At 35.3% G+C, this 72,089-nt stretch overlaps 3 protein-coding genes across 3 annotated transcripts; all 3 read right to left on the bottom strand.

Annotated features, from left to right (window-relative positions):
• Positions 1 to 16,698: 16,698 nt before the first annotated feature.
• On the bottom strand, positions 16,699 to 21,307 carry LOC129889216 (transcription factor ABORTED MICROSPORES). Its single transcript, XM_055964422.1, has 9 exons — positions 21,244 to 21,307; positions 20,663 to 20,762; positions 20,241 to 20,423; positions 19,965 to 20,043; positions 19,818 to 19,886; positions 18,911 to 19,564; positions 17,972 to 18,265; positions 17,541 to 17,717; positions 16,699 to 17,082 (listed from the first exon to the last, which is right to left on the bottom strand). The coding sequence occupies exons 2-9, from the start codon at positions 20,755 to 20,757 to the stop codon at positions 16,855 to 16,857; spliced, it is 1,779 nt and encodes a 592-aa protein (XP_055820397.1). The 5' UTR covers positions 20,758 to 20,762; positions 21,244 to 21,307; the 3' UTR covers positions 16,699 to 16,854.
• Positions 21,308 to 22,303: 996 nt separating this feature from the next.
• LOC129889215 (uncharacterized) lies at positions 22,304 to 35,676 on the bottom strand. The gene is made up of 12 exons (XM_055964421.1): positions 35,415 to 35,676; positions 35,242 to 35,303; positions 34,990 to 35,040; positions 34,855 to 34,881; positions 34,304 to 34,408; positions 28,529 to 28,636; positions 28,263 to 28,334; positions 28,130 to 28,180; positions 27,327 to 27,389; positions 27,112 to 27,236; positions 23,904 to 24,105; positions 22,304 to 23,348 (listed from the first exon to the last, which is right to left on the bottom strand). Exons 1-12 carry the CDS (start codon positions 35,494 to 35,496, stop codon positions 22,632 to 22,634), a joined length of 1,665 nt encoding a protein of 554 aa, XP_055820396.1. The 5' UTR covers positions 35,497 to 35,676; the 3' UTR covers positions 22,304 to 22,631.
• A 16,215-nt stretch (positions 35,677 to 51,891) lies between these two features.
• On the bottom strand, positions 51,892 to 52,706 carry LOC129888321 (proline-rich receptor-like protein kinase PERK9). Its single transcript, XM_055963321.1, has one exon. The coding sequence runs from the start codon at positions 52,696 to 52,698 to the stop codon at positions 52,120 to 52,122; it is 579 nt and encodes a 192-aa protein (XP_055819296.1). The 5' UTR covers positions 52,699 to 52,706; the 3' UTR covers positions 51,892 to 52,119.
• Between the last annotated feature and the right edge of the window lie 19,383 nt (positions 52,707 to 72,089).

The following is a 72,089-nucleotide window of genomic DNA, read 5'->3' as shown; positions in this document are numbered from 1 at the left end:
AATGAAACACATTATTGATGAATTCACCACCACCATTACACTGGAAAAACTTTATTAGCTTAGAAAAAAATTCAATAATTTTTTGAAACATGAGAAAAACTTCAAAGAATTTTGACTTCATTCTAATTAGATACAACCAGGTGTACCTTGTATTATCGTTGATAACATGACAATATTTTGAACAGGTTTTGATGATGACAAAGTACACCAGGTTCACCAGTATGGAGGATGAAGTATGAAAAATGCGGTAACTGCAAAATCCTTATTAAAAAGCAAAGATTCCTAAATAAGGAAATATTATGCAGTACGACTCCTATAAGAAAAAATAATTAGTCAGGTAATTACTCTCCTTATAAGACTTGACTAGGTTTTCTCACAGGGCTATAAGAAGAAAAATTCGATTACAAAAGAAGCAATTTTTGTAATCAAAAAAATGAGAGTATCTTAAAGCAAGAACATACGACGGCTCATCAAGATCAAAACGGCAGAAGAAAGAAGAATTATAGTTAGGTTTTCTTTCTAAAGTTAAGATGTGTTAAGTTCTAATTAGAATCATTGTTGAGTGATAATTGTTCTAGGTTAGAAAGTGAGTTTGTGAACCTTTGTAACAAGAAGTGGGTTTGGCTTCTTAGAGAGTAGAGAAAATAATTATGGTTAATTTCTTGGAGAGTAGAGAAAACGATTATAGTTAATTATTAGAGTTGAGGTATAAGAGTTAGTCCTTTTGATTATTGATTTGTAATCTAAAACTGCTCTTTAAAGATTAGTGAAAAGTTGTTGAAATCTTACGTGTTTTTTCTTCTCTAGATCAAGGAGATTTTCCACAATAAATCTCTATATTGTTTCTATTGTGTTGTTACTTTCATTCGTAGTATAGGAACCTGGTTTTTATATTCGTTAGGTGATCTAGGTTTCTTCAATCATTAACAAACAATACATAGTATTTCATATGTTTGGATGAAGCAACAAAGGTTGGACCCATAAATCATAGTGAATCTTAATCAAAGGTTCTTTCTCAATTTTATTTCTCAATGCAAAAGAAAGTTTACATCTCTTTCCTAACTAACAACTAGTACAACTAGTAGGCACTTTATTCCAACTTTCAACATCTATGAATTTATTCCTATTCAAAAATTATGAAGACTCTAAACTAGGGTGGCCTAATCTAGCATATTAAATCCAATATGTCTTCTTCCAGTCTGAAGATGTCATGACAAAAATGTCATTGCCTTCCAGTGCATAGAGTCCTCTCTTCTTATATCCCTAGGCCAGTTGTTTCCTAACTTCTTATCCTCAACAACAAAATCAAATTCATCAAACTCAAGTGTATAAGAGTAGATCCTTATTTAACTTGGGTACTACTAAGATTTCCTTAACTTTCAATCCTGATTTTGTAGTGTTTCCAACATGTGGATGTTTAGATATGATCCATTACCAATAATTATTTTATCAGTTCATTGTGAGTTCTAAGATTAAATAAATTACCTATGTTGTTGGTCATATGATTTATGGCTCCATACATTGCAGGATCGGATTTTCCTGCAAGTTGGATGTTGCCAAAGCTTGTAGGATATCCTCTTCAGTCGGATAGGAGTAGTCCCATCTGTAGAAACACTTAAGTGTAGTGTGATTATTCATAGCAAAAATTTGGCAATCACTAGATGAATCATTGTCCTTCACCTGATTTGATCCTTACACAATTTGGTTATTCTAATTAAAGTCTCCCTATCCAGCAGGTCTGAATCCATTTCCTATTGAGTTATAGTTAGAATCTCCTCTATATATTATGGTTGGAGTTTCCTCTAAATCCTATACCTATGCCTCTTGATGTAAATAAGGCCATACTATGGTTTTCATGTGACACTTCATCCTCCTCTTATCTCAGGTAGAAACATCTAAGAGGATTGACCAATTGATTGAGGGATGGATAAGGTGTCTTCCCAAGCATCATAGTTCTGAAAGTCTTATATTAAGGAATCAAACCTCTTGCAAAGTTGATAACCTCGCTATCCTCATCAAAAAGTTTGTGTATGGCTACAATATCATCACATATACCCTTAAACTCTTTCAAATACTCATCAAGAATCTGAGATCCTAACTTGATGTTCTTAACTTATGGCTTGAGTTGAAACTTTTTATCTTTGTTGCTTGAAGATATTCCTCTTCCGAGAATTCCCAGATCGCCTTGGTTGTAGTACAAACTATAGTAAGGAACATTCTCTCTTCAGTCATAGTTCTTGAGATTCATGTCCTTAACAAAACATCTCTTTCTTCCTAGTCACATTTCTTAGTTGCTTTCTCTTCAACAACTTTATCCTTTCTAAGAAGATGAGTTACATTTGTATGGTTTCTCCTTTTTTATCAAGTCTGTAATTTTCATAACTTTCATAAACAGCATGATATTGAGTTTGTAATACCCTAAAAATCTCTAAGATAATACTCTAACCATTCTTCAAATGTATATAGGATCGTATCAGGTGATTCTTAATTATGAATAGGTGTTAAGGTCAATTCTTTAGTATGGAAAGATATTTGGCGATGAATTAAGGTCAAAAAAATCTTCTAACACAAAGTCAATTTGAAATTTTATTTATCGATTGAGTTTTGATATAAGACTGTTTATATGTCAACTTCAAATAACCATATCACTTAGAGTATGAAGAGTTAGATGGCCCATAATCTATCAAATTAAAGTTTTGTGAGTCTTTTTTCTAACGTCGCCAAGTTTGCATCATTTGAAGTTTGAAATAAAGAGTTATGATCATTTTACTAACATGATGCAGTGTAATTATGTTTTGCCGTCTGAGAAACACTAACAAAGTCGTGTTTGCCCTTATATCCCTAGGAATACCCTAAAATGGATCTCTTACCTCCTATAAAGCCCTAAAAAAATTAAGTTTCATCTTTCAATTTCTCCTTCTCCTCTCTCAAACATGAAGATAAAATTCGAAGAAAACTCAAGCATAAGACTTCCGAGCAAGGTTCTTCAAAATCTTTTTCAAGATTCCTCTACAAGGTAAGTCCTTCTCCAAGGATTTCAATCTCTCCAACTCAAATTTATTCATATAATCATGAATCATTAATAGAAATATTAACTCTTGACCATAGAATTTTCAAGAAACTAATTCAAGAATCTCAAGAATGGCAAAAGTGGTACTTGTTGAAGGGTGGCAAAGAAGTATTCAACTCAAATAAAGTCGGATCCCTATCTTTTTTTGCCTTCACATCTGACACAAGAGACAATTTTGAACCATTTTGCACAATAGCACCACTATTCTTAGAATCAACCAAATGAATTCACAAATGACCTAGCCTATGTACATCACGAACCAACTCTTTTTTGTCATCTTCAGTATGAGCAATACTCTTTATGGACAATCTACTAAGAGCACGGCAACTACATTTGCCTTTCCTGGGTGGTAAAGAACACTCATGTCACAATCCTTTAACTATTTAAGCTACCTTCTTTAGAAAAGATTCAATACCTTTTGCTTAAGCACATATTGTAAATTCTAATGATCGATGAATAACATAGAGTAGTGTCTCCATATCTTTAAAGCAAACATCACCACCACTAATTATAGATCATGAGTTGGGTAATTCCATTCATGAACTTTTAGTTTCCTAGAATCATAGGCTATCACTTTACCATTTTGTATTAACGCACAACCAAGACTAATCCTTGAGGCATCATAATATACAATAAAACTATTGAATCCTTCCGGTAAAGTCAAAATTGGGCCTGAAGGAAGTCTATATTTCAACTCTTGAAAACTCTTCTCACATATTTTAGAACATTGAAATTTCACTTTATATTAAGTCAAAGTAGTCAAAGGCGAAGCAATAGAGGAAAAGCCTTCCAAGAATTGTCTATAGTAACCGGTTAAACCCAAGAAACTCTAAATATCTGAATGATAAAGGGGTCTAGGACAATTCTTAACCACCTTGGTCTTCTTACTATCAATTCTTATACTATCACTGAAAACAATATGACTAAGGAATGTAATTGACCTCAACCAAAATTCACACTTGCTAAACTTAGCAAACAACTAATTATCATTGAGAACTTGTAAGTAAATCCTCAAATGATTGGCATGCTCACCCTTACTTTGAGAGTAGATCAAAATGTCATCAATAAACACAATGAAGAACATTCACCCTCAAAAAATAGTAATGAGAAGGAAATACTTCCATTTAATTATTCATCCCTTTCTCAATGATATTTCAATACTCAAGCATGCTCAAAACCCCCAACTCAACACCTCAGGAGAGTATCACAAGTCAAATAATATACTCAAGCATCTCTCTTAGGCAAATCACGAATCACATGCTCTCAAAGCAAATAAGATAACAAATAAGGCCTCCACACGGGCTATGTAATACAAATAAACCCCCACATAGGCATCACAATATATATATATAACATTCTCAACTCATACTACGACCTCATTCCAAAGTCTATAACATATGAATGACTAATTACCCCATCTCAATCTCAAAGAAGGATAGCCAAACCTACCTCAATTGCCGAAACTGCACTCGAACACCTCCACCGAACAAGCAACTCTCGAATTCAATGCCCGAACTGACAACCCACTATCAAATTTAAAACATACACATCACAAAGAGTCCAATGACATCCATATTGATAGGTTTCGGAACCGGGGGTAAAATGGTCCAAAAATTAATTATTTCCAAAAAAGATCAATCTGGAAATTTATTAGATAATCACATTCTACTTGTAATAAGAAACTCATGGTTGAAAAACCCATAAAAATAGAGCTCAAAATGAGTTAGAAATCACCATTTTCCTTAAATTCGAATTAGGGAAGAAACAAAGATTTTTGGGGTTTGAACCTAAACTTTAGGGGTTAAAATCATCAAAAACTTAATGAAAAGGAAAGGTTTTAGGTCAAAAATCACTTATCCAACACTTTGTCTTAAAAATCTCTTCTCAAATCACCTCAAGGAGTTCAAGAACACAAACAAATGATGAAAATATTGAAATGGGAAGAAAGGGGCATTTTCTGCCCATAAAGTTACTGTTCACGCGTGTTACTGTTCACGCATATTTTGTATAAATTTTTGAAAATCGACCTCAAGGTCATTACAATATCCACCACTAAAAAGGATATTCGTCCTCGAATATAAGATAAAATAAAGTACCTGGGGTCTCAAAAAGCTGAGGGTACCGAGCCTGCATATCAGACTCTAACTCCCAAGTCGCCTCCTTAGCAGGCCGATGCTGCCACTGCACCTTAACCAAAGCGACCTCCTTGGTCCTGAGTCTACGTGTGTATTTTGATGCATTTATCCTCATTCATCATATCATAAAACATGGGAAGTTGAGAAATATGGAAATTCTTTTTGAGAAAGAAAATGAAACACATTTAAAACTTTGTATTTAAGTCCCTGACCGAGATAGTTTTCCGGCAGGATAGTGGATGCATTGTGATCCCAACCTTTGTATCTTGAGTCCCTGACCGAAGCAGTTTTCTGGCAGGGTAGTGGATGTATTGTGATCCCTTGAACACGAGGAGGTGGCAAGGATAATGAGATATTGTGATTGAGGTATATGGTCTGCGAGACCCCCATGGGTCCTGCTGGTAGCACAACTCGGCAGGTGTATACGACAGGCTGTGCGACAGTCTTGATTCCACTATACCACCACATCATTGCATCATCATATTGCATTGTATTGCATTGATATCTGTGCTGCTTGAATTATTTGATTAATTGCGATTATGAGCTGTTATTATGGGTTTACTTTACTCGCGTCACTATATATATATAAACTGGCAGCACCGATGCCGAAGTGGGACTTTTCTGTATGCAGGTGGAAGCGTTCCTTAGTTTATTTCATAGGTTTGATTAATTCCTTATACTCAGTTAGCTAAAACCTACTGAGTACATATGAATTATACTCACCCCTACTTTTGTATCCCTTTTTGATGTAGATACTAGTTGGGGTACCTCATGTGGCAGTTGATACTCTAGCGGATTGTGTATTCTCAGATTAGTATTGAGGTCCCAAAATTCGGATCATCACTAGTCTATCCTTATTTTTCAGTCTTTTGTATCATTTAGAGACTTTTGTTGTATCTTCAAATTCAAACCTTGTATTAGATGCTCTTTATACTTATAACACCAGGTTTTGGAAAAAATTTCTCTTTATTGTTTTTCTTTTTATTTAAATTGTGGCATCACTTTCCCCTTTGGGAGTCTTGTATGAGTTTTATTTTTAGGGTTACACATCAGATTCGGTTTTGAGATGTGTGTCATCATGAACTCGATTTTAGGTCATGACAAATTGGTATCAGAGCACTAGGTTCACCGATCTCATAAGTTAAAGAGCAGGGTGTCTAGTAGAGTCTTGTGGATCGGTACATAGACGTCCGTACTTATCTTCGAGAGGCTACAAGATACTTAATAGGAGGATTTCCTTCTATTTTACTCTATTCGTGCGATTTATTCATATCAAGTATTGTATACCTTTGATCTATTACTTCTGTGCAGATGGTGAGGACTAGAGCCACAATTACTGAGGGTGAGGCTGTACCTACTGCCTGAGCCCCAGTACGTGGGTGAGGTAGAGGACGTGGTGGAGTCAGGGGATGAGGCTGAGCGAGGGGAGTGGCACCTGCTCATGGATGAGCTAGAGAGTCATCACCTGAGCCCATGTACGAGTATGAGGATGACTTAGAGTAAAAGACTGAAGAGCAGAGGCCATTCCAGCCTCCTGTGGTTCTCGATAGTGCTCCGATGCTTCAGAAGCTACTAGTTCGATTATTGGCTAGACTGGATGATGCTCCTACCTCTGGTATTCTTCCAAGTAGTGTAGGTTCTCCTATCATAGTTGGTGCTACACCGCCAGTTCAGGGGCCTAGTATAGGATTTCATACTCATGGTTCTTCTTTAGTGCCTTCTATTGTACCTTTGAAATTTGTAGCTCTGCCAGTTTCTGCTAGTGCTGCCATGTCAATAGCTGAGCAGAAGAGCTTCGAGAGGTTTGTTCGATTGGCGCCTCCAAGGTTTGATGGTACAACCGGAGAGAAAGCCTATGACTTTTTAACTGAGTGCCAAGATAAGTTGTTCAACCTAGGCATCTTAGAGGCACATGGAGTAGCTTACACTTCATATCAATTTGCGAGAGTAGCCAAGGAGTGGTGGAGGTCGGTTCTTGCCCGTGGACTTATTAGTTCTCTTATGATGAGTTGGGAACAGTTTACTGAGATGTTCCTTGAGAGATTTGTGCCTTATAGCCTCCGTGATCAACGCAATGATGAGTTTGACAGACTGGAGCAGGGCTTCCTATCTATATCTGAGTACGAGACTCGCTTTTATGAGTTATCTCATTATGTTATGTCGAGTATTCCCACTGAGTTCGAGCGGATTCGCAAGCTAGTGAAGGGATTCGCCGGTTATCTCCAGGAGGCTATAGCCTCTCTTGTACTATCTGGAGGTACGTTTCAGAGTATTATTGATCATGATAGGATGATAGAAAGTATCCGACATGCTAGACAGGGCAGGGCCAAGAGGTTCCATCAGCAGGGTCAGGTCAGCAGTCATTCTTCCAAGGGCAGAGAATATTCGGGTTCAGAAACCCATGGTTATCAGGACAGACCGGTCCAAGCAGCTATTCAGGGTTCTTCGGGCTCCTGAGGCCATTTTGACACTTCTGGTTATCCCCCATGGGGTTCAGGTCCTCGAGGTTGTTATGTGTATGATGAGTTTGGGCATAAGGCCCAAGATTGCCCCAAACATGCTCTTTCTACTGGGCGGCCCAGGGAACCAGTTGTTCGTTCTACAGATGCTCCAACTATTCGGGGTTCTTTACAGAATACTAGAGGTGGAACCCATGGTGCTAAGGGTGGAGCACGAGGTGGTGCTCGTGGTGGATCGCAGGCTAAAGGTGACCGTCAGTTATGCTATGCTATACCGGGTAGATATGAGGCAGAAGCCTCTGATGCAGTTATTACAGGTATTGTTCCAGTTTGCTATCGTTCTACTTCAGTATTATTTGACCCAGGGTCTACCTATTCTTATGTGTCGACTTATTTCGATGTGGGTATTGATTATGTGAGTGAGTCCCTTATTGTGCTTATTACTATTTCTACCCCAGTAGGTGAATCTTTAGTGGTGGATCGGGTATACAAGGGATGTTTGGTGATATTTTCGGGTAGAGAGACCCATGCAGACTTGATTGTATTAGACATGCTTGATTTTGATGTGATACTGGGTATGGACTGGTTATCTCCTTATCATGCTATATTAGATTGTTATGTAAAGACCGTGACCTTAGCTTATCCCAGTTTACCTAGCATGGTATGGAAGGGTAATCCGAGTTCGTATCCTAAGGGGGTGATATCTTATATTCGTGCTCGTCGCTTGATGGATAAGGGTTGTTTGTCTTATTTGGCTCATGTACATGATCTCACTACAAAGTCATCTCCTATAGAGACTATGAGGGTGGTGAGAGAGTTTATGGATGTATTTCCTACAGACTTGCCGAGAGTTCCTCCTGACCGTGATATCGATTTTGTGATTGATTTGGAGCCTAACACTAAACCCATCTTTATTTCTCCTTATCGGATGGCTCCGGCAGAATTGAAAGAGTTAAAAGAACAATTGGAAGATTTATTGAAGAAGGGGTTTATTAGACCTAGTATATCACTGTGGGGTGCACCGGTTTTATTTGTGAAGAAGAAAGATGGTACTATAAGGATGTGTATTGACTATCGACAGTTGAATAAAGTTACTATAAAGAACAAGTATCCTCTCCCTCACATTGATGATTTATTTGACCAGCTTCAGGGTGCATCGGTGTTCTCAAAGATTGATTTGAGGTCGAGTTACCATCAGTTGAGAGTTCGGGAATCTAATATCCCGAAGACTGTATTTAGGACTCATTATGGGCATTATGAGTTTGTGGTTATGTCCTTCGGGTTGACTAATGCCCCAGCTACTTTTATGGAGTTGATGAACCGGGTATTTCGACCTTATTTGGACTTGTTTGTGATCGTGTTTATTGATGACATCTTGGTTTATTCCAAGAATGAGGCGGATCATGTTAGGCACCTGAGGACAGTCCTTCAGAGATTGAGAGAGGAGAAGTTGTATGCAAAATTCTCCAAATATAAGTTTTGGCTTGAGTCCATGACATTCTTAGGTCATATAGTGACCAAGGATGGTATTATGGTTGATCCAGCCAAAGTTGCAGTGGTTCGTGATTGGGTTAGGCCTACTTCAGTTACCGAGATTCGGAGTTTTATTGGGTTGGCAGGCTACTATCATCGTTTTGTTCAAGGATTCTCTTCTATTGCAGCCCCATTGACTAGGCTAACTCAAAAGACCATGGCATTTTAGTGGACTGATGAGTGTGAGGCGATCTTTCAAAAGCTCAAGGAATTATTGACTTCAACACCTATTCTAGCCTTACCCGAGGAGGGCGTGACATTTATTATGTTTTGTGATGCTTCGGGAGTCGGCTTGGGTGGTGTATTGATGCAAAAAGGTAGAGTTATAGCTTATGCTTCTCGACAGTTGAAGGTACATGAGAAGAACTATCCTACCCATGACTTAGAATTAGCAGCAGTGGTGTTTGTTCTGAAGTTGTGGAGGCATCATCTCTATAGAGTGCATTATGAGGTCTATACTGACCACCGTAGCCTTAAGTATATTTTTTCTCAGCCGAATCTGAACATGCGGCAGCATAGGTGGTTAGAGTTATTGAAAGACTATGATATCACCATACTTTATCATCCAGGCAAAGCTAATGTGGTAGCGGATGCCCTGAGTCGCAAAGCAGTTAGCATGTGTAGTTTGGCCTTCCTTAAGGCTATTGAGAGGCCTTTGGCGTTGGAGGTTCAGTCATTGGCTAGACAATTGGTCTGACTTGATATTTCTACACATCATGGTATTTTGGCCTTTGTAGAGGCTAGATCTACTTTGATGGACCAGATTCGTACACACCAGTTTGAAGATGACAAGTTGAGGGACATTCGAGACAAAATGTTGAGTGGTGAAGCAAAATTAGCCTCTCTTGATCCGGAAGGAGTTTTGAGGATTAATGGTCGCATTTGTGTGCCCAAGGTGAGTGAATGGGTACGTATGATATTGGAAGAGGCTCATTGTTCTAAATATTCGATTCACCCGGGAGTGGCAAAGATGTTTCATAACTTGAAACAACACTATTGGTGGTGTGGCATGAAGAGAGACATTATTAATTTTGTGGCTAAGTGTCTAAATTGCCAACAAGTGAAGTATGAGCATCAAAAACCGGGTGGTCCTATACAAAGGATGCCCATTCCTGAGTGGAAATGGGAGCGTATCACTATGGACTTTGTCTGGATTACCCATGGCATTGGGTAAGTATGACTCTGTTTGGGTGATTGTGGATCGATTGACCAAATCAGCCCATTTCCTTCTGGTGAAGACTAGCTACAATGCAGATCAGTTAGCTAGGATCTATCTTCGTGAGATTGTTAGGCTGTATGGGGTGCCTATCTCTATTATGTCGGATCGGGGTTCAGTTTTCACCTCTCAATTTTAGGAGGCATTACAGCGTGGTTTGGGTACGCGGCTAGAGATGAGTTCAGCATTTCATCCCCAAACCGATGGTCAGTCCGAGCGGACTATTCAGGTATTGGAGGATATGCTTAGGGCCTGTGTGATTGATTTTGGTGCCCGATGGGACCAACACTTGCCCTTAGCAGAGTTTGCCTATAATAACAGTTATTACAATTCATTAATTTTTGGGATAGGATACTTATTCTTGATTGTGACATTGTTGAATTATCGATAATCGATGCAAATACAGAGAGAACTATCTTTCTTTTGAACAAAAAGAACTGGAGCACCCCATGGAGAGATACTCGATCTAATGAAACTCTTATCCAAAAGGTCCTTTAAATGATCTTTCAACTCCTTAAGTTCTATCGGAGTCATTCTATAAGGAGGAATAGAGATAGGTTGGGTATCTGGGAGAAGATCAATTTCAAAGTTGATTTACCTTTCGGGAGTAATACTAGGAAGATCATCGAGAAACACTTCTGGAAACTTATTCACAATAGGAACTGATTCAAGAGTAAGGGTTTCAAAATTCATATCCCTAACCCGTACTAGATGATAGATACAACCTTTAGAAATCATCTTTCAAGCTTTAAGGCACGAGATAAATTGATCCTTAAATGTTGAATTACCACCCTTCCACTCTATGACTATTTCATTCAAAAATTGAAACTTAACCAATCGTGTTCTATAGTCAATATAGGCATAAAAAGCATGAAGCCAATTCATACCAAGAATAACATCAAAGTCAATTATGTCTAATTTTCTGAAAATCTGAGCCTGGGCAATTTTTGAAAACCTGTTTAGCTAAAACTGAATCACCATCAGAAGTAGAGATTGAAACAGGTTCTAACAAGATTTTGAGACTGGCATCAAACTTCATAGCAAGATAAGGAATCACGAAAGAAACATTCGCTCCAAGATCTAATAAAGCATAAACATCAAACTAAAAGACTCGTAACATACCAGTAACTACATCAGGGGAATCCTTCTAATTCTATCAAGTCTGAAGAGCATAAAACATGTATTGATGCTGACCACCACAAAAACCAGATGAAATGCCCTACTGAGTTAGGCGATGTGAAGAAGTAGATTGTGTCTGACGTCGAACGACTCCTCCATTGCTAGCATCCGAAGGGAATCCCTCACTTTATGAAACATCTTACCACAATTAAAACATGCATCAGATTCAAATAAGCAATCTCCCTGATGGTTCTTCTAACACTTCTTACATGCACAGACAGTCTGACCACTCCGAGCACTCCCTTGAGGCTTAGGGTTAGCCACTCTATCTTTGTTGAAATTTGGAGTAGAAGAAATATATGAAGTTGGGCCAAATTACTTCTGTCGAAACTGAGAACGACCACCATTACTGGACCTCGAATGTGAAAAGTCTCTATTATCTGTCCTTGCCCTTTTGGTCTCCCTAGCCCTTTCCTTAAACTTCTCTTCTTGGATTTGTTGAGCATGATTCATCAACCTAGAGATATTCATCTCCTTTACCAACATAGTGGTTATACACTCTTTGACCAGCGTCTCCGAAACACCGGATACAAACTTGCTCATGCGAACTCTAGAATCTGCTACCATTATCAAAGCATACTTAGAAAATTGAGTGAACTTCAAGGAATATTCTTTCACACTCATATTTCCTTATTTTAAGTTGATGAACTCCTGATCCTAGCCTCCCTCATCTCAAGGGGAAAGAAATGGTCTAGAAAAGCACCCTTGAACTTGTCCCAGTCAAAAGGATCTGTATCAATAGCTCTCTCCTCCTTCCATTGAGTGAAACATACTTGAGCGACCCCTTTCTATTAATAAGAGGCCAAGTCTGCCTTTTCCATAAGAGTCACACCCATGATTTTCACAATCTTTTGAATCCCTTCAACAAACTCTTATGGATCCTCGTCCACCTTTGAACCATGGAATTTTAAAGGATTCATCTGAGTGAAGTCTCAAATCCTTGTTTTTGTTTTATCGACATTTGGGGTCACCGTAGCTACAACATCATGGTTAGCTTATGTCATCATACCTTGAGCAAGAACTTGAAAAGAAGTCCTAAACTCGGCATGAGTGACTTGCTTGGACAAAGGATCAATTGCTCCTCATCTTGATTCACGTTCCTTCTCAATGGAGCTTTTCTTGGAGACATGATTCTGAAATGCATAGAACATGAGTTAGAAGGAAACCTTATAGAGTTCAGTTCTACCACACGACTTATAATGATGAAAGAAGTAGAGTTTCTTAAATGTCTCGTAGCCTCCTATTTATAGATGTGGCACGCTTCATACCGATAAACAAGAATCTACTCGACTCGGCTTATTAGACACCTAGGACACTTGAACATGATGATCTGGTACCAAGTTTGTCATAACCCAAACTACACCCTAGACGTGACACGAAGAATAGAATCCCAAAAGATCCTAAATAAGCTTTGTGGCATAAGCATGACACTAAAGATAACCAACATAAACAATTGAATAGAAAAGCGGAAGATAAGTCTCAACATAGCAATGTCAATATAAGAAGAATCTGAGTATAACAACTGATAATATGGAAATCATACTAAGTCTGACATAGTCTCTACTATCATAAGTGTTGCATAGGACAAACCCTAGCTCACAAAATAAACTAAAACTAAAAGAAGTTTGAAAAAGAATAAAGGACTCATAATGTGGTCATGCCCTCGAACCATGAGGACTCACCAAGCACTGCAATACTGATAAGATCCAATACTAATTGTAAGCACGAGATGGAACGTCGTGACCTATATTATAAAATAATATAGAAAAAAAAGTATGCGATCAGTATTATAGAATGTACTGAGTATGGAGAATGTGTAATGCATGATATAAAATATGGTAGTGAAATGACCAAGCTAAAATATAACAAAACCTCTTTAAAACATAACTAGGAACATGAAATATGGTCAATGCAAAACTATTAAGAACATCGTAATCATAACATAACATAAGTGAGAGATATTATTAACCAACATAAACTATGTGAACTATAATATAGAGTCCAGTGTCTTTTCCACACTGAAGAGAGGTTGTCCTACTTGCCAAGTAGGACCATGAACATGAGTTATTTGTGGATTCACTAGCTTAAGTTGATTTTTCCAATTACGACATCCTATGGGGAACGTGTTCTAGGACCTGAGTAATAGTCACTAGTCCAACTCGGTGCTAGGTGATTCTCTTAACAAGAATAGTCATACATAAAATATCAGAAGTTTTGAAAATGGTAAGAATCTAGTAATACCAAATTCATCATAACATACTTGAAACATAAGAATAGCTCCTTTAACAAACCATGATTTCATAATATATTCATAAAAGACGTGTACCTAAGCATCTAAATCATGATAAGGTTGTTCATAGAAAAATCATGATAAGGTTGTTCATAGAAAAATCATGAAAATCCTTCATAATGAGAATATTTCACTTTTGAAGCAACCTTGTTTTCATAAAATCATATTGATACTTTATCTAAAAGCATCCTTAAACCATAATTCCTTAAATTTATGATGTATGCATAATTCTCAAAAAAAATCATAATCATAAAATAGGCATAATGCATGACCTCAAGACAAAACTATTGAAAACATGTAATTAAGATCAAATCATGCATAATAAGATCAATAGAAATGAATAAAATCATAATTGATTAAACCCAATGCAAAATCATGAAAACCCTAGATTTTTAAAAGAAATCATAAAGAGTAATTGAAAATTCTTTGGGACTCCATGCATGGAAAAGGATCCATGAATGAAATTCTCACATACCTTAATGAATCCTGGCCTTGAAACTTGAGAAGGAGACTTGAAGCTTAAAACCCTAGCTTGATTGGAGAAGACGACCTTGAGAGAGAATTTCTTGAGAGCCTTAGGGGTTTTGAATGAATGAGAGTGAATGGTGAAAATTTGAAGGGTAAGGATAGTTATAGGGTCTTGGAAATAGGTCCAAAACGACATAGCTTAGGCGGTAAAAGAATGAGAAATGACTAAAATACCCCTGAAGAATAGGTTGACGGGCTGGTTTATAGTGCTTCTACGGACCGTAGAAGCTTATACAGCTAGCAGAGAGCCGCCCGTAGAAACCTCCCTAAGATTCTGAGTTCCTGATCCAAGGTCTACGGGACCCTTCTATAACCCGTAGGTCTTTATATGGCCCATACAAACCATTCATAAATCCAAGTACTGAAATCCCAAGGTTTCAGAGGTTCCCTTCTACAACTAATTTCTATAGTCCGTAAAGCATTCTACGGAGTAGACCCTCTCATCCTGTACAAGTCCAAAATTCAACTCCTTTGAATCTCTATATACGACCACTCCTACAAACCGTGGGACCTTATACGGTCTATAGGTAGGCTCGTATTTTAACTTCTGAAGTTCTGATATTTCCCAATCCCCAGGGCTTTACCTACGATGGGCTTCTACGGACCATAGGACCTTGTACGATCCGTAGGTCAGCTCGTAGACCCCCTTCTGAAAAACTTAAATTTTTGCCAAGTACAGGACTCATTCACGACTGGTTCCTACGGTCCTACAAAGGGATCGTAGAATTAGTTGCACCAGCAACTTTTGCACTTCCTTTTCCAACCAAACTTTTCAGCTTCCGAGGTGTTGCAGAAACATATGGTACAAAACTAGATGGGATAGACTCTGTCTATGATGGAGAGAAAATCTTGTTCACTATTAGAGCACTCCCTCATAATAAAATGGAGTCCATTATTGTCCCCAAAGTCATGATATCAAAAATAAATAATGGTAATAGCAGCCCGGGTGGACATGGAACTCCAAATGAAACTTATCAGATTTTAAGGTGGAGATCAATTTTGCTGTCAAAATACCAATGCAAGATATTGGTGCAAAAACAAAGAGCAGTTGAAAAAGTTGGAAGTCATCAACGCAAGATATGCCAGCAGACTACTGTGCTTAGTGCGTCACAGGGAGTTCTAACCCTTTTGTTCTTTATTTCTTTTAATGCATTAGGGACACTGCATAATTTTAGCTAGGGGTGGGGTAGTTGATTGGTAGTCGAAGAAGCCTTTTATTTCAAATTGCTAAGTAATAGGCAAGGTTGTTGTTCCATGTTTGTTGCAAATTGTTAGTGTCAGTCTTAGTTGTGTCATCTCCTAATTTTTCTTAGCCGTGGTTTTTTTATTTCGAGAGTTTATTTTAATGCTGAATCGCGTAATATTTATGATAGATTTCCAGCGGATACATGATTTCCAGCTTTCATTAGTCCCTTTCAGTTGAGGTGATCCACCATTAGATCATGGTGGCTTCTTCATCTTCTAGTAGACTTAGTATCTATTTCCGAGTTGCGACTCGTATTTTGTATCCATACATAGTAGCTCCATGACTTAGCCACTAAATGGTTTTTATGGGCAGACTTGGTATTTGTATTATGATTGTTAATAGAATTCTTCTTTTATTCATTTATTACGCATGTTTAGCTTTGCCTTATGGGTAGTATGCTGGTCAGGTGCCTTATCTCAGCCTCAGGGCTAGATTTGGATCGTATCACACAAGTAAAGAATATCAGTTATTAAGAATAAATTTGACTATTAGATCCATATACAATTTCAAAAAAAAAACAAATCTTCTCAAATCTAGTCTGACCCTCTTGAAACCCAGGTACTAAATTTAATTCTCAAACCAATGTATAATAATTCTTTTAATTAATTTATCTGGATTTTAAAATAAGTATTATAGAGTATTACTTCCTTGTTGACGTACGAAGAAAGCTTGAATCCCTTTAGTTTTTGAAATTCCATATTTTACTTTCTGTCCTTATGATTCGGGGGGGGGGGGTATATGGTGTTCAATATGAAGAGTTTTTACCTGAAGTACTGGATATCAAAAACAAAATTGCAAAGGAAGAGGAAGGAGAGTGATAGACTGATAGATATTAGCTTTTCTCTTTTTTTTTCTGCTCCAAAGGAATTTAATTAATTAATTAAAAAAATGTAGGAAGGGGTAAATTGGTACGATTGTTATTATTTGTAAATAATGATAAACAACTTAAAACAATTGTTATAAGAAATTAAAACAAGAAAAATAAGCGTAATACCGTAAATCATAGATTATTATAAAAAAACGAAATCTATAAGGTGGCGTCTGGTCAAACATGAACTTGATAGCAATTTTATATTATGTTTAAAGGCAACAAGTTCACACACATGTATGTTATTCTGCAAACTAAATAAGGATTACGTACTTAGGTAAGAGAAAGCAGAAGTGCATTGTTACAAAGTAGTAGTTAAAATAAAACATGTTAGTGATGGTGGTGTCTGTGAAAGTGATGAGAATTGGCTTGCTTGTGTTGATTATTATTGTCTAGGTGATGATGATGCTGATGTAGTTGATGATAATCTGTAGTGACATTTGCATTATTATCTGATGATGCTCTAGCCATTTCAGACAAACCTCTACTAGGGTTTCTTGTCAGCTCTAGCAAGGTGTCCCTCACATGATCAGCTTGAACCATCTCATTATCCCTTTTCTGCTAACATACAATTAATATTCATAGTCAATGAATTAAAACAAGAAACACAAAACAATTTCAGTCTTGAAAGATGTGAAAGGAATGCCGTTTGGATAAGAGGGGATTGCTCATATAGTAAGCACCCTCCACATTCAACCTCCAACCTTAAGTTTGTAAGTTCAAGTCACCTAGGGAGCAAAAAGGTGAGAACTCTGGGGAAGGGATTTTTTAAAAAAAAAAAAGGAACGTTGTTTAGGTTTTCATATAATTTCAAGAAGTTATTTTTTCACGTACAATTAACAACGTTTACTAAATACTACATTTGGTTCATATTAATATTTGTCTTTTAAGGTTTTTGTACATTCCTTAAAAGAAAAAATGTAATAGTCTCAACTATAAGAGTGTTTGTCTAAACTAGCTACTACCATTTATCTCTTCTTAAGTATCCCATTTAATTGAAGAATTTGTTGACTTACTTCTACTTTGAAGATACTTGATACCAAACAAGTATGCCTAGTTGCATTGACATTGGTAACCTCCAAGCCCAAGGAGTTCAAAGCCTCCAAGGTCCTCACAAATCCACCAGCCTTGTGCTCGCGAAACACCTTCACAAAGAATTCATTCCCATCTAATTGTGCAACTTCCACTTGTGGCTACAATTTAATCATCATCATCAATAAATATTCATGTCATTGTAGGAATTGAAAATATTATTTTAAAAAAAAATCTACTTTTAACTTGTATACACTAGAAAGTGTTACACAAAAAGTAGACTATTAGAGGTCACCTAAAAAAAAACTACGTTATCTAGCCGTTAATAAAAAGTGGAACTAGTAACTCAAACGGACTACACACTATCAGTGTTTATAAGTTAAATCCGTAATATAAATAGAACAAGTTGTACTACCTCCATTTGCTGCAATTTGTCATTCTCTTCTACCTGTTGAATTTTGTCAGTGTTGCCATTAGAATTAGTTGATATTTCTCTATGGCTTCCATTTGAAAGTTTGCCATTAATTTCTGATTTAGGCCTGTTTTTAGTTCCATTATGGTTTAAAACGTCAGGGTGGATCTGGTCCTGATGTCTTACTCCACTGTCGTCATCTGAATGTTCTTCAAGCTCAAGCTGCAGATCTTTCACTTGCTTTTCCAATTCCATCACATATTCAATAGCATCTCCAAGGATAGAAGCTCTATCCAACTGTACATAAATTCCACCATAATTATTACCCAACCAGGAATTCTGATGAAGGATTGTAGCTAATAGAATTTTGTGATAATCCGTTTTGGATTTTGTTGTTTAGTTATCGAATTTGTATGTTGCTAATAATTCCGAAATATATAGCTTGTTGCATGTATTCACAATGATGACAAGGAATTGTGATAAAATAATAAGAAGAGAGAAGTGAAAAAACTGCATATATATGTGCTTTTTATGTATTCCTTCCGTTTTGATTTATGTGATGTAATTTCACCGTATATGGAGTTTAAAAAATATGGAAAGATGTTGCAATATTTCAAAAGTATCCTTAAAGATAGAACACATTTGTGGACTTTTGGTCAAATAAGTGGGACCCAACATGGGTTAAAAATGTTGATAAGGTCGCTAAATATTCATTTAAAAAAAATATTGGGGCCAGAGGAAGGCGAAATGGGGAGGGGATTACAATGTTGGGAATCGAACCCTTACCAACAAAGTGGGAGTTCAGTTAGACAACCAACTGAGATACTTAGATTTAGATTCTCCATTATTAAATATTCGTCAAATAAGAAAATGAGTCATTCTTTTTTAGACCGACCAAAAAAGAAAGTAAGTCATATAAATTGGGGCGAGTAAGATTATTACCTTGGAAATATTGGGAACCAAAGATCTAAGAGCATAGAGCCTTTCATTTAGTTTCTTCCTTCTTTTCCTTTCAGCCATAAGGTTCTTGGATTGAGGACCCTTTCCATTTCTCCTTCTATACTTAGGACCATCTTCTTCCTCATTTTGATCACTATCAGATCCCGAATTGGATCTTTCGTGATCATGTTTGATAGATTCATCATCAACTCCAGCTTGAGTACTATTACTTCTCATCATTTGCTTCTGTAAATAAGCATCCATCTCACTCATATACCTATTCTCCGAGAAATGTGTCACATCACTTGTGCTCTGACCAAACAACATGCTCCCTCCTGTGTTGTTATCGACTTCTGGTGTGCTGTAAGTACTGAACGGAGGAAGGAAGTTCATCGAACAAGTATCCAATTGTTTTCGTTTAAGTGGGAAATCATATGACAACTGATCTGATGTAGCTGCAGGGGAAACTGTTTGCTGGTAATGATTTTGGGAATTTTTTATATGGTCGTCTCCGTCTCCTTCTCCGTCTGCTGGGAAAGGCTTTGATGTGTTCTCTTGAACCCCATTTGAGAAACTTGAATTCATCATAGCTTGCTGCTCCAAGTACGTATTGCATTGAGCTGAGACAAATTCTATGACTTTCTCATCTTCTGCTAGCTGTAAATTTGTTATGGTGTCTTTAAAATTTGTATATAATAATATCTTACATCAAATTATTTAATTCCATAAATATTTTTGAGTACTCGTTAATCATTCTACATGATCGCCATTTACCTTCCTTACGTACCTAGTCATTGGCAGTAATTCTACCTTTTGACATAATTTTCTTGGAATTGACACTAAGTAGAGGGAAGAAAGTTAGGAATAGATGAAAAAGAGGGTAAGAGGTAGGAAGCATATGTTTTATTACTTGTTGCATACTGAACAACTCGAGCAATCCAAGAGGAGACGGAATCAAAGCTCTGGTTCCCATTATTTCCTGCAATTTATTTCATCAAAAAACAATATGTAGAGAAAACAGGTGCAATGAAAATAGCAGTAACAACGTAATTCTTACATTAGACATATTTGATTCCGAGAAAGGTACAAAGTTCATCCATTTTGCTTGATTAGATAGTAAGGTCTGTGCATAAATTCTGCAATTTTATTGGAAAGAGCTAGAAATGATTATTGAAAATTTGACACTTGCAAGGAGAGTCTATGTACAATAGACACAATATGGTCCGACACTTTCTGAGACTCAGTGTATAACCAGAGTTTAGTGCACCTAACTACCCTTTATTTGGAATTTTTCTTGTAAGAGAAAGGAGGAAGTTATAGGCAAAACATGTACCCGCAGTCTAGCGCCAGAGAAGGCGGGACCTGAGCCAGTAAATCACAAGCAGTTGTTGTTGGATGCTGAAACATAACATCTCTACAAGTTGAAGTAGAAGAATCAGGGAAAAATATCTCTTGTTCACAGCTATGCATATTTTTTTCAGCTCCACCACAGCAACAACAAATCCATTCAAGAAACCTGCATGACACAATCCACAACATAATTACACAAGGGTCTTTCTTTTTGTTGGCCGGTTCGGTTGGAAAAGAAGCAGAGGCGGATCTAGAGTGGGCTCAACGCTCGTACTATGTGTACACATGCAATAAAGCATTTAAAAAGAATACATAAAACAAAATTATACTGTGTTCTGAATTCACAAACTCTAAATCTGTGTCTAGCCGGAGGGGTGCAAGAAAAGTTTCATTGAGATTATGTACCTTTGATCTTCACTCAACTTCCACAAAACACAGTAATCCCAGCCTTTTAAGCCCATAATAGGCCTAAGCCTCTCCATTAGATGCATAAGTTCCATGTTTCCTATTTGGGAGAAAAAAAACAAAGATTATAATAGGACTAACTAATTCGGCAAAAGGGTAAATTTTCACCAGCAGATCAAAACAATATACTAAAGTGAAAAGTGTATGTCCTCTTCCCACAAATGAAATGCTTATGAAATCACTTATCAAGTCAGTCTTTTTTCAAGTAAATAGACAGCTCAAAACAAAGAGAGAAAAAAAACAAGGAATGACAAAATATATAGATCATGTTTCTCCTTTTCTGACTGAACAAAACAAAAGAAAACAAGGATGACAACAAAAGGGAGACTAAATTAAAAAGCATTAAAGTAAAAAAGCAAAAAAGCAAAAGACACCACACAAATAAACTTCAGTTGATAGCTATGTTTAACCGATGTTTTCATTGTCCAACATTTCAGCAAATTTTCAAAGGAAATTCTTAAATAAACAGAAACTATGCAGATTTATAAAAATTTTAAAAAAAAAAAGGAACTAAAACAGACTTCCCCTTTGATCTGAAAACTCTGCCCTTTGTTTAGGGGTAGGATTGTTGTTTTTAATAGAGAATTTAATTAGGTAGGTAAAAGGCAATGCGTGCATGAGGCTTTGGTTAGTTATGATAAGAGCCTCTCTAAGAAACAAGAATACGTCTACTTAATTAATTAGCTGAGCACTTCTCACTCTCTTTGTGTTTCTCTTTGTTTATTCTATTTGGCAAAGAATTTAACTTGTATATGCTGACAAAAAATTATAGACAACACAAATTACGGTATGCTAATTAAATTAGTTGATCATTAAGTAATATTAGGGTATGTTAACTACATGTGGATCCAAATTTCAAATGTACCCACTAATCCTATATGACTATGGGTACTTACAAGTAAGAATGATATATACAAAAGTATAAAATTTGAAATTGGCATGTAAATAACAGAAACAAAAATATCCGAAATGGATTGCTTAAAAGAAATATGATGGGAAGGAATTTAGCATGACAAGCCTTGAAAGCCATTTGTTCATGTAAGATATTCCTTGAGGTAAACTTTTTCTCTTCATACATGACGTGATTTGATCTCATATATACAACAACAACAACAACAACAACAACCCAGTGAAATCCCACACCATGGGGTCTGGGGAGGGTAGAATGTACGCAGACCTTACTCCTACCAAGGTAGGACGGCTGTTTCCTGGAGACCCTCGGCTCAGTAAAAGCATAAATGCATAAAAAATGTTAGATAAGAATAGAAAATTAAAAGCTTTATGAGAAAAACAACAAACAAATAACGAATAGATAACAAATAAATAAAGACTAATAACAAATAACGATTAAATAAATAATTAATAAATAATGAAAGCGTCACAGGTAAAGTTGAGTAATCAAAGCATAGAAAGTAATAAATAATAGCAGAAATAACAGAAATCAGAAGTCAAAGTTATTTGTTCTCATATATGAATTATGAATTATCATGTTATTTTCTGTGAGCCAGAACCTCCAGTAGTTATTTGTTCGTCGTAAATATTCTCAAAAACACACAATTTGCCAGATAAAACATGCATGCATTCAAGAGAAACAGGAGCTTCACTATAACTCACCAATATCAAGTATACATGACTCATTTTGGACAATTAAACCTTCCTGAATCTTGTAAATAAATATTTGGGACTAGGGAAAACTTGCATCCAAGAGAGAATGGCTTCATTATCCTTTCCTATAAGAACAGCTTCAGCTTCAATTAGCATATATAAGCAATGCACAAACATGAAACACAGATTCAATGCTTGAAGCCTTGAAGGTCCAAGAATCAGGACCGGATGACTCTTGACCAGCTTTCTGGAACATTTCCCCTTTCCCTGGATGCAAATAACAAAATTCCTCCAAGATCTGAACCTACAACTTGTGGAAATACAGAATATTCAATGCAGTGGTAGGAACACAAGTTTCAAGGCTGCCATCTGAGAACCAACTTTGGATTATGTCCTGAAATGTACTAGTTGAGGTTAGTGCATTAGGCCACTTATCCACCAACCTGAAACCAAATTCGGACGCTGCTGAAAGTATAGATGGTTCATCAACTCTGCGCAAGACATGACAAAGAATTAGAGCTGGTGTTCTATCCTCCTCATCGCCTCTACTGGATCGGATAAGCTCTTTTGCAGTTGCAAACAAAGGAGAAATTGCTTCAGCAATATAAGTGACATCTGTGCCTATTATGACATCGAAACCTCTGTCATTTAGCCTCTTGATGGACTCTACATCATCTCTGTTTCCCCACTCAAGCCTTTTTGTTATTAGACTTGCAAGAGTTGGTGGTTGAAGATTCAAAACGAGATTCTGTTTTAACAGATCGAGTGTTTTTATGTCTCCATCAGTGGCAACCACAAGGTTAGCAGATCTAGCAGCAACCATGGAGCAAATGCCCGCACATCCACAACCCAGCTCTAGAACACTTCTTCCTGAAACAATGGTCTGGTTAGCAGCCAGCACAGAAGCCATAAGCCGAGCTGATTCCCATAACATTAAGCCAGTTGATTTGCAGGTATGCTGATACTCTTTTGAGAGGACCTTTATCTTGAAAGAATAGTATCTGGAGATGACATCAAGATTCTAGAATGTTGGCAATAAGTATGCAAGTCAGTGACTGGCGGACAAAATTTTGGAACATTTAAAATTACTTTATACAAGCTTTCATGGGATCCAGTGACCCAACTTCATATTTCTGAATCAATTACGACTAACCACCTGGTTCATATTATAATATGCTACCCATAATGGAGGAAATTTGACAACTGCCATCCCTAATTCAACTTGACTAAAGTATCAATCTTTGAAAAATGGAAATTACTATTTAATCAGAACCTGCATCTATAAACTCAGATCAGCTCCCAAAAGTAAATTTGATGAGATACAGCACGAAAGTGGTTTATTTGAACAATAAAAAGGATCTAATGCCACTCCTGGATCAATGCATGAACAGTTGAGCACTACATATATACATAGGTCATGATTACTCAACTATAATGTCAGTGTTAATGCATAAAACCACAAATGTTAGTCACACTGCCTTCTGGAACTATTAACTCTTGTTATTATCCTTGCAATTTCTGTACCTCTCATAACAACAGTAAGGAATTAGCACTACAAGTGAATGAACATTCATACCTCCTCCTTAGGAGATGAAATACCAAACATTTCAAGAGCCATCCCCTCAGATATGTCAACTTCTGTCTCATTTGCAGAGTCTTCAAGGTTAATTTTTGGTATTTCAGGTTTATCATTATCCTTACCAAGGAATTTCACCTTGCTTTCGGTTTTCCCTCCAGATATTCCACTACCAACACGGAATACAGCTTGAACCCAGCGCCTGAAACCACAGCACTATAGTATGTTTTTATCTAATACACCAAATGTAAACCGAAAAATGGATGAGATGTTAGGGGGAAACCCCAGTTCAAGATGGTATTATTAATGCAATACACACTCTAGCTGATCTTCATCCAAGCCTGTCAGATTCTTAATAGTGTGTGCCAAATGAAGTTAGACTCCACAAAGTAACAAATAACAGTTTTAGGAATTTTAAATCACCTGTTACTGCATTTGTTCTCCAATCTGTCACCTCTACATCCCCAAATTCGAGTTTGAGTGTTCAACACTTTGTTCAATATTTTGGCTTTGCAGCTTTTGCATTCTAATTGCCCAATTAATAATAATCGTGGTAAGATAAGTTAGCTTCCAGTGTGTTCAAAAGAAGATCAAATTTAGCCACAGGTATATTGCATGTTGATATTACTCCTTGTCTATCTTATGACCTATTTTGTTAAACTACACCAATAAACTTTTTTTCTGTCAACTCCAGTGAACTTTGAATTACGGTTAGGATCATCTGCTTTCTGATGAACATTTTAAGTGCATTATGGATTTACTCATTTTTGGTCTCGTCCAAATTATTGTTCAAATCACTGATGTCCTTGCTTTTATGTGCACAAACACCCTTCCCTTGTCTATTCCGAAATGCTAGAATATTTTTCTACAACTTCAGTGACAAACCCCTGATCTGTAAAAGTATTTTCCAATATCCTACCACGGTGGGAGTTGAATCCACACCACAAACCCAATAAATTCAAGCACTGAAAGAGCCATGTTGGCTCTGAGCAATATCAAGTTTCCATTATAAGGAAGACCTCCACAGTTCCCCTACAAATTGCCTCTCAGCTCATGGAATGCAATATACTTGAGATGAAGGTTGGAGGTGACAGGAAAAAACCCTTGGAAAAATTCTAAAATCATTGGCAAACCTCCAATGGAGGAACTGAACACCAAGGAAACAATTCGATAAGCAAGAGTTGGACAATGGCTAACTTGGGAGGTAGGGAAGGGCGGAAGGAATGATAATTATGGACTGCTATAGCCTATAAGGACCAGTTCACAGCTTATAGAAGGAATATTACATTTCTTTAGATGTCGAGCAAAGGAATTAAGTGGGAATGACCGATCTAAATAAGGATTGCAACAAGGATTCTTCAAACTTGTTCCTTCTTCACGTTATGAATCCACTTTAACTTCGTTAAGAAACTGATTTAGGTTTGAATGAGGCCATAACCAGGAACAGAACTATCACGTTCAACAAGTTAGAGGTATGTAGTCAACCTTATACCTCCTACAGTCCTACTCCACGATTAATGTAGCTCAAGATGATCAAGTATAAGACATCAATAAGTGTCCTGACAAGACACAAACTAGATAACTATTTTACACATCTTTCACCATTCAAGAGACTTGAAGGTTCTGCCCAACATAATATGCCATAGCAGAAGAAACCTTTTTTAAACCAAGGAATCCCTAAGGGACACCTGGCGCACGGTTCGAAACTAGGTAGATAATGATCAAAGAAACTTTACTTAGGATAAAGTATAAAATTAGTATACTAATCAAGTCAGACGTTCAAAAATAGACATTCAGCTTGTTGCAAGTGCTACTTTTAGTATTTATGCTGAGACAGATGTTAATTCAAGTGGGAAACTAAGTTTCTCTGAAGGTCAAACCAAATGTGGAACCATTGTTACATGAAAGTTAAGCTATAAGATGTAAAAAATCCCAATGTCCAATAATGCATGACCAATCTACCTAGAGCTCATAAACAGAAAACACCACACGTATAATCAAAGCATATTTAAATCTACCAGAGAAAACAGATAACACTTCCTCAGTTCAATTGACATTCTTTTTATTTGGGGATGTTGCAAAATATTTGACACCTTATTTTTATCAAGTTTCATAATATTCAAATTTTCAAATTCATTAATAACAAACAACAACTTTACTAGCATGCTTTAATCCAAAATAAGTTTAGTCAACTGTATGAATCCTCATTGACCATATTTCTCCATTAAAATTCATTCAAGGCCAACACTATACAAAATAAAAATAAGATGTACTAGAAATTCTCTATATTTTCTACCATAATAAAAATATCTAATAGTTTTAAAAGACTCCTAAAAGTCCTACGACCTAAAGCAAAATATACGAACACCCTAAAAACATATTCTCAACTAATTGGTATCTCCTATATAAATCTTTTATCTCCATTGTGTCTCATCTTTTCACTAAGTTTGCATAGATTCCATGAGATTATACGTCTTTCGAAGTAACTATTTTCCATGTGATTTTACATCTCTTCTCCTCTTTAACAACTTTACTAACCATGATTCCACATCTATAGACTAGCACACCTGGAGGTCGACCAAGGCAATGACCAGATCATAGCAAGCAACCTTCTCTAATTTTATCCTCAATGTGTGCTACTTGCACCTTTTAAAGAATGTGATCATTTTTAATCTTGTTTAATCTTATATGACCGCACATCCATCTTAGAATCCACCTTTTGAAAACACCCATCTCATTGATGTGTTACCGCACATCCATCTTAGAATCCACCTTTTGAAAACACCCATCTCATTGATGTGTTATACTTTAGTGTCCCAACATTCACTAACATATAACATTGCTAGTGTTATAATTGTTCAAATTCATTTATTTATTAAAATTGAGACATTGATGCGGTATTTTCTCTATTAATTTATCCAATTTATATGACAGTTCCATTTTGATACGTTAAAATATGTTTGACATCTCAATTTTATACAGCTGTCACAACTTTCAAAAATTCAAACTAGTTAATCTATTCAAATTTGAACTTTGAAGTGATATTTCTCATTCAAATAAACAAAACTTCACAACTTTAATTTTCTTTTCTTTCAATATCACTAGTGTAATATGTAAGTCAAATTAACATCTAATTATGTATCCAATCAAATACCATCACATACAATAGAATGGAGGAAGTAACAAATACAAAGTATTGATCATATACCTATTCATCACCAACTCCCTTGACCGATTTTCCACTTGCTTGAAACACAAGATGTGCTCCTTAGCATCAAAACCATTTTCATTGAAGAGATTCAATAAAAACTCATCAGAAAAGTAGAAAGCCCGCTGTTGACAGAAATAAGCTGCTATAAGATGCTCATCAACAATATGCATCCCATTCTATGAGAAATATCATTTTGTAATAGTAGAACTTACAGTCCCATCACCCCGGACATAGAAGTTATCACTGATTTTTTGTTCCTTGGAGGTAAGCCTTTCCTGGTAATACAAACCTTAGCTGTAAGTATACATCACTCCTAAATATGCTAAATTTTCATTAAGTCTAAAGATAAAATAAACAAAAAGCTGATATTACAACCCAAACTTAATCAAGTTAAATTCAAAGGTAGCTGGCCAATTTCACATATTACGCAACATACAAAGGAAATTAAGTAAATCTACAGTTATTAGTCCCTCCGTCCCAATTTATGTGACACACTTCCTTATTAAGTCTTTCCTAAAAAGAGTATCACATTTCTATAATTAGAAACAATTTAACTTTAAAAATCCTTTTTACCCTTAATGAAATACTCCCTCCGTCCCATTATGTGGCACTCTTTCCTTTTTAGTCCGTCCCAAAAAGAATGTCACCTTACTATAAGTAGAAACAATTTAACATTAAAATTCTCTTTTTACCCTTAGTGAAATGATTTCCAACCACACAAATATCGAAGGATTGTTTTAGACCACAAGTTTTAATAGTCTTCCTTTTTTCGTACATACCGTGCTAAGTTAAAAGGTGCCACATAAAATGGGACGGAAAGAGTAATTTATAGCTACACAAATGTCTTAAGTTTGTTTTAGACCACAAATTTCAAAAGTCTTTCTTTTTAAAAAAAAAAAACTTTGTACCTTGTCAAACGGTGTCACATAAATTGGGATAGAGGAAGTACAAAATCAATAAGTTCATGCAATATGGTGAAGAATTAGATTAGGATATTATATGGTGAAGTTTAAACCTGAGCAAGGTCACCAGTTGCATAGTCCCGAAATAAGACACAGCCATCTTTCTGGAAAGGAAAAAGGTATAAGAGCCATAAAAATGAAATCAAACATTGCAACCAACAAAATTAAGAACCCCTATCTTCTTACCTTCAGAACTTTTCTGATGTTTTGTAACATCAGAGGCATCTTCTCGGGGGATACTGCAGATAGAACAAATATCTGCTTAACAAATCAGCTTATTTGTTAAAGTCAATATATGGGCAGTCTAACTAAATTTGGACAAAAAACAAACATTCAAGAACAAGGCATGCTTTAAGTAAATGATTATGGGACAACATGATGTGTTATGCAGAAAGTTTGTCAATGCAAGTGGGATAGCCCACAAACTATAGAAGAAAACTTTTGTCTAGTACCATGGTAACAACATCCACTGATGAAGGAGAAATATGCTGGATCAGGTCATCCACTGTTGGATCAATGACAAATGCATTCACCCGAGCATCATCAAAATCCTTGTGCGACTGCAATAAATACAAAAAACTTTTAACACAAATCGGTGCATGTATTTTTCACTTTTGCATCACACCCTAAACAAGAAACTTACATGCAACTTACCAAGTAAATGAACCTCTTGCCTAACACAAGCTCAAAAACTAGCTCATCAGCTAAGCATTGTCGAAGAACATACAAGAAAACAACAACTCAATTCCTCAACCAACATGGAAGACTCTAATAACACTCCCCCACACACTCAAAACTGAACATCTGGAGCGTAGACAACAAAAAATAAAACAGTTCTCCAAAGTCTCAAATTTAGGGCTTGGTTCCGGCCTTGTTTCGTAGTGAATTAGAGGTTTAGCCAGCTATTGTCCTATTTTCTTTTTTTCTTCTCTTTGAATTGGCTTCAATCGAGATTGTTTTGACTTCTTGGGCACATTGTTATTTCGTAATCCTTGCAGCCAAGGATAATGATGCTTAATCATGTTCGGGTTCCCAAAGCCTTATACCTTTCTCCAGCAATGATTCCATTTTGGGGGTTCTATGCTTTGAAAAATGCCACCAAAAGCTCCTAGGCAACGAGAGGATATTGCAGGAAAAAAAATCATGCTTAGCCCCTTCGAGTTGGCCACGGGGTAAAAGCCTTTGACGCCCTAGGGGGCGACTTTCTTGTGGTAGTAATTGCGAATATTCAAATCCTTCTACTCCAGATTATGAACATCCGATCCAACTTTACAGATCATTTTGACATTCCATATAAGGAGCAATGTTCATCATCCGGGGTGATAAAAATGGATATATATCGTGAGAAAAACGAAAACAGTTGAGGATCTCAAAACCAAACGAGACAAGAAACAACATGGTGAAACATTGGGTAACCAATAATAGAGATGGGTCTTTTTTTTATCAAGTAAGGTTTGATATCATGAAAACAATGTGATTTTCAGAATGAATAACTTGATTATACCCTAAAGCTTGTTGGGATTTAAATAGACTTTATAATTATCTCAAAATAAAAGAACATATAAGTGAATGCTAGATATCTTCTTAATCATACAACCATAGGAATTGTAGATCTTTCCATATTTACATGGCATACACTCTTATCATATTTATATATTCTTGATACAATTCAATCAGCTGTTCAAGGAAAACCTTTAGAGAAATGGAAAACTTTGATATATTAACTTCTGCATTTGTGAAAACATTAGTTCTAGGCTTCTAGCAAGTGTTACAGAAACGTTGTGATGTGGTGATAGCATCAAAAATGAAAGAAATGCAACGTAAGCTTTTTGATAAGATAAGTGATATATTAACAATGGAAACTCCCGTATAAAAGAGGTATACCAAAAAGTACAGAATCTACATCAAAATATGATTCTCTACAAAAGACATCCAACACCTATACAAGAAGGAACTACGAGAGTGCACCAAAAAGCAATCAAAGAGAAAAGGTTATTTCTCAAGTGTGCAAACTCATTTTTCATCTCTTCAAAAACTCTCATATTTCTCTCTTTCCATATGACCGACATAAGAGCTAATGGAACAACCTTCCATGCCGTTTGCCTTCTATTAGTACATCTTCCAGTCTACTATGTAGAACATCTCTAATGGTACCTGACCTTACCCATTGTACACTAAAATCATTCAAAACCATCCTCCACAAAATTGATGCCACTTTGCAATGCACCAAAAGATGATCAACTTCTTCACAAAAACACTTGCACATAAAACACCAACTAACATGAGTGATATTCTCTTCCTTAAATTATTGGTTGTCAGAATAGTTCACCTCGCTACCAACCATGCAAAACAAGAACACCTTCCTGGGCATCCCAGGGATCAAGATTAAAAGATATGGGAAAGAATCACCGCTCTCACAAGCAAGCTCTAATAGAGAGATTTGACAATGAACAAACCATTGCTACTGAAGGCCCACCTCTATGAATCACTAAGATTGTGCCTAATTTGTTTGTAGAGTAACTCCAAAAGTTTTTGAAACTTCTTCCATCTCCCCAATTTTGGCCTCCAACTCACCGCCTCCTTATACAAATGCTCGTAAAAACCAGCAATTTCCCTTGTACCTCTTGCTCTACCCTCTATCCATTCACTTTCAAGGATTCTATAAAGTTTCTCCTACATTTCGCAAAAGCTACCCGATGGAAGAACTTAGTGTTTGAATCCCCCTTTTTTAACCACAACACCCTTGATTTTTGCCTCCAACTAGTCTCCTATGTATTGCTAACTCAACAATATCCCTTTTCACCTCCCCTTTCTCATCTTCTCCCATCCCTCTATCTCGCTCAAACCTTCCCCTCTCTCCAAAACCCAACTCGTTCATTATTTCTTTCATTTTTACCTCTACCTTGCCAAAGACCCCCTTATTTCACTCTTCCATATATTTCTTGAGCAAATTTGACTTTATTGCAAGCCGGGAAAAATGTGAACCAGAAACTTAATATCTTATCCACCAATCCTTGACTCTATCATTGAAATTTGTCGCCTTAAGCCATATGTCTCACAGTGGAACGATGCACGAGGACATCTTCTCCTACTTCCATCTAACATGATGGGCATATGGTTTGAGATCAGTCTGGGCAAGAGATTTGCAACACATTTGGTGCCAACTCCTCCCAACTAGTGGATGCCAATAATCCATCAAACCTTGATTTTGAATTGGAAACCTCCGCTCTGACCCATGTGAATCGTTCACCTATCAAAGTTAAATCAAAAAGAAGATTAATGAACTTCAAGAATTCCTCCATAGCCCGACATCATCTGACACCCCAACTTTTCCTTCAAGAATCTTATAGTATTTAAATTTCCACCTAACCCATGGGATATCCCAGCCACCATAATATTCATCATCTTCTCCCAAAAAAACATTTTAGACCATTCTCGTACTGGTCCATACACTCCCCCAAATGCTCACTCCTCTCCTCTTATCCTTTATTAGTACTGCCATCGTGAAATGCCCTTTTTAAACCTCCAAAAATTTGACTTTGCTTTCATCCCACATTATTAACCTCCCCCCTTGCAAAAATCCAATCATATTTCGCCAATCTTCCACCTCACACAGACCCCACTTGTGGAATTTCACTGGGTATGTTGTTGTTGTTCCACCTCACACACTTCTCACAATCATGTCTAAGATAACCTCCATCTTCATCTCTAGGAAATATAATAAGCCATAACCTTACTCTCTAACTCCCACTTTTATGATGGCCATTTTGTTTGGATCATTCATCCTACTCACGTTCCATGATAGTATTTTAATTTTCATAGGCAACGATCTTCCCATTCCCCCATCCCCCTTGTCCTTACCAACCCATCTTCACTAGTCACTAGCCCTCTCCTGTGATAGACCTAAAAGTCACCCCAATCCTTTTGTGATTCCCTACTAACACATCTCCTATTCCACTATGACATCCATTTGTTCTACCCTACATATTCTTGCCATTTGTTGTTTTATCTCCATTAGCAATTCTAAACTCAGTCTTCCTTTCCTTCGAAAGAAACATCCAAAAAAAATTCAAAATCTAAGTACTTCTCCCCACTCAATTGGACATGCTAATATCCCATTTTATGAATGTTAAAGGTTGTGCCTCATCTTCCTCTCTCCTCAAATCACCCACCCAGCCCATAATGGTAGACAACCATAAAGGTGTCCCTACCAAGTTTCATAAAACCTATAGAACTCCCTCCTCGAAAGAAGTTGCTCCTATGACTACTTCCACGTACTTTTTCTCCTTCCCTAACACATTCCAACCTAAATGGAATGTAGACAAGCATCACAACCTTCAATGAAAAAACATTCCACAAACCGCCAAGGTCGACAAAATGATGGGACTGCAGTAGGAGCCCTTAGAGATGTTATTTCAAGCTTGCTCAAAGCCTCTTTACCCTTTTCGAAGAGATTCCGACCCCCACACCTATCTTTTCTTCTTGAAACGACCTTGTTAAAGTTCAAAATTCATTCGTCTAAGATGTTGTCAATAGCTTCTACCACTTCTCCAATGTCATAAATAGGAACGAACCCACTTTCAAGTTGTTTAGACTTAGAAGAAAGAGACCCCAAGCTTGCACCCCACACCCCCACAGTGATGCTATCCTCCATTCTTTTTTAAAGCCTTGGCTTTTTGTAGTTAAAAGAGGTCGCAGGACACGAAATTTTCCTCCCTAGGTCTACATGACCTCCTTCAAAAGTATGACCCTCAAAAGGAGCTTTGAAAACATTAGGACTCTCGAAACCCAAGTCTTAGTGATCATTGCAACTATATTCCCCAAGGAAATCCAATGTTTTTTTCGCTAGGTACTGGTCACACGCAGTGTTAATAGTGGGGTAAGGAGTTTTTTGGTTCAATTCATTAAAAATTACTCAGTCCAGGCCCTTATTTCTAGTGAACCGGTTCATTCTTCCTCTCCAAGTCGGTCCAATAATCCAGGGGCATATATGCCTTCTTATCCTCCTTACAAATTTGTTTGTTCCCACAAATTCAAATCTCCCATCAACAACTGTAGTCCCGTACATTACAGGCTTTGAAACTTTTTTGGACACATGTTCGCAACCATTCCTCCCCCTCTTCTTCCTTCCTTATGAAGGGACTCCATCACTTCCCCATCCCAGCGCCAATGCCACTGGTCGACACTCAGGGTGCAACCAATGCACCCTATTCTGAAACTATCTCCTTCCTCTTCTACCACCATTGATACAGGTATCTTACCCCCCCTTCTTCATCGTTATTCTAGATCTAGAAAGATCATGGACACTACAAAAACATTTACGAAACCCCACATATGGCCCACACCTTCTTGAAGAGGTCAAAACACCAAAGATGGACTGAGAGGCCTGCCAAATTCACCACCACAATCTCTGCTAAATCGTGGGTCGTCACACCCAGAAAGTTCCTCCCATCCTTCCAACTTCAAGAAGTTGCCACCCATCCACCTTCTTCCCCTTAAAGAACTTCAATGACTTGAAAATCATCTGCAAAACGAAAAAAAAACGAGAATCTTCCGGTTGAGTAACCTTCAGCCCATTAGCTACACCCAAATAGCCACCGCCCAATTTTCAATAACGTCCGGTGAGCCCAACCTTTTTGAGGAAGTCCTGAACAAGCAAGTCTTCAAGATAGTTTTTCCTTTGGACATATTCACTAGGCAGTGAAAAATGAGGTTCCCTCAGCATCTTCCCCCTAGTTCTAATACTGGCCATTCTAGAGTCTCCTAGAAAGACCTTGGTTCTAGCTTTCTTGAATCTAAAGAGAAGTAGAAGCCTCTCTCTCTAGACATTTCAAAATTGATGTGTCTGCAACATAAGCTTTTAAGACCGACATATAATGGACTCTAAGGCATCTTAATAAGCCTTGGCTGTACAAAACTATAGCATGCCAATGTGAATAATTTTTTGAAAAGAACCAAAAATAAAAAATCTCATATGATAAATATTACTCAAGCAAATATATCCAAAATAAAAAAGAATGCAAATCCAACACAAGCAGCAAGATGAGATAAATATCGTCAATGACACCTTAGAAGTATCTTTGCTACAATTTTTGCAAAATAGACATGCTTGCAAGCTGTAATATTCTCAACCTCCACTTATTTCAGATCACATTTAAAAAACTGAAGGGAAAATACTTTCTTCAATTGTTACTTTGAGAGGCCACTGACACAAACTAAATATATACCTTAACTAAGTTCACAGCTCGAGGTGAAAAATCACAGGCATGGACGAAGATGTTTGGTATTGTAGCAAGCAAGGGAAAGATGGTATTTCCAGCCCCACACCCAACCTGTAATCAGCAATATTCCATCAGTCCAAATGTAACAAGAGAAAAGTTGAACCAATTCCTTTAACAAATAATATAACATAAATATGTGTTAGATTGCAATCCGCATAACAAGAAAGGTAACCTACAGCTTGCAAAGTTATGAGCACTTTCAACAGCATTCGTTTGATTGCTGGAAGAAGGCAATATGAAAACTATAATTCTCTTGATGAACACCAAAAGTTAAAGGATGGTAGCTAATAGAGCTCATAAGAAAATATAGGACATAATCACCATATTCTGAAAATACACATGTAAGTACATAGATGGAGAAAATATTAACAAGAAAAACATACTGTCCCAAAATTGTGCTGAAAGAAATACTGAGATAATCATTAGTTATACCTCAAAAAGCTGGGGCTCAGAATATTCGAAGGATAAAAAAAAAACCTGTGATAAACTTGAATTACCTCAAGAATGACTTTCTCATCAGTCCCCTGCAAAGAGTAAGAACAGGAACATATCATTATTCAATGTGCCATCCTCCTTAAATGAACACTTATTTTAGAACAAAACTCATAATATCCATTGTCTTGTTCACTCACAGAGAAGTATTGACCCCATTCCTTGTCCAGGTAATGCCTGTCTTTAAAGAACTGTTTCGAATTTCAAGGAAAAACACCACAGAAAAAGAAAGAAAACAGCAAAATACCATCAGTTCACCACTCAAGGAGTAGCAAAATTCAAGCATTAAGCAAATTTAACAAGTGAACAGCAGGCAAAAATGGAAATTGGATATGTTAGTCACAGAAGCAAATCCAGATCAAAGGATTTATTAGATGGTATAAGAAACTTACTTTGTCTTGATGGCGCTTGTAAAAGATATCCCAGTACTTCTTTGCATCTCTTTCGTACTTCTCTGTGACAGTAAAAGAAAATGGTACATAACCAAGCTACAAATTAAGCAAAATGGTAATCCAAATAACAAAAACCCAACGGAGAACAGAGAGAGAAAGAGAGAGAGTAAAACCTCTCCAGAAAGGAGATATTTCACCAGTGGAGGTGGGGTATATCTGTATCTTTTGTGCTGGTGGCTGCTTCGTTTCCTCCATTCCAAAAACTGCAAGTCTATAACTTGAAGAATATCCTTTTGCCGTCAAGATTTGGGGTTTTCTTCTAGGGTAGGAGTGAATTTTTTGGTAGCCAACAATGGAGGCTCAAAAAAAAAAAAAGCAATGGAGGTTCGAAGGCCCGACTAATTTGCGCTATACTCTTGGTCAATGCAATATTTTGAAGGGAAAAAGAATATATGTGTTTTGAATGTGTGTGTATATTCTATTGGGAAAGTTAGCTTGTGTCTTTCGGGTGAGAATCCAGATTAAATTATTTTGTGGATTGGATTTTACTTGACTGTCTATGGTTCCATTGCGTGTGCTCGGGCTAGAAGTTGTATCTCGTTAATTAATAGTAAATATATATAAAAAGAATAAAATATTATGTATATATTGTATTATTAAAATACAAATTTAAAAAAATAACGTAAAATTTTTAAGATAAAAAATATGCTTAAAGAGGAACATGATAACACACTATTACATTAACAATTAAAGAACAAAAGTAAATGTAGGGAACAAAATTTCGCCATTGATATAAAAAGTCAAAATTATGTTGGTAGATACACAAAACACACTTTAAACAATAAGGTAATATGAATGATCTGGATCAAAATGCCACTTGACGTGAAGAGCCTTAAAAGATGAACTACATTATATATTAGCATAATAATGTAACACAACTACTTATAACAAATTACTAATAACAAATAATAGAAATAATTAATTTGCTATAAAAACATGAATATGTTTACACAAACATATAGAGAAGAACTCACATAGACTAAAGGTGTTCAAAGGATCATGAGTAGCAATACTTGTACATTGACTAAGAAAGAGTGATACATTTTAAGCAGTGTAGACCAACATAACTATTTTTTAAATTATATAATTATAATCATAGACAAGATTGTCACGCCCGAGAGGGTATTCTAGGGGTGGCCGGCACTCAAAAACTATTTCTGACCTCCGAGAGAATCACTTGGTCTCATCACTCATTCGTTCATCAGCGAAAGACTTAAGTGAAAATAAGAATACTTATGTGGGCTCGTCATCATCAACATCAAAGGAAAGAAATAATCCTTAGAAGAAGTAGTTTCAAAGGAGAACTACTCCAATTACATCATCAAACTTTAGCTATAAAGTATCTAACACTATCAGACCGTACCGATGACATGTCCATTGCTACCTCATAATACTCTACAATAATAAAAGGATAAAGAGTTCCTCCGAGTATAAAAAGGTCTCACCCAATAGATGGAAAATAATGATCTTCAATGATGTACCTGTTGAAGATCTCTAACACATGTATCTACATCATAAAACGATACAGGTCAAATGACGTCAGTACATGAAATGTACGAGTATGTAAAATGGCAGGAAAGTAAGGACAAGTATCAAGAAACTCCTCTCAGGAAGACTCAACTCAGAACTCAACATCATCTTAATATCAATATCTAATGCAAGTTTAAAAATAATAATAGTAAGCAATGTTTACTCAGTTGGAGTTTCTCTAACCGATAACCATCACTAATGAGCTAGTGATGATACAACGAAGCGATGTCGTTGCCACATTCATCCAATACCTTGCTAGGGTAAAGGACATCATCATCTTTGATCCAATCATCAAAGTCCTCTTTTTGGGACTTAAGAGGTATAGCCTCCATCCTACGCTGGCTACGTAGTTCTGGAGTTTGAGTCAATTAAATTCTTACCCAACTCGGTGCGCAATACTACTCCTAAAATATGTGCTCATATTAACATCATCATCTAGTCTTATTGAAATTTTATTTAAAACATCAAATTCATCTCATTACCTCTTCACCAATCATTATACTTCAAAACATCATTTACATCTCATCAAAACATCTTGCTCAAAACATCATTTAATCAAATTCATTTAAACTCAATTGTTTTGTTCTTTCAAAACTCAATAAAATACATATATAGTATTAATTCAAATCACTCTTTTTGTCAATGAATATTAAAAATCAACATCTTTACTCAAAACACACGTAAAAATATTCATGAACATAAAATCAATTAGGTTCATGGAAAAGTAGCCACGAACAATAATTTCAATAATATGAGAGAAAAAATAATAATAATCTTAATGCATAAATATATCTAACTCAATAGAAGAAGAATTAATTTATTTAGAATTCAAGATTAGGGTAAAACTCAACTATAACTCAATTACGATGAATTTAAATATTGGGCACATGAACGAACTCAATCAAATGATATGAATAGCCTTACATACCTGGAATCCGGAGCTTTACTCCGAATTGAAGAACTCAATAAACACTCTTGAACCCCTAGCCTTTTCTCCTCGCCGGAGCATTTTGGTGTACTACCCCGAGTATAAGAATCACCAGAATAGTTTTTCTACACTACTGAAAACTAAAACTATATTTGAGAATGAGTAAATAAGTGTATAGAAAAAAGAGTTGCTTTAGAAAGCTTGATGAATAAAATGAGGAAATAAGGTGAGTATTTATAGGTGTGGAGGAGGGACCTAAAAATAAATAAAAATAAATACAAATGATGTTCTTGAATATTCAATGGAGGATTGTGATGTTATGGATGATGTTAAATGGAGGACTGCTGATGTCATGAGTGATGCCAAATGATCTAGATCTTTCCATGGTTGGTGAGATGAACCTTCTTTTAACGGAATACCCTTTTTCAGAGTTGCGTTTGAACAAGATAACTCCCTAATTAGGATTTGACGTCTAATATGAATTGTAGATCTAGAAGTCTACTTTCATGTCGTTCAAGAATCAACCGATTTGGAGCATCCTACCGTGAGATATGATTTTTCTTCTACAAATATTTTATTTCGTCACAGCACCATGTCTTATAAAAATTAATTTATTTGACCTACTTATCCTCTTAATCTTAAGATATGGTCTACAAAAGTTGTAGGTAATGACGTTGGGGTTATTCAGAAATTTGAATCACTTAATTTGGACTATCTTATGAAAAATTATTCCCAAAATACAAAAATAGTATCATTTTCATCGAGAATCAAAACACGACATACAACGTTTTAAGGGGTGTTATGAAAATATTAACCTCCAATAAAAAAACCACAATATAAGAATTACTAAGAAAATCATCACTAACAGCGAAAATAGCAACAAAATGTTTACCTCCAACACCACCTTAGATAAGCAAAGTAAGGTCAGACCAAATCGAAAACTCATCAGAATAAATCACAAAAATTCTGAAAAAAAAGGATAGGACATTCTAGTCAATTCAAAAATATTAAATATTATAAAACTTTTACTTTATTGACTTCTTTAAATAGAATTATAGAATTTGTTTTATAAAAGGTAAAGTTAATTGATTTAGAAGTGTCCCATAAACTTAGAAATTTAAATGTTAGTTAAAAACTTTTTACCATTTTTTGGACTTTTTTTGCCTATTTTTGGACGTTTTTCAACTATTTCTTTTGGACGTCTCATAATAAGAAAATCTTCTTCATTTAAAGGAAAATGATGAAAAAACAATTTTATCTAAAGCAAAGTATTATAATGAAGAGTAAAAAGGTCAAACAATATTTCTAAGTGCACGTGTATCACGTTGATCAATTTTCAAATATTTTAAAAAGCTAATTAGGGTTATCATATCAAGTTAGAATATGTCATGTACAATTATACTACTCGAATTAAAAATGGTCTTTTTTTAATCCCTCCAAGCTATTAGGAGCTCCCACTTTTTTTGCTCCCTTAAAATAAGGGGTGCTTACTATTCGAGCAACTTCCTCTTGTCAATTAAAAATGGTTGAGTTAGAAGTTATTGAGTTATATTTACTTTAACGTGTTGTCTATGCAAATATATAATAAAAAACTAATAATATATAACAATAACAACGATAGCAATGTATCTAGTATAATCCCACAAAATAGGATCTAGGAAGAATAAATCATACACAAATCTTACCCCTACCTTAGAGCAAATACCTTGTTAAAGTGTTCATTGGCGATTACCCAGGGCAAAAACGCCACAGGTAAGGTTCTGCAGCCATGCACTCCATTTAGTGAACACAAATATAATGTTCCTCCCAAAGAAAAGAAGAAGTTCCCAAAAAAATGTACCTAAAGAACAATGATACTCATAACTCCTTTTTCTACCCCGGTGAACAACTTGTAAAACCTAGCAGCAGCATCAGTTAGCTCAACGTGCAAGTGTGTATAACGTTAATTAATAAGAATATGTATATATAAAGAATAAGTTGTGATGTGTATGGTATATTATGAAGTACAAAACTAAAAAAAAAATAGAAAAAAATATAATTAAAGAAGAATATGATAACTCATAATCACACTAATCATTAAAGAGCAAAATTAAATGTATTAAACAAAATTTCGCAATTAATATTAAAAGTCAAAATTATATTCTTATTCATACACGAAATCACACTCTAAACAATAGGTAAAGGGAAAACAACCAATACAATACAATAGGTAACAACAATCCACAAGTTGGAAAAATCAAGATTTTATAATCTAAGTAAATAACTGCCCCAAAAAATATTGAATTGCATGTATAAAAAAGAGAGATTTGATAAATAATAAAATTGCTTTTAAGCGGTAGGAATTTATGATCGAGGGTTAGATTATAAAAGGAGTTAACTGATATTTAAAGTCATAAAAAGTTAAACTTGCATTTGATTTTAAATTATTAAATTTTGTTATGTTACGTATTTCAAAAAAAAAATCATATATAGAATTTAGTTGATTTCAACGTCCTAAATATTAGGAGAATATTAAAATAACAATAAATTTAGTTAATCTTAAAGTCTTCAATAATTAGCAAAATAGTAAAATGACAATTTTATGAGTTTTTTGATGAAGGGCAAATTTATAGGACACTTTAACATTACCTTTTATAAAAATGATTCTACAATTGTATTTATAAAAGTCCTAATATTTTATACTTCTAAATTAATTTAAATACTACCTTATATAATTATTTATTTGAAGAATGCACAAAAAAAAACTAAATAAATAAATGTGAACTTGAAATAGGTACAGTACGCTAGTTTCCTTCTTTAATTTTGTATAGTATTTCTTTTATGATTAGTTTAATAAAAAAAGAATTGTTTTAGGTTAACAAAATTGTAATTGATTCTAAAGTCTTAAATGTTAGGATTTTTAATATAGTTTAAATAAGGAAAGATTGAAATAAAAATTAGTATATTATTTTTTGGATCAAGTCAATTTTAGTTGGAAAAAAATTCTTCTCCATTTAATTTTTATTAGCTTTATTATAGTTAATATTTAATATCATTAAAATAATAGTTAATAATTGAAGTAAATGGTAAAAAGACGATTTTGTCTAAATTTGAGTCTTTTAATAAATGACAAAAAATTCAATCAACATTAGAGTCTTCATGTTTTTAATATAGTATAGATATATATATATACCCAAACTATCTTTGCGTGTTTTTTTTAAAAATTTAAAAAAGGGGTTTTTAAATTGGGTGTTTTTTTTAAATTGAGAAGGGGTCAATGGACAAGTGGGCACATTCCGCCCGTTAGAGAGAAAGGTATAATTGCACTAGTTTTTGGACGGTAAGGGTATGATTTTATCAAAAATATAACGGGAGGTATATTAATACTATTTTCAATAGTTCGGGGTATATATGTCCTTTTTCCCTATTTTTAATTGCATCTCTTAGAACCTGAAATCACGGTGCCGTTTGGCATCAAATATTTTTGGAAAAAATTTGAAAAAAATAATAAAAACTACTGATTGGTCATATGATTTGTCATTACTTAGCAAATATATTTGGCAAGCATTCCATGTTTTCAAGTTTTACAAAAAAACTAATATTTGGGGCAAGATCTAATATTTGGAAAAAAAAATAAATTTCAAAATTACCCCAAACTTTTATATTTTATAAAAACACTCCTCATGTATTAATTTCAACTAATATTTATCTACTGGCTTACTTCATTAACGTGGTCAACCAATACCATTAATTAACATCTCTATCTATTATAAAAGAATAGTTTGTTACTACCTCATCCGGAAAAGAATAGCTTGAGAGACAAGATTGGAAAAAAAGAATAATTTATTTTAATGTGATTAATTTATTGTTCTTGCCTATATTATTATTTTGTTGTTATTGATTGTTATCAATTACTCCCTCCGTTTAAAAAAGAATGGCCTACTTTCCTTTTTAGTTTGTTTAAAAAATAATGACTCATTATTTTTTTGGCAACACTTTAATTTCAACTTTCCACGTAGCATATTTAAGGCCATATGATTAAAGGACATTTTGGTACATTTGACATAATTTTAATTTAGAACCATAAGATTGAAAGGTCTTTTTTTTATTTTCTTAAACTCTGTGTCAAATTAAATTATGACATTCTTTTTGAAACGGAGGAAGTATATTATAAGGTTTTTTTTAATGGAACATGTTTATTATAAAATGTTAATACACACTTATGGTATTTTTAATCATTTTTAGAACTTACAGATATAAAATAATATTTTTGAAACAGTAAAATATTCTTAAAAAAAATTGTGGCCAAACGCATGGTGAAATTTCACCAAACCTTCCTCCAAAAATAACTTGCCAAAAATATTTGAAAATTTGGGGGCAAACAATAGCCAAATTTATGTTAATTAAAGGGTGTGTGTGGTACAGAAATAAAATATTTAATTTTTTTATGTTTGGTAGGCTAAAATATTTGAGGAAAAATTTCATGAAATTACAAATTTGTTATAAATGAGGAAATTGATTACACTAAGAAGTAAGGAAAACAAATTGCATAAGTGACATTTTAAGTTTATTGTCTGTTGCTCACCCACTGATCAATCCCCTCAACCACCACCCTTTGATCATCTCATCCTTATCACCCTTGAACCCTCACTCATATTTCATCTCATTCCATTTTCATAGTGTTTTGCTAAATAATATATAAATTGTCTTAGATAATATCTTCATGCTTACTTACCAAACACTAAAAAATAAGTGAAAGACCCACTTATTTTTCAAGAAAATATTTTCTGAAAAAAATATTTTCCTTCGTACTAATTGCAATATCCCAAAATATTCAAACTCCGTTCAATATAGAAAGTTCAACAAAAAGACTTCACTTCTACTGAAGTTTGATGTCACGCCTTGGAAGGGTACCCTAGACGTAACCGGCACTCAAAAATTATTTTTGGCTTCCAAGCGAACCACATAGCCTGATCACACATCCGTTCATTCATTCATTCAGTGGAAAGTTTAAAAATAAAGAATAATTTAGCGGGCAACTCAAATCCCCCATCCAACTCGAAGAATAAAGGTCATGGACCAACAGATCAACTAAAATATTTGTCATTAAAAATAGTTTGACAAGAATAACTCAAGATAGAAGTACTCAATCGACTCATCACTATCTAGTCTATGAAGCCTCTATCACTACTATCTAATTGGTGCCAATGACATGTTTATGGCTGCCTCAAATCAAAATGAAAAAGGCTAACTCGATGCAAGAATACACAGACGGTGTCCTCCGAATGTAGGGGAGGACTCACTAATACGCTGAGTGCGAATAGATCCCCAATGATGCTCCTATTAACGATCTCTTAACCCTGTCTCTGCATCATGAAACGATGCAAGTCCAAATGAACGTCAGTACGTGGAATGTACGAGTATGTAATATGGCAGAATGAAACATACATCGAGGAAGAATAACATCGGTCCACATATCTCAAATCAGAAAGATAAGAGAGACTCAAATAAAGCGTCGTAAATCTAAAGTAAGGATACAGTTTAGACAGAGACCAATCATATACCATACAATCCAATCCAATTATGTATAATACAGTTCAATCAAATCATTTACAATTCGACCCCTTTCAATTATGTACAATCCGATTATATACACTCAACTCAACAATCAACTCAATAATCAAATCCAATCTAGTCACATACCATTCTATTCAATCCAATCACAATTCATCTAATCCAATCTGACCATATACAATCAACTCAATATTCAACTCAACCATCATCTCAAAGGACTCAACTCAATAATTATGCAAATTAAATTATGCAACGTTTTACAATTCAACTCAAAGGACTCAACTTAATAAATATGTAACAACTCACTCAAGTGTCCTAAGTCTAACAAGAAATAGTTTAGACAGGACTAACTCATAAGCATATAGCAACTCGCTCAACTCAACTGACTCAGAGTCCTATCAAGACCTATTTGGGAGTTTCTCTTAACCGACAACCATCACTTATGACCCAGTGAAAGTACAACAAACCGACGTTGTTGCCGCGTCCGTTCATACTTTTCCAGGGTACGAACGAATCAACAACTCATGGATCCAATCCAACCAAGTCCTATAATGTCAGGACAAATCTCTCGGGGAAGCATCCGACTTTAACGGTTCAATCCCCCCTACGTTTGGCAACACAGGTATTGGGTTCGAGTATGGCTATACTCTTGCCCAATTCGGTGCTCGATACTCCTCCCAAGACTCAATGCTCATAAAACTCCATCCAATCAACTCAATCGACTCATATCGACAAGTCTCATTACAACCTTGTCAGCTCATCAACTCTATCACGATCAAATCTCTTCCAATCATACTATCCGAGAAATCTCAATCATATCTTTCAAAAGAAATTTAAATGCACATTTATAGCAACATATGGACATAACCAATCATTTCCTCCATCCATTTGAGAAATCTATGAGACTCATCACAACTTCAAGACTTTAAATCGACACTTAATAATAGGCAATATTTTTAAGAAAATAACATCCTTTATCAATCCTATATAATTAAGAAGATCAATAAAACATATTTAACAACTCATCTTCATCAACTCATACTCACATAAAGGCTCATTTTAGGAACTTCTTAGCTCAACAACATCAACACATATAGAATCAAATAAATAGGGGACAAAGCTCATACAAACATAATTACATGGTCAAAGAGATCAATAAGACATATTAACAAGTAAAATGCTCAACTCATTTATAATCAAAATACTCGTGTTCAAAATAATTAAAAGACTCCTCAAATTCAACTCATGCTTAAACTCTTTTTTAAATCATAGATGAAAATAATCATTTCTTAAACTCAAAAATAGTGTATAAATAGTTTATGCAAAAATGCTCACAAATCATTTATTTAAAACTCCTTCTCAAAAGATCCTTTATTTTTGAAATACTCATAAGACTCCAATCAACTCAGATTATGCAAATCATATATCACATAATCACATTAGACTCCAATCCGCTTCATCACATAACATCCTCATCAATATACCTCTTCATCAATCATTCTACACATATTAAATAAGCACTATTCACGTTATCACTCACACTGTCATCAAAACATCATCATCACATCATCATCAAACATTATCATCACATTATTGTCAAGTATCATCAAATATCTACTCCAAAATCCTTATTTTTGTCCTATGTTTATTTTATAGAAGCAAAGGGACATTCTTAACTAACCAATTCATTCTTTTCATTCCAATCAATACATATATACACACAACTATCCATCTCAACCTCAAGACAGTTATGACAAGCAATCTCATCTTGGGTTCATGTGAATGAAACATGAACCCATACTCTCAACAAAACTCAACTCAAGAATATCGTCAATACCTATAAATCTATATACAAAGATACATTTGTAGTTAATAATATGAAAAATAACTAATTAGTAACTCAAGTCATTAAAATCATCAATCAACCATTTGTATCTAAAAACATTCCATAGTTTAGGGAAAACTTTCAAGAAAACCTTTCTAGAAGGTGCAACTCTTTCACAACTCCTAACCAACACATCTATGGGCATATGGAAGAAATCAATCCATATTTTAGGTTAGCCTTACATACCTTGTTTGAAGACTTTGAAGAAACCTTGATGTTAGGTCTTTAATGGAAGGCTTGAATTCTTGAAGCTCTTGAAGACAATCTTTGTTGGAGAAGGATTTGGAGAAGAAGAAGAAGAAGAAGAAGAGAGGGAAAGTTTTAGGGCTTTTTAGAGAGAGGGAGGACTGAAAATGGTCCCAAAACGTTCAAGGATAGGGTATATATAATTAGGGAAAAGTCCAAGTTGCCCCTCTTCAAAAATCTGAAAAATTGGGCAAAAACCTTGCTGGCGCTATAGTGGCGCATCGCGCCACTGCAGCGCCAAGCCAAAATAGGCTTAAAACCCTGCACATCTAATAGTGGCGCGTCGCTCCAAGCACTAAACTACTGAGGCTATTTTTTGGCGCTATAGTGGCGTGGGGCGCCACTGGAGCGCCAAGCCTAAATTTTGCCCAGGCCTGAAATTCCTACAATACTAGTCTATAGTAAATTGGCCATAACTTTTGACTCCAAACTCCAAAAATTACAATTTTAGTGGAGTTGGAAAAAAGACTCAAATACCTTTAATTTGATATTTCGTGGTCCACTCAGTTATTTATATCCTAGGAGATATGGTAGTTTGAAGTTGACCCTTATACTAACTCATTCGAAAATTTAATCGATTGGAGTTCTTTGGACTCGACTTGGTGTTAGAGATCCCTTATGACCCCTAAACACATCTAACACACTTTAATTACTTAGGAATTAATCCTAACTCATGTGTAGAATTACAAGTCCTCCGGTCCGAGTCTACCCACACGTGGAGAAAGGTTCGAGTCTTTGCAAAAAATATTCCGGGGTATCACATTTGACTTGTACGAACACCATCTACGATCCATAGAAGTTTCCACGAACCTTAGATGGGCTCGTAGAGTTGAACTTTAGAAGTTGAAATTTGGGTTAGAAACTACAGACCAAGTTTACGGATCGTAGAAGTTTCCACGGGTTGTAGACCTTATCCGTAGATCAAGTCTTGAAAGTCACCCCTCCGTAGAAAATCTATGATCTCTTCTTACGGTTCGTAGAAGAATTTACGGATCACAAAAGGTCCTATAACCCCAACTTCAGAGAATCGAGTTTCAGTATCTTTTCTACGGACATACAAGACGGTCCGTAGAAAGGTCTATGACCCATAGAAAGGGTTCGTAGGTCGAAACTTTAGAATCTCCAAGATCTCTGCCAATTTTCTATGAGAGGCTTCTACGGTCAGTAGAATGATCCGTGAAAGTTTCCGTAGACGGTCCCAATCAAATTTTATGAGGGTAATTCCATCTTTTTCACCTTTTTAAGCCTAAATTTCGATAATTTTATACCTAATTAAGTCCCTTAACAGTACAATTTGACCATTACGGTTCAAGCGTCTTCTTCAAGTTTTTCAAGAATTTAGTTCTTTAGGTATGTAAGGCTATTTATAGTATTGGACTAAGTTCGTCCTCAAACCTTACATCTAGATTCAGTCAATAAGAGATTGATCTAGTTCAAACCCAAGTTTTCTTCAATTTTTTAATGGGTCTTAATTCCTTCTATTGAATATTGAGTATTATCATTGAGTGTATGTTTATTCATATAATTCTAATCCTTGAATTATAGTTCGTATTTATTCCTCACATGAACCCTATCTAGTTAAGAAATTGAAGTTTTTGTATGCTTTACTATTCACCATGCATGATTTTCATAACTTAAGTAAAATTAAGTATTTTGCATTATTATCGAGAAATAGTTTTAAGGGAACTGAAGAGTTCCAAATGCATTACTTGTATTGAGAAAAAACATAACTTTTTCAAAGAGAGTATAAATAGTTTCAAAAGCAGTTTCAATCAATTAAAGAGAAGATCAGTATAGCTTCAAGAAATATTTTGAGCATTGACTCAACACAAACAGTGTTACTATTATGAGCATTATTGCATTGGTTTGAAAGTAGTATTGAGCACAGATTTGAATATGAGTTTAGATAACTCAAATTCCATAAATTGTGCAGCTGGCGTAGATATGATCATAACGTTGATTCGGGCGGCTCCTCACTAGCTTCGTTGAGGCTCTTTAGATGGATTTATAAGTTAAGTCGTGTCCCTTACCCTAGCAAGGTATTGGATGGCGCTGCCAACGTGAGCAGTACGTTGTATCATCACGGAACTCATAGTAATGATTGTCAGTTAAAAAAATCCCCAAGAAATAAAGTATTTATCTTCAGATTATATATATTGCATTGTCTTAGTTTTGAAGCTTTACAAATTCTATTTTACATTCATGCTTTATATTTCAGTCATTATAAGTGTTTCCTTTTAGTTTAGTTATTATTTCATTCAACTATATATACAGTACATTTCAGATAATGATGCTTTTTGATGCTGCATCATTTTATGATGCAAAAGTAAGTATTCAGGATCATTAATAAGCGTTTCGTTGAGATCACACTTCGTCAGCTTTTGTTGAGACCTCCTTGATTTCGGAGGACTCCTTTATAGTTATTGCTTTCAGTATTTAGTATTTTTTTAGATAGCCGCGGGTCCTGTCCCGACACCTATCTTTAGTGATTAGAGGCTTCATGGACAAAGATAGAATTTGAGTAAATCTAGTCTTTGAGATAATGTTTTAAACATTTATTTCATATTATATTCAATTATTTTTAGACAGATCTTGAGATGTACTTAAAGTATTTACATGTTCATCTTTTAAAGCTTTTGTATTTGACTTTAGTTTTCCGCTAAATAGCCAGACCAAGAGTTCGCTTAAGACCAACAATGATTTTCGAGTGCCGGCTATGCTTAGGTGTAGACTCGGGGCTTGACACAAACCATCCAAAAATTACTATGAAACAGATACACGATATACATTGGTAAAAAAGAGTATACATTGGTAAAAAAAAGTGTAAAACACATATGTACTAGTGTATCATAAGCATGTATGGTACTTAAAATTGAAAATTTAAAATACGAATACAATGCTCAGATTTGAAACAGAGAAACACACGTAGACATGTCAAATATATCCCAACAAATCATTATATATATTAAACTGTATCGATTATTATTTCTTTTAGATTTTTATCTTTGTGTTTCAATGACAGAATAATATAACATATATCATTTATTATCATATTGATCCATACTATATTAATTCTGTCATTGATGCAATTGTATATGACTATACCTAATGTAATCACTTTATTGTGTTGACAAATTAATTAGGAAAAGAAACAAAAATAATATTTGAGTTTCGATTATTTTCATACTAATAAAGATACAACACAAATTTACATGTTTGTTTCAATAGAGGAAAATTCACAATTTCTTTATCCTCGTTCATTTTCGGTAGCTGAGATGTCTCAAATTGGGAAACAACACAAGGAATTTGGTGAGTGATTTTTTTCTATTGATTTAATTATATGATCATTTAATTATATTTGAGAATTAAATATAAACTTGAAGGGTAAAAAGTAGAGTTATACAACATATGATGCAGGACAGAGAGAGTGAAAGGAAAATAACTGAGTTAGATTCTAAAAATAAAATTGATAAAAAGAAATCCCTAAATATAGTTACATTAGGCAATAGTTTTAAACTATAGTTATATATTATAAATATTGTAATATTTGCTTAGAGTTAATTTTTCATTTTTTTTTGTTTTTAATCTAAGTTGTCCTATCCTGCTCCGCTCCCCATCCAGATTTTTAATTTTAAAAAACTTTTTTAACTGAATTTTATTCTAAAAATAAAATTCATAAAGAAGAAGATAGAATCATGTCGAAGGAGGATTTATTATTTTTGAAGTTTTCATTCTTTTCTTCTTTTTTATACCCGAAATTATTGCACTTGAGTCGATGATATTTCAAAAAATAACTTTTCTACCTCCACGAAGTAATGATAAGGTCTGCATACATTCTACCATCTTCATTCCCTACTTGTGTGATTTCACTGGATATGTTAGTGTTTTTGTTGATTCAATCAACGTTTGGATTATAATTGAAAATCATGATTTCAAATTTCAAAGTTTCCAAAAAGCATGATTTGAGATTCCAAATTATGACTTCAACTTTTTTAAATGTAAAACTGAACCCATAGTTTATATTTTGTATAAAAAGGAACCATCATTTTAAATTTTGCATTAAAAAAAAGATTCATACTCAACGTGAAGAGATTTTCCGTATCACATGAAATGATTATATTAAATAACTAGTTAATACTATAGTGTACTATTGTTGACTAGTGGATCTTTATAAAACTATGTGTATTTGAAAGTTTGATTTTGAAAGTTTGTCATCACAAACATTTCTTTACAAAAGAACATGAAAAAATGTGATTTTATCAATGCAGCGTCTTAGGATATTCTGATATCTTGTTTATGGACTATGATTTATTTATTTGATAAGATTGTGTGAAAATTGATTTTTTTTTGATAATTTTCATAGCTTATGGAATTTCATGTTTATGGAAAAAAAAATATAACTTATAAAATTTAAATTACATGTCAAAAAAAAAATTTCAATTTCATGTAATTTGATTTTATATCATCCAAATGGGTCATATTGTCCAAAGTGGGACGTCATAGATTTCAAGGCACACGGCGAAAGTATCACCGGAAATGAATTCCGGCCAAACACGAAAGTACTTTCACTTTTGGATAACCATCATCGGATAAATAATTGAAATTAGTTTGATCTAAACGATAGTTAATGACAAGTTCTGGTTGAAAACAGTACTCTACTTAATATTATATTACCTGTCAATGACATACGCATATGAGATCATTGTGCACTTAAGCGTTAGTCAAAACCCATAGCACATGACATAAATGCCCTTTAGCTAGAAATGTTTGGTAAGTATTGTCATCCAAATATATTTACTGTACTTATTTTGTATCATTTTTTATTTACTTAATCTACAAATATATTTTTAGTATTTTTTCTTAGCAATGACACCCTTATAGCAACGTGCATCCGCCCCAGAGCATAGCCAGGTGTTAGACCCTAAGTTTGGACTTAGGCGCATGGAGCCAAAGGCAGTGCCAAGGGCTTGTACATTGCCCCTTGACACGGGCCTATGCGGGTGAGACAAGCAATGTGCGGAGTTGTATGCCGATGGCATGGTGTGCAGCCAGGTCAAGATTCTTAAGTGTTGGCAAGCAACTTGACGAATGTCAGTGGCGCAAGATAGGCGCAGAGCATCAGGCGAAGGGCATGCGCGAGATAGGCGCATGGCACCAGGCAGACATGCGCGAGACAGGCGCATGGCATCAGGCAAAGCATGCGCGAGACAGGCGCATGGCACCAGGTAAGGCATGCGCGAGACAGGCGCATGGCACCAGGCAGGGCATGCGCGAGACAGGCGCATGGCATCAGGCGGGCATGCGCGAGACAGGCGCATGGCATCAGGCGGGCATGCGCGAGATAAGCGCATGGCACCAGGCGGGCATGCGCGAGATAGGCGCATGGCACCAGGCGTAGGCATGCGCGAGATAGGCGCATGACACTAGATGGAGAGGCGCATGGCATCAGGTGGGCATGCGCGAGATAGGCGCATGGCACCGGCGGACATGCGTGCAGGCAATGGGGTTTGCATCGGCGGACATGCGTTGGCATGAGCGTGCCGAGGCCAAGGCTGATGGACGATAGCAAGGCATTGGCATGATACTGGTAAGGCAGTGTGGGCAAGGCATTGGCATGGGCAAATTTGGCTAAGTGTTGGGGCGAAGCTGTGAAGGGAAAATCGGTTAAGGCAAAGGAAACAGGCAGGTGCAAGGCACGCGAGCGAGGCACGCGTGCGGCACATACGTCGGTTGAGCAGTGTGCGAGGCAAATGCAACGGTTGGCAGATTTTCTGAAGACTTCGCCCATGAGGCCGAAATTTAAGGGCACGTTTCCTAGCATGTTTTCCCATGATCCCTTGTAATGTTGGCACATGACCATGCACGTTCCTCCCCCTTAGTGCTGTAAACTGCCTGTGGAAGCTTGTATATATAGGCATAGATTGGCTAAGGCAAGTAGCAAGAGTTCCTGTATGAACAAGTGTTGCCGTGGTAGTGGGAGCAAGAGTTTGTGAGCCTTTCCAAATATGTAAGTCCTTTTGTAAAATCTGAGTGAGAGATTAATAAAAGGTTGGGCAATCCGCCTGTAACGCTGCGTGTCTTTATTGTTTACATTGTGTGTGTGTGTTTGATGCGAAAAGAAACTAAGTGTCGAGGCTGAAGTTGGTGTGCGACGCCGACTGTTGAGCGGTGGTATTTGTGGAAGAAAATCACCCTCGTTACACCAGGTAGGTGAAGGGGCTTTGTCTAACCCTCTTTTGCGCAAATTATACTATTTATATATTTTGGCTTCTTCCTATGTTTATTTTTTCATATTTTGAACTTTCTTAATGAAAATACTGGTTCTATTACAGTCCACCCCAATTTGGGTGAGCTGTAAGTTAGAGCTAAATCATTGTGGACTACCTGCTGCATTGCCATTTAATTGCATGATTTCATGATCTTGACATTAATCTTGAGGTTGACAGTAGAGAAACAATCTAATCTTTAGATGAACATTGTTTCTATTGATGTTGTGTACCCAAATTTCAATCAGATTGGACCAGATACGAAAAGCATCAAGAAAAATATACACATTCTCTCGTATATATGAAACTAGTAGATGAATTGAAAAATATGATATGCTATAAGCCTAATATCCTAGAATGCAAAATATACATATACCATTTTGACTTTCAAGAATCCCCTGCTACTCTTTTCACCAACAAATTAAATGGAAGATCACCCAAAATGCCAGAACAATGGAGGCTTGAAAAAGTGGAAGAGTAGTTGCCTGTGAAGCAAAATAATAGTAGTAAGGATAAGTGTAATTCTTCTGTACTGGTGGCACCTGAGTTGATGGTATATTGATAATATTGGGAGCATTATTAGGAGGTGTTGGACAATTAGAAGTATGAGGAGGACCAGTGTATATCATGTAAGATGGTGGAGGAGATTTAGGTTCTTTTTGCGTCGAGGACGGTGGTGATGGTGAATGGGAGGAAGATTGAGGTGGTGAGGGGCGGAGTGGGGCGAAAAGTGGTGGAGGTGGTGGTGGTGTTTGTGTTAGTATTGATGATGATGGTGAGGGTGAGGGTGGTGGCTTGAGTTTGATAGGGGAAGGTGGTGTAGAACAAATAAGAGGACATGTATTACATTCACTTATGCAGAGTAAACTTGCTGGTGGCATTGTATTACTATCTTGGGAATTTGCTACAGAAAATGTAACACAAAGGAGCAAAATTGAACATTTTGTTGTTGTCATGAGAGCTAGTGGAAGAAATTTGGTATGTTTCATTTTTAGGCCAAATTGTGATTGAAGAAACTTGTGATGCTAAGTGGTCTTTGCTTTTATAGAGACCTATTACCCCTTCCAAGCATCTTATTCATTCTTGTTTGAGGCTCTTTCAGAAAGTTGAACATGAATATATGCTTCCTTTTGGATAGAAAAGATGTATTATTTGCTTTAAAGCTTTGTAATTTATCTCTCTCCATTTCCACCTCTACCACCCTTATACTTTCAATAATTCCTTATAAAGAAAGTGGTGACTACAGATTCATGTTTTGATTTTGGTTGCTTTCTGACAATGTTATTTTAGGAGTATAACAAAGTTTTAATTTGTTAATTCATTTTGTAACTTTTGTTTTCCTACCTTATTTGAATTCTATCGTAATAGTGTATTATTTCAAAAATATTTTATTGGTGGAAAATGATCCTTTCATATTTATCCTTTTTCGAAGGAGAAGTTTTGAACTTTTCTTCTTATAACACAACACAATATCATTCACAATATAATCATTAAGAAAATTTTGTCAAGGATCGTGAGAGATTTTTTTTTTTTTAGTTTTAATACTTCTTTTCATCTAGAGAATTAAAAATTTTTATATGAAATATCTTACTCGTGGTTGAGCTTTCTCTGACCAACTAATCCAAACATATGTAGGTTAATTGACAAAATTCTATTACAATATTATGCATCTTTAATATACATTTTTTGTTGTCTGATTTATGATTCTTCAAGATTTGTAATTTTAACTTATGCATGACGTCTTTAATTTCGATTCCACTAACATTCACAATTAGATCAAAGGGAAAAAAGTAATTTGGCGGCCATATTATCTTTTCATTATGCCTTTCCCTATACACAATTTATGCCCAATACGCACTTTATGCTCTCTCCTCTTTGCATATCCTTTTCTTGAGGAGATAAACTTTGGGATCAACCCCTTTTTATCTTTATCCCAAGTAAAGAATTTTCCATCTGTCATTGCAAATTCCAGAAGATTTTCATGATGGCCCAACGATTTCTACATATCTTGAATTAATAAAGTAGGCATCCTAGTTTAGTTGGACATTGGAGAATGCATGAGTGGGTTTGGATTTGATGAATAAACGTAGCTGACCGCTCTTCTTGTTGAGTTGTCGGATATAATTCAAAACTCAAAATGCTATGTAATTTTTGTTTAATGTTCAAGTAAAAATCTATCTATTTATCTATTTTACTATTCAAAAGAGGGTTAAAGTTGAATTACAAAAATTGCCTATTAAAGTTGAGGGACTATCTTTATCTTAGCTTATCTTATATCTTATATCTTATCTTATTTTATATCATATCATCATATCATATATCATCATATATTATTAAAAACGGAACGTTTCAAAGTGTAAAGTTGAATTATCATTTTGCCCCTACACCAAATTATATATATATATATATATATATATATATATATATATATATATTAAATTTGTAGGATCCTACTAAATGATAAAATCATATCAGTTCAAGCTTTTTCCCCCTCCAACCTCCAAATGTCCAGATTTGATAAATAAATTATTTATTTTTCTTTAATACTCCATTGCTTTAATTTATTTTCACTTTTTTTTTTGCTCTTTGGCTTTCCATTTTCCAATATGCTTTCAAATGAACATATAACGTAATTTTTCACTTATAAATAGAGTGCATTTTAAAGTCATTTGATATAATTTGTCCTATTCAAATAGCCAAATCCGTACAGTTGGTAGTAAAGATGGTGATATACATAAAGAAGGTACCAAAATTTATTTTAGAATTTTGTAGTATTATTTTTCTATTGTAAGCATTACTATTGGCAAGTGTGATGTATGCTATGAAATTGATAATGATTTACTATTCATATATAATTAAAAAATATATATTGATCCAATTTTTGTACATACACTTTTACAAATTGTTACTTTCATTTATAAGTTCTATATATAAACACATTAATCAAGATAAGATTTATCACATTACAAAAATAATGTACAAAAATAAATATCAATATAAAGTCAACCATGTACTAATTTTATAAAATAGTAAGGGACAAACATGCAAAGCACGTTTTCAAAAACTAGTATATATAAAAAAGAATCTTTAGTCCGATGATGTGGCACTCCGTGAAGCCTTGTATATAATTTATATGTTTCCTTATTTTTCTAATCAAAAGCAGTGCTTCGGAAAGGAAACAAGAGCATAAAGGCGTCTGATAAAAATAACTGAAAACTAAAAAGTTACACCTATTAGCGCTCTTGAAATTAAGCAATTACTTTTTATCTTTTCTTACAATTTTTAAAACTTTTCCATAAGAAAAAAAAACCCTACAAACAACAAAAGAACGCATAGATAAAAAATCCTACGGACTCCAAATAAATAGATGCAATATATCCAGTAAAACCCTTCCTTCCTTTTCCCTCTCTCTTCTCGTATTTTTCTGGAATAACTCCTGAACATCAAATAGACCTGGAAATAGCTTTTGGCAGAAATGCAAAGTAAGATTGCGTACAATAGATTCATGTGGTTGGATTCTTTCCCGGACCCTGCGCATAGCGGAAGCTTTAGTGCACCGGATTGCCTTTTTTAACTCCTGAACATCAAAACGGCACATAAAATTCACTGAGACAATTCTCATTGGCAACACACAAGATCAACCTAGTTTCTCTGTATTCACCCATGACGACCTTCTTCTTTATGGTGTGCTACTTTTAATACTTCTAGACAATTTTCAAATTCAAATAGACTTACCCAAAATCAACATCGCCTTGAGCCCTCGCGAAGGTTAGATTTCTAACCCACAAGTTCGAAGTACTAATAATTTTGCAAAACTTATACATGTAAATTCAACTCTGACATGACATACTAAACCAATCCAATTGCTCTATATTTTTCCATCATGTTCGTTTGCTAATTACTTTGAATGCCACCAGTGACTTTACAACCGGAGTAGATTTACCTAGAGTTTTATTCACAGCAGGCAAAGGTATGGAGATCCTCATTTTCAACTACTTATTTCCATGTTACCACTTTCCTTCCTTGATCATGTATATTTTTTTCCCTCTAGGTAGTAATTAAGTCATGCTTTACTACATATAATATTATATAATTTTTTTTTATTTTCAATTTATTTATTCATGTCGTATTGGTATCATGTTGAGTGATCGATTCATGTTATTAAGTTCGTCTAACGAGTTTAGATGAAGTATCATCAGGACTTAAATTTATTTGGCATCATGACCTGATGTGTCCCAAATTCGATTTAGATTATGGTGCTATAATTAGCAGTTCTGGAGGTTGAAGATTATTGGAAGAACATTGTGCTCAATAATGTTCAAACAAGATAATTATTGGCTTACATTTTAGTCTTTATTTTGTCTTATCAACCAATTTATTTAAATTAATCAATTGATTTTAATAGTGACAATTTTAAAAGAACTTTATATCATGTATTTCTTGAAAAAAAAGTATAATATATGCCGTGAAACTGAATATTTTACTATTTTTAATGTAAAAAAATAGAGAATCATGCTTGCATGAAAAATTATTCAATATTGAGAAATCAAACATATTAAGGAACAAATATTGCTATCAGAAAATATATAATAGATCAAATGATAAAAAAAAGGAAGACTTTTTCATCATTTATTAGAATCTCTTGATATGTGTGACAAGAGCTTCTAATTTAGTTTTAGTAATGATCAATCTTTCAGATATTGTACTATTCAGATAATAGAAAAAAAATATTTATAAATTTAATGAGGTTATTCGTGACCGCGCATAGCGTGGTTAAGTTATCTAGTTTTAATTATGTAAGAAGGTAAAGTGCAAATGATAAATCAACACAAATTTGTTTACGTGGAAAATTCCTTGCTTAAGAGAGACAAAAATCATGATTTATCTCCAATAAAAAATTGATCAAAATTTTCGTTATAACTCGAGGAATTTTTAAGGTACACTCAAGAAACTAGAAAATTTTAATTAAGAGTGACAAAAGAGTTTCAGAAGTAAAAAGAAGTGACCCAAGTCTTAATTATTGAGTAGATGTGACAATTTTATGATTAGTGCTAATGACACTAATTTTAAAACCCTCAAATTTCCTTTCCCATCCCACCCCTCCCCCTCCCCTTCCCACCCTACGCTTCTGCCGCCGCCATCCCCTCCCCTTCCGCCGTTGTCACCACCTCCACCATCATCAATTCTTCCTCTTCTTCCTCCTTCACCACCATTTCCTCCTCTTCCACCACCACCACCATCACCTCCACCTCCTCTTCTTCCTCTTCAACCACCACCGTTGCCTCCTCCTTCTCATCCACCGTCGCCTCCCCAACAACAACCACCTTCTTTGCCGCCATAACCATCTTCTCCTTTACCTCACAACTCCTGAAGTTGTTGCAACAGATAAGTCATCTGTTGCAGCAGGTTAGCAATTTGTTGCAACACAATAAATTGTTAACCTGTTGTAATACATTGTTAACCTGCATATTGCTAACATGTTGTAAAAATAAGGATCAAAAAGAGAAAAAGAAGAAGAGCATGATAAAAAATGAGGAACATCGACGGTGATGATGGAAGCAGCAAAGACCATAAAAAAGAAGAAGAAGAAAATAGAGGAAGAAAGAAAGAAAAAGAAGAAGATGAGGTAGAGAGAAATCTGAAAAGAGAAAGAAGGAAAGAGTAAGAAAGATTAAAAGATAATTTGGGGGAAATTTTAAAATTTGAAATTTAAGAAGGGAGGAAAGACTTTTCAAAAATTTTAGAAATATTAATACATTCCAAATTTTTTAATTACTCTAATCAAGTTTATTTTTCATTTAATCTCATTTGACCAAGTCAAAGTCAAAAAAAAAAAAAAACCAACACTTAAAAACACCTTTTGTTCAATTATCTCAAGAAACTAAGTCTAGCTAACAACCCCTACCTAAATCCTCAACAATTCTCCGTAATTATTGTTATCTAACTTCTTCAACTCCTTCAAAACTCTACCCAATATATGAAGTCTCTTCACAATACAAAATCGACAGCTAATACAAATCACTATGAATGTAATAAGTATACGATTTTGAAACCACACGAATTTAACAGTTATAATTGAAGAACAATATGAATAACATTTGATAAGAACAAGTTCTTCTCACTGTAGCAGTTATCTCTTCTTCTTCAAGACTCTCGAATAAATTTCTCTCTCTTTATGCATGTGTAGTCTCTCTTCTGTAATGGTCACCTCATAAAGCTCAAAGTAATGCTTTATATTAGACTAGAATAGCCACTTGTATTACTCCAAATCCAACCAAGACTTGGTTCAAATTTTTTCAAGAAATCATTTCTTGTTTGACTTGATTTGCGTAGGACCAAACTTCTTCTTGTTCCAAGCTAATTTCATGTGTTCAATTATGATAATGTCTCCATGTTTTGAGCTTATATTCCTTATAGACTTGAATTAAGCCTTAATCTAGATTCTCAAGGGTGTCCTCTTGTGCGGGACAACTTCTTTTGCATAGACATGACCAATCAATCTCCGGTTCTTGTCTAAAGGACCTGGTTCTCTTGACAATTCCTCATCTATTGTTGCCAGTTTCACCAATTTCTTTTGGAGATTTGTTAAGAGTCTGATTCTTATACTCCATATGTTTATCTATTATTCTTGTATATTAATTGTCACTTGATACATTATTTGTGTTGGGTTTGCATTTTAATATTACAAAAATATAGTGCTGTCAATGTCTAAATTAACATGGTGCCAATTTGGACTTTTATGGGTGGTTTGGTAGGAAATATTAGGAGAAATAGTCTATGTATTATGTATGGTATTATTTAGTATCATGTTTGATAGGAATTTTGGACCTATGTATTGCAAGATAGTCAAAACGTGTTTTGAACGCGTAGTCAACAAAACGCGTTTTGAACGCGTAGTCAAAAAAGGAACAAAACGCGTTTTGAACGCGTAGTCAAAAAGGGAGGTTCAATACGCGGATTTTACGCGTTTCTAGCTTCCTATAAATAGAAGACCTCTTGCCCTCATTTATCCCATCCCAGAAAGAGAGAGTAAGAATACAAAGAGAGTTATACACCAAGATAAATATTTTAGTCTTGAGTGTCCTCTTTAGTAGTTGTTCCTTTTACAAGAGAGAAGTGTTAATTGTTGTTTTCTCCTTGTATTTGAGAGTTGTGTACTCCATATTAAAATAGTGAGATCCTTCTACCCCGTGGTTTTTCCCCTCTATCTTTTAGAGGGGTTTCCACGTAAAATTCTCGTGTCCAATTTATTTTTATTATTTTCATCATATCAAACTTTAGTTGTGGTGCTTCCTCCCCCCAACATGTATAACTAATTCATCCTACATGGATTTAGCTAATACCTTCCATTTGGTTGTATTAGTAATACATAGATTTAATACCATGTGATTAAGCTATATAAAGACAAAAATACCCACAAATCCTTTTAATCATTTTATTTATTTTCTTTATTTTATGTTTTATATTTATACTAGTAAATTTATTTAAATAAATTAGCTTACAAATTTAATTATTTAGAGAGAATTGTTTGTTGCTAAATAAATCAAATACAAATCAATACAATGTTTGAAATGTGAGTTGTTTAAGATTTACTAATTGAAAAAGTAAATATATTACCACATGACGTTTGTGATTTTAATTGAATGTATTATTTGTTGATATATATGTAGTTTTCTAATTATTTGTATTTTGAACAATTTATAAAATTGCATACATATTAAAAGATAGTCTATCCTTTTTAAATTGAAAATTGATGTTTTGTAAGTGATCAATTTATTAAGATGATAATTATTTACCCTCAAATAACTCAAGTGAGAAAATAGCAAACATGTGAACAAAATTATTCTTCTCCTAGCTAGTTAGAAAACCACAAAAAATAACAACTCTAATCCAACATTTATCTATCTTGACTCAATTACATAAAATATAAAATCTCATAATAATTCAAGGGTATAATTGGAAAGAAACTTTTTGTAGAGTTCTAATCCAAACACAAAATTATGTGGAAAGCAATGAACCAAACACTTGATAAAAAAATAATCTCTGAATTACTAATCCATACATTACTAATCCTAGCACTACTAATCCATGCGTTATTAATCTTTATAACAAATGACCCCTTAATGATGCATCTTTCCACACGATCAATTGTGGCTGAATGCATGTGGTCATTTTCCTCTTTGTACCTCTTGAAACCTCTAAATCTTTATTTATTTATTTATTTATTATTTCACCTCATTATACCTTATAACTTATGTAGCTTTCAAGGTATAATTTTTATTTATTTATTTACTCATATTATTACTATTCATTGTAGGAAAGAATTCTTCAACTATAAATAGTGATGGTGATTTTACATTATATGGTGGACAAGAAATGATAGAGTGGGTAAAGTTAACAGAAAAGAGAGTTATCTTTAGTTGAAGAAGGATGTTCTTTTGGTGGAGCCTTAGACCAATTCTTGTCTAGAGTTTGTTGAGTTCTATAGTGTTGTTGGGATGTCGTATCTTGAAGAAAACAAGTTAAGAGATATTACCGCAGTTGTCTTGAATCTCCTTAAAAAGAGTGAGATATCTGCGTCTCAGCTTGTATATATATTTATTCATTTTTGTCATTTTATTTTTCAACTGCAATTTACTATTATTTGTGATATATACATCAACAATTTGTCAATTATCAAAATTTCATAAAATCTTGAATTGAGATTCACATCAAAGCGGCTCAACATTCAGTTTATTTTCTCTAATGGGAGCTTGAGAAGCACATTGCAGGTGCTCCTTCGAAGTTCACATAGAAAAAGTATTTATTACTTTATATAGACATAAAATATTACTTCCCCATTAAAAAATGGTCTATTTTGACTTGACACGAAGTTTGTTAAAATGTATGCGTCCACTAAACGTCAGGGACGGGGTTCCTTATCAAAAAACAGTGTAGAAAAGTAAAGAACAAGAATGTAAAATTAGAAACACGATTTTATGTGGAAAACTCCTTGCTCAAGGGAGAAAAACCACGATCCGTCTCACAGAATTTCACCTCCAATATTCACTAATCAAACGAGACATATATTTAGATTACAAACTCTTGCAATCAAGGAATTACATTCCCAATCCCTACTCCCCTCACTGCAACAACTATGTTGCAACCAGATCTAAGCAATAACTCTATTGCTCACTAAATCAACACCCTAGCTGAGTTAGACTTCAAGTAGTCTCTATAACTAACTCTAGTTACTTTGACCAGACAAAAACCAAAGAAGTGATCTAGTTCCTTTATAAATTAGGAATAGATCTTATAAAGATTTAGACCAAGAAATCAAGACTCTAAAATAAGAACAAACAACTGATAACTCTACCAGGTCTTTCGTCTTCTTCGAGAGCAGATTTCAGAGAGTAAGAGCTTCAAGGTTTTTCCTTTTTCAGTGATTCCAAAAAGCCAAGGAGGAAAAATGTTGTTGAGAATGTATATATAAAGAAGATATACATTGTTGGACGTTTTCTATTGGATAGACAACTGTCTTCCTGCAAAGGGACTCTGCCGCCCACACAACAGACCTGCAAATTTGGCAGGATCTATTTTGTACTATTATCTGCTATCATTATCAACTCAGAATCCTTAAAGGGATCAAGTCCCTTACATGTTCCCTTAGTTTGTTAAATCATCAAAACTAAAAACATTAAGCATTATCAGTTTCCCCCTTTTTGGTGATGACAAACCGAAGCCCTGTTTACAACATTCTTTTTTTAGTTTAATCGCATGCAGAAGCAATTTCCCCTTTCAATCAGATCCCTCAAACAAGATGATTCCCAGAAGTAATTCCCCCTTTCAGCCAAATCCCTCAAACCAGAAGATTCCCAGAAGCAATTCTCCTTTTTAACTATAAGATCATCCCAACAATTATTGATTCTAAGATCCTCCTCACCTTACAATATATTCCCCCTTTTGACATCATAAAAAAAGAAAAACATTAAACTAAGAAAAAACATGCACATTTTCAGAAAATTCATGGCCACTAAGGGCAACACAAGCACACAACAATCATCAATGAATTAAGAAATCAAAAGAAGAACAAAATCATTATTCAGAACAAGTTAAAGGACAATATTCAACACATTACAAAATAACTACAAATGTTAACCATTGTGATTAGATCAAGGAAATCAGGGGAGTTTACATTTCAGGAGTTGACACTAAGAGAATAGGGGTTTCTGAGTGAGAGATTTGAGAATGAAGGACAAATGATCGACAGAGTTCTCATGGTGTTGAAGCAGCTTGTCTTTAAGACTGGAGACCTGTCTAGCAAGACTAACATTCTCTTTCTTAAGGGCCTGTAGTTTAGAAGAACCTGGTCCTTCTATTTTTTCCATAGCAAACTATGCCTTGAGCTTAGCAATTTCTCCATCTTTAGCACTCAACAATGCTGTAATCTCTTCCAATTCATGCTTCAACTAATTCTACTCAATTAGGAGTTCAGGCATTTTGCTCAGTGGACCTATCTTTCCCTCTACACGCTCATGTTCTACTAAAGTATTCATAGAAAAAGACTGTTTTATTGTTCCTCTTACACCTGCACTTAAAGGAAACTTAAAATGTTTGAACACTTGAGTAAGAAAATACCCATACCCCATTCCATGTTTCCATCCTTAGCAGTGATTTTCTTGTGCATGTGTTTCAAGATAAGGGTTGGCAAATTAATAACATCAAACCTATTCAATGCTTCCATGATAAACAAATCAACTGCAGATGCTACTGTCCTCTTCTCAGACCTAGGAAGCACCACTTTGTTCACGAACTCAAAATACAATTGATATAATCCCTTTAAAAACTTTTTTGAAATGCCTGTTATATTCAATTTTTGGAGTTTCCTACACTTCTGAACAAACTTCTTTGAACAGCTCATTCCTGTGATATTGGTTGAAGGCAGACTAGATAGAGACAATGATAACTCAGGTCCAAAAGGAAGTTTGGACTAAATAGAATCATCCAGAGACATGTTCTGAGGCCCATTTAAGTCTAGAGTATGAGAGACAATAGGGAATTTTGGGTCACTGACTTGAATAGAGACATCAGTAATAGGATTTTCAGACACTTCATCTGTAGGAAAGATTGAACAAGAAGTAGAAGAGAAGGAACATCAAAACTACTTGAAAATGTAGAAGGGTCAATATCTTGAATGTCCTTAAGCATATCCTGAGTTTTTGAACTAGGGTTAGTCATTTGTTTAGGATCTGAAGGCAAGGAATGAGAGATGAAGTTTTATAGAGAGATAAATTGCTTAGAACAGAACAGGGTTTTGATTTTTTTTTGAAAAAAGGAACTTGTGAAAGTATATAAAGGGAAAGGAAGAGGTATGTCAAGTCTCTTTGAAAAGATCATGATGATTGAGTTTTAATTGATGGGACAATGGTTAGAAGATAGATGGCTGACATGTGGCAATTACAACGGTTCACATAAGCAGTTAATAATGTAATGTAAGGAATACTAACCTTTTGATAGGACCAGGTCCCTCTTTACAAGTTAGGAATGATTTTTCCTTGCTCCTCCAATTCATCTTTTATTCAACCTCATATCTTTGTGAGTGTATACCTGCACAGGTACAAGATTGACTTTCATAAAATAATGCAATGCAAGGATCAAAGATACCTGCATCCTAATCATAGTCAATGAGGGTTGTGAGCTTTAGATAAACAGATCAGTTTTGCTTCAGCTTCCCTAATTTCTATCAGTTCTTCTCAAATTGATCCCTGCTCAAAGACTTGGTGAATATATCAGCTATTTGATCCTCAGTTTTACAAAACTTCACAACAATATTACCTTTCTCAACATTGTCTCTTAGAAAGTGATGTTTGACATCAATATGCTTGGTTCTCTTGTGCTGCACTAGATTCTTTGCCATATTCAATGCATTGGTATTGACACAAAGAAGAGGAATTGTTTGAGTGACCACTCCAAAATATTCAAGTTGTTGTTTAATCCATAGAAATTATGCACAACATGATGCAACTGCCACATATTTAGCTTTATCTCTTGAAAGAGCAATAGAATTCTGATTCTTCGTACCCCAAGAAATAAGAGATGAACCCAGGAAATGAGCCATTCCTGATGTGCTCTTTCTTTCAACCTCGTACCCAGCATAATATGCATCTGCATATAATATGTCGCCAAAATATGACATTTATGACGCTCAAAAAAAGAATTTATTGGTAGTTATTAAGCATATTTTGTTAGTTTGATATGTATTTTTAGTTAGTTTTCAGGAAAATTGAAGCACGCTTGGGTTGATGGTATTTGGCATAATTTATGCGGAAACTTGATTGATCTTGAAAGTTGTTGGTAGCTTGGTGCTAAGATGAGGTCAAAAGTAAAGCAAAATATGCAAGAAGTTCTATGTTGACTTGATTTTGGCAAGGTTTCTCGACAACTTGAAAGGAGAACTCAAAGAACGAACTTCACAAAACTTGAAGGACCTTAGAATGGGTGTTGGGAGATTAAATCATCATGTTTTGATCAAGTATGCATACCAAGAAAGCCACAATGAGACATCGTGTGCAATACTGGATGTGAAAGGAAGCCCCCATCCGTGAAGAATGTAGCCAAAAGAAGGCAGCCAACATTTGGGCTAAGGCATGGACCACACTCATCCACCACGAGCCGTGGTGCTTATTGCTGGCCGTGGTGGGTATCGTAGTGAAGAGGCAGCCATTAAAATACAAAGGAAAGAACTAGCAAGGGAAAGGCAATCACCAAGAGCCAAAGCAAGGAGCAATGTGGCCAAGGCAACCACCAAGAGCCTCACCACGAGTAGTGGTCCTCACCACTGGCCGTGATGGGTGGCGTGGTGGGATGTCCAGCCATAAAAGGCTAAGGAAATCACCAAAGAAGACCACCACGAGCCGTGGTTCCCACCACTGGCCGTGGTGGATCCCGTACAGAACAATCCAAAGTGCATCAAGTTTTCTTTTCCTAGTTGGTTTAAGACTAGTTTTATACTTCTATAAATACCTTATTTTATTCTAGGTTTAGGGAGCCCATCTCCCACGTTTTACGTACTGTTTGAGGGGTATTATACATGACCTAAACTATATTTTAAAGTCTTTTTTTCATTAACAACACACGCTAGGCAGTAGCTAAAAGACAACGCAATAACTTGTGTTTCTTGGCTATCTTTGGAGACTTGAATCAAGTTTTGCTTGCTAGTTTGATTTATTTGATTTATGTGTTGATTTTTTTATCACTTTGTAAGTATTGTTTCATGAATTATACACAGTTTATTGTTTCTTTACTTATAATTATGCAGCTAGTCCCATAACTAGGGTTGTAGAAATCATGATAACTTAACTAAAATAGGCAAAAGTAGGATTGATATTCATGATTTGTTTTTGCATGTATTGTGATTTCTTCATTCAAAAGTCTTTCTTAGTGATTGCACGTATTAAGAACTTGCCCGTACTCATTGCTTGCCCGGGAGAGAGGTAGTGATTAGGAAAATAAATTCACAACAAATATTCGAAGAGTCTGGCTTCGAAAGAAGGAATAAACTTCGTCTAAGTTACTTGAGACCGGAAGGAGATAGTACTCTGGGATCAGAGCGAGGGTTAGAAAAGTACACATTCAGAGACCAAAAGGAGATGAATGATATACATCTAAGAAGGATTGGGAGGTGAATTAGATGTTGCCTAACTCGCTAGATTTTGCATGCAATACATTGAACGATATCATGAATACGATTAGCCTATTAAATTATAAGTCACGGGGAACACAATCCTAGTCTTTTTTTCTTATTGTTTACAACTTTATTCTTTTTTATTTGTCCGTACATTTTTACTTATTCTAAACTAAAAACAGAACCCCCATTTTTACTTTATGAAAGTTTATTTTCAGGAAGCAGTAATTACAACTGAATAGTGATAGCTAATAGAACTTGTTTTGACCTATTCCCTGTGGGTTCGACCCCGACTCTTAGTTGGGTAAAATATACTGTTAATGATTGTCTATATCTCTTTCGAGAGGTGTAATGCGCGTTTTCAAATTGGCGTTGTTGCCGGGGAATATGATTTTAAAATAGTCTATTAGTGAGCACTTTAGGATGTAGTTCTATTTCCTGATTTTACTATTTTTGTATTGTCCTTGGTTACTACAGGGCTCAGGTTAGTGCAAAACCCATGAGGAAACTTGATGAAGTCTGAGTATCAAGTGCATTACGTCATGCAGCGACATTAAATCAAACGCTTCATTTGAGGCAACCCATATGGATACTTGATGAAGTCTGAGTAGTCAGGTAACCTAATACCTATACCTGGGACATCGCATGTATGATCACTTCTCTTGTTTTCAATTTTGGAGTTTTTGAGTGCATTAGGGACAATGCACAAATTTTAGTGGGGAGTGGGGCATCCTAAAACCCTTTGGAGTTTTTCTTGCCATGTTTTTTTTCTCTGAAGGTATATTATCTAGTAGAACTGGCATGTTTAGGTTGTTTGTGTGAATATAAATACTTATAGAAGTTTGTAGTAGCCTGAAAGTAAAAAATGGCCTATTTTAAAATTTTCTAAAAAATGTGATTGCATCTCAAATATGATAGCGGATTTGCTGGGATCTTTATAACATTGTACATGGTGATTTACTAGTGATGACTGTGATGATTAGTGCTAAATAGTATAAGATCAGTGCCATATGTGTGTGAGCTAAATTTGCGTAGTTTGATTGATGTATTTGTACGCTAGAACTTGCCTGGTTAGTCTCACTGAAATAATTGGATAGCTAGATTAGGATAGGATCATAAGCCTTTCTTGATAATGAGTCACTTTGCCTAAATTTAACCAACTAAATGAAATTATACCCTTTGAACCAAAAGTTTGAGCGTTAATAAACCTTTTCTCTGATTAATCAAAATTCACCTTCCTTTGCTATCTATGAATTCAAATTTTGGCCCTGGTTCCTCCAAGAACAATGTGTACCTCTACTAAGGCCAAAAGCCTAAGTTGAGGGTGACTACTATAAGGAGAATCAGTTTTGTGAACTTTTATCTTAGCCCTAGTCCCTTCTAGGTGATTATGTACTTCAACTCAAGCCAAAAGTCTAAGTTGAGAGTGGCTACCATGAGGAAAGCAGAAAAGTTAGGGTATGAAAAAAATGATGGGAAGAGAAGAAAAGAAAAGCATAGGTTGTGGCTGCAAGTGAAAAATAAAATAAGTACAAAAGCGAGTCATAAAAGATTTGTTTTTAACAAAAGCGAAAACCACACCCAAAAAGGGAGAATGAGTAAATAAGGGAACAACAAAAATTTAGAGGGTTGAAAACAAGTAACTAAGACAAAGTAGCGTCTGGAGGGAAAGTAATCACTTTTATCCTAAATGTATCCTACCCAAGCCCAAGCCTATGTTGCAAGCCTAAAAAGTTCTATTGTGATCCTAAAAAGGTTCTTCAAGAGTTGAAGTGTTGAAAATAAGGGCAAGCCTATGGTCTTTACTTTTGCATTGTTTGAACTTCTTTTGAGAATGCGAGTAATCTTGTTCTAGTCTCTGGTTTGCTTATATACACTATGTGAGAGACTTTTTTATAGTGAGGGCATTGTGATTATGTTATTAGGTGACTACATTGACTGGTCTATGACTATTTGCATTGAGTTGTTTAAGCTATGAATAGTGCAATATCATGAAGTAATCCTAGCGAGTGGCTAGAGCATGAGTGCATTGCATGAGGGTAGTTGGGCATGAGTTTATGTTGCATGGATGCAATATGTTTCCTATGAGTTGCTTGTATTTGCACATCATTTAGTTTGAGATTTTGTTATTGCTTGAGGACAAGCAACAATTTAAGTTAAGGGTGTTGATGTGTCGCCAAAATACAACATTTATGACACTCAAAACAAGGAGTTATTGTTATTTTCTAAGTGTATTTTGTTAGTTTGATATGTGTTTTTAGTTAGTTTTCAGGAAAATTGAAGCACACTTGGGTTGATGGCAGTTGGCATGGTTTATGTAGAAATTTGATTGATCTTGAAGGATGTTGGTAGCTTGGTGCTGAGATGAGGTCAAAAGGAAATCAAAATATGCAAGATATGCAAGAAGTTCTAAGTTGACTTGAGTTTGGCAAGTTTTCGTGATATATTAAAAGGAGAACTTGAAGGATGTTGGTAGCTTGGTGCTGAGATGAGGTCAAAAGAAATGAGAAATATGCAATAATTTTTAAGTTGACTTGAATTGGACAAGGTTTCGCGATAACTTGAAAGGAGAACTTAAAGAACGAACTTCACCAGAACTTGAAGGACCTTGGAATGGGTGTTGGGAGATTAAATCATGTTTTGACCAAGTATGCACACAAAGACAGCCACCACGGGCCGTGGTGTACAATATTGTCCATGAAAGAAAGCCCTCGTCCATGAAGAATGCAACCAACTTTTGGGCTAAGGCATGGACCAAGCCCATCCACCATGAGACATGGTGCTTTCCACTGTTCGTGGTGGGTTCTGTAGTGAAGCGGCATCCATCATAATGCAAAGGCAAGAAGTGTCAAGGGAAAGGCAATAACCAAGAGCCAAAGAAAGGAGCAACATGGCCAAGGCAACCACTAGCCGTGGTGGGTGCCGTCGTGGGATGTCCAGCCATGAAAGGCTATGGTAATCACCAAAGAAGGCCACCACGAGCTGTGTTTCCCACCACTGGCCGCAGTGGCTCCCTTTCAGAGCAATCCAAAGTGCATCAGGTTTCCTTTTCCTAGTTGGTTTAGGACTAGTTTTAGACTTCTATAAATACCTTATTTTGTTATAGGTTTAGGGAGCCCCTCTCCCACGTTTTCCCTACTTTTTAGGGGTATTATACATGACCTAAACTATATTTTTGAGTCTTTTTTTCATTGAAAACACACCTGGGTAGTAGCTAAAGGAACAACGCGACAACTTGTGTTTCTTGGCTATCTTTGGAGAGTTGAATCAAGTTTTGCTTGCTAGCTTGCTTTGTTTTATTCTTGATTTGATTTTCTATCACTTTGTAAGTATTGTTTCATGAATTATACACAAGTTCTTGTTGCTTTACTTATAATTATCCATAGTTAGTCCCACAACTAATATTGTTGGAATTATAACGACCTAAAATAGGTAAAAGTAGGATTGATATTCGTGATTTATTTTTGCATGTATTGTGATTATTCATTTAAAAGTCTTTCTTAGTGAGTGAACACATTAAGAAATTGCTCGTATTCATTGCTTACCCAGGAGGGAGTTAGTGATTAGGAAAATAAATTCACAACAGAAATTTGAAGTGTCTAGCTTTGAAAGAAGGGATAAACTTCGTCTAAGTTACTTGAGATTGGGAGGAGATAGTACTATGGGATCTAGGGCGAGGGTTATTAAAGTATATATTTTGAGACTAGAAAGAGATAAATGAGATACGTCTAAGAAGGACCGGATGGTGAATTAGATGTTACCTAACTCGCTAGATTTTGCATGCAATACATTGAACGATATCATGAATATGATTAGCCTATTAAATTACAAGTCACGAGGAACACAATCCTAGTCTAGTTTTCATATTGTTTACAACTTTAATCTTTTTTATTTGTCGGTACATTTTTACTTATTCTAAACTAAAACTAAAACCCCCACTTTTACTTTATGCAAGTTTATTTTCAGGAAGTAATAATTACAACTGAATAGTGATAACTAATAGAACTTGTTTCAACCTATTCCCTGTGGGTTCGAACCCAACTCTTAGTTGGATAAAATATACTGCTAACGATAGTCTATATCTCTTTCAATAGGTATAATTGAGCGTTATCAAAATGGTGCCGTTGCCTGAGAATACGATTTAGAAATAGACTATTAGTGAGCACTTTAAGTTGTAGTTCTATTTTCTAATTTTACTATTTTTTTTGCTTTTGGTTACTACCAGGATCAGGTTAGTGAAAAACCCATAAGGAAACTTGATGAAGTCTGAGTAATCAAGTAATTACGTTGTGCCGCGATATTAAATCAGGCGCTTCGTGCGAGGCAACCCATGTGGATACTTGATGAAGTATGAGTAGTCAAGTAACCTAATATTGATGCCTAGGCTATCATAGGTATGATCGCTTCCCTTGTTTTCAATTTTGGAGTTTTTGAGTGTATTAGGGACAATGCACAAATTTTAGTGGGGAATGGGGCATCCTGAAACCCTTTGGAGTTTTTCTTGCCATGTTTCTTTTCTCTAAAGGTGTATTATCTAGTAGAAATGACATGTTTAGGTTGTTTATGTTAATATGAATACCTATAGAAGTTTTTAGTAGACCATGAAAGTAAAAAATGGCCTATTTTAAAATTTTCTAAAAAACCATGTGATTGCATCTCAAATGTGATAGCGGATTTGCTGGGATCTTTGTAACATTGTACATGATGATTTACTAGTTATGACTGTGTTGTTTAGTGCTAAATAGCATAAGATCAGTGCCAGATGTGTGAGAGATAAATTTGCATAGTTTGATTGATGTAATTGTATGCTACAACTTGCGTTGTTAGTCTCACTGGTACAAATGGATAGCTGGATTAGGACAGGATCATAGAACTTTGTTGATAATGAGTCACTTAGCCTAAATTTAACCAACCAAATGAAATTGTACCCTTTGAACCAAAAGTTTGAGCTTTAATGAACCTTTTCTTTGATTAACAAAAATTTACCTTCCCTTGCTATCTGTGAATCCAAATTTTAGCCTTGGTCCCTCCAAGGACAATGTGCATCTCTACTCAGGCCAAAAGCCTAAGTTGGGGTGACTACTATACGGAGAATCAATTTTGTGAACCTTTGTCTTAGCCTTGGTCCCTTCTAGGTGATTATGTACTTCAACTCAAGCCAAATGCCTAAGTTGAGGGTGGCTACCATGAGGAAAGCAGAAAAGTTAGGGTATGAAAAGAATGATAGGGAGAGAAGAAAAGAAAAGCATAGGTTGTGGACATAAGGGAAAAAGAAAATAAGTACAAAAGTGAGTCATGAAAGATTTTTGTTAACAAAAGAGGAAACCACACCTAAGAAGGGGGAATGAGGAAATAAGGGAACAACAAAAATTTGGAGGGTTGAAAAAAAGTAACTAAGCCAAAGTAGCATCTGGAGGTGCAAAATAATCACTTTTATCCTAAATGTATCCTACCAAATCCCGAGCCTATGTTACAAGCCTAAAAAGTCCTATTGTGATCCTAAAAAGGTTATTTAAGAGTTGAAGTATTGAAAATAAGGGCAAGAATATGGTCTTTACTTTTGCATTGTTTGAACTTCTTTTGAGAGTGCGAGTAATCTTGTTCCAGTCTCTATTTTGCTTATATACACTGCGTGACAGACTTCTTTGTAGTGAGGGCATTGCGATTATATTATTTGGTTGCTACATTGAGTGGTCTATGACTATTTGCATTGATTTATTTAAGCTATGAATAGTAAAATATCATGAAGTAATCCTAGCGGGTGGATAGAGTATAAGTGCATTGCATGAGGGTAGTTGGGCATGAGTTTATGTTGCAGGGCTGCAATATGTTTCCTATGAGTTGCTTGTATTTGTGCATCATTTGGTTTGATATTTCGTTATTGATTGAGGACAAGCAATAATTTTAAGTTGAGAGTGTTGATGTGTCACCAAAATAGGACTTTACGACACTCAAAACAAGGAGTTATTGTTAGTTTTTGAGCGCATTTTGTTAGTTTGATATGTTGTTTTGGTTAGTTTTCAGGAAACTTGAACCATGCTGGTTGATGGTATTTGGCATGGTTTATGCGGAAATTTGATTGATCTTGAAAGTTGTTGGTAGCTTGGTGCTAAGATGAGGTCAAAAATAAAGCAAAATATGCAAGAAGTTCTATGTTGACTTGATTTTGGCAAGGTTTCTCGACAACTTGAAAGGAGAACTCAAAGAACGAACTTCACAAAACTTGAAGGATGTTGGGAGATTAAATCATCATGTTTTGACCAAGTATGTACACTAAGGCAACCAGGTTTTGGGCTAAGGCATGGACCACACCCATCTACCATGAGTTGTGGTGCTTACCGCTGGCCGTGGTGGGTTCCGTAGTGAAGAGGCAGCTATCAAATTGCAAAAAAAAGAAGTGGCAAGGGCAAGGAAATCACAAAGAGCCAAAGTAAGGAGCAACATGGTCAATGCAACCATCAAGAGCCTCACCATGAGCCGTGGTCCTTACCACTGGCCGTGGTGGGTGCCGTTGTGGGATATCCAGCCATAAAAGGCTAAGTAAATCACTAAGGAAGGCCACCACGAGCCGTGGTTCCCAACATTAGCTATGGTGGCTCCCGTTTAGAGCAATCCGAAGTGCATTAAGTTTCCTTTTCCTATTTTGTTTAGGACTAGTTTTAGACTTCTATAAATACCTTATTTTGTTATAGGTTTAGGGATCCCCTCTCCCACGTT

Source organism: Solanum dulcamara, chromosome 5 (genome assembly GCF_947179165.1).
Source record: "Solanum dulcamara chromosome 5, daSolDulc1.2, whole genome shotgun sequence".
Taxonomy (NCBI): domain Eukaryota; kingdom Viridiplantae; phylum Streptophyta; class Magnoliopsida; order Solanales; family Solanaceae; genus Solanum; species Solanum dulcamara.
This window is presented reverse-complemented; position numbering and strand designations above follow the sequence as displayed.

Bases quoted from the DNA above. Each gene is read 5' to 3' on its own strand.
- LOC129889215 (XM_055964421.1), bottom strand. From the start codon at position 35,496: ATGGAGGAAACGAAGCAGCCACCAGCACAAAAGATACAGATATACCCC. The intron at 35,304-35,414 runs GTTTTACTCTCT...TTACTGTCACAG, and splicing joins AATATCTCCTTTCTGGAGAG to AGAAGTACGAAAGAGATGCA. The intron at 24,106-27,111 runs GTATATGATCAA...CTGTGGTTTCAG, and splicing joins AGGGAGTTGGTGATGAATAG to GCGCTGGGTTCAAGCTGTAT.
- LOC129889216 (XM_055964422.1), bottom strand. From the start codon at position 20,757: ATGGAACTTATGCATCTAATGGAGAGGCTTAGGCCTATTATGGGCTTA. The intron at 20,424-20,662 runs GTACATAATCTC...TGTGTCATGCAG, and splicing joins AAGTTGAGTGAAGATCAAAG to GTTTCTTGAATGGATTTGTT. The intron at 19,565-19,817 runs GTAATAAAACAT...ACAAATTTACAG, and splicing joins AGTTGTTCAGTATGCAACAA to CTAGCAGAAGATGAGAAAGT.
- LOC129888321 (XM_055963321.1), bottom strand. From the start codon at position 52,698: ATGAAACATACCAAATTTCTTCCACTAGCTCTCATGACAACAACAAAA.